This window comes from Lolium perenne, chromosome 7 (genome assembly GCF_019359855.2).
Source record: "Lolium perenne isolate Kyuss_39 chromosome 7, Kyuss_2.0, whole genome shotgun sequence".
Taxonomy (NCBI): domain Eukaryota; kingdom Viridiplantae; phylum Streptophyta; class Magnoliopsida; order Poales; family Poaceae; genus Lolium; species Lolium perenne.
Genome location: NC_067250.2, coordinates 318618040 through 318690128, shown reverse-complemented (window position 1 = coordinate 318690128; position 72089 = coordinate 318618040). Strand labels below are relative to the sequence as shown.

The window sequence follows — 72089 nt, the reverse complement described above, 5'->3', positions numbered from 1 at the left end:
TCGACGTGGCGCGGCTCATGCACCGGAGCTGAACGTCGTGCCACCGCTGGGGAACGTGCACCTGCCTGGTGACAAGGTATCGACTTATCAATGCCTACAGATTATAGACTAGGATTTTCAGGAAAGTAAAGGGCAAGTAGATCTCGACTGCTATGAAAATTAGGGTTTGTGTTGACAATGAAATCGATGCTATCTTTGTCCCTCGACTCCCCCTTATATAGGAGGCGGAGCCGAGGGTTTCGTGATGTTCAATTTACAAAGTCTGGGAGACTCTTTGAGTTCGTCCCGTAATAGTTACAAATCAATATTCCTAATACAACTCTATTTTTCCAAAACTATCTTACGACTGGGCTTTCGGGCTTCATAAACTTTGGGTCATGGGCCTTCAGTAAAACTCCGGGTACCATCTTTGGCAGGTCCATTGGGGATGCCTATGTCAGTAGCCCCCGAGATTTTGCTTGAATCGAAGAATCAGGGAAAATCACCATCTTTACAATTACCATATAACTTCTTCGAGTCAACACATAACTTTAATAAAATAGTCATATATTGTACAGGGATAACGGTAATTGGGGCTGGTTCATATGACGGATCAGGTACCAGTTAACTGCTCTTGTGGTAATCCGCCAAAACCTACTTCAAGATCGCGTCCATGGACATGATCTCGGGATACTGGCGTAATTCGACATGTGCCTCTTAAGGTCTTACCAGATGCCGAATTCCAGTCATGCTTTATCGGGTACCTAACGCGTCCGTTAGGATTTTTCTTCTTATCTGCTGATACGGAAAAAGTAGCAAAGCGCCGTCAGAGGCGGTGCCACGCCGCACAGGACGGATCCCGGGGACTTACCTTCGCAAAGTATTGCGGCATTCAGAGATTAATTCGCGACTGAGGCGCTCTGAGAATATATTGTCGAGTGCTTTTTTCGGCTGCTGGAATAGCACATTTATTCGAGTCAACGGATGACTTGTATATTTTTATCTTATCCTCCCGATGGGAGTATGTGAAGAGTTATTTGTATAACTCGAAATATGCTCAGCATGCCTTCTTTAATTTCATCGGGCACGCAAACAGCGTTCCCGATGGGAGTAGCCCCCGAGGCTACAGCCAAGTGCTTGTACTTGGTTGTAGGCTCACCTTTTTTAGCATCTTTGTCGCTATATTGTCACTTCTTCGGATTCTCCCATCTTTATCGGGTGCGCGACCAGCGCTCCCGATGGGAGTAGCCCCCGAGGCTACAGTCAAGTATTTATACTTGGTTGTAGGCTCAACTTGCTTTACTGATGCTCAACTCTATATTTTATCATCCGCGTTTACCTCTTATCAGAAGTATAAACAATACTTCTGATAAGAGTAGCCCCCGAGCATATGAACAAATGCTTGTATTTGATCATAGGCTCTCGCCTTTTTCTTTATTGCGATGCCCGAAGTTTCCTTATCTACTCTTGATGAAACTGCTCGAAGTTCTCTTTTCATGAGGTTGTTTTTTGATGGCGACTGTAAACTAATGCTTATCCTTCCAAATCAACTCCTTTACCAAACCTCTTTTAAAAAGTAGCCCCCGAACATTTGAACAAAAACTTGTATTTGATCAAAGGCTCCCGAAATTATCATTAATCCTTCTCTGTCGCCAATTGTCATAGCACCGCACTCGAAGTTTTTCTTTAAAAGTGACATCAGTGCTGACGATAGCCACGACCTCTGTATCGGGAAGACACGAATTATGTCATGTCACTGACCTGTGGACCCGAAACTCTGCGATACTTGACACGTTACGCAAGTGGGGGACACACGTCCTCCGCTTTTTCTGGCACGCGCGTTGTAGCGTCTGTTCAGTTCTATCTCAGTAAAAAGACCGTGTTACCCATGGGTACACGTGTAGGGCATCGAATCCATTTGTTCACCATCCAACGGCGCGGCGTTTCGTTAGCTCGCCATAAATAACCATCGTCTTCCTCATAGCATCCCCTTCGCTGCGCCGCGCTCCTATCCTCTCTCTGCCCAAAATCCTCCATTGCAACCGAGCAAGCTCTCGCGCTCATCCTCATCCTCGATCCTTTCAGTACCAACATTGATGACGCCGTGGACGAAGCTCTCAAAGCACACCACCCCCGACGCAGGCATGGCGACACCAGATCTGGAAGTTTCCGAGTGGGAAAGATCCAAGATCACAAACCAAGACACGAACATGCTGAAGAAACTTGGCCTGATGAAGAAGAAGGAGGCGCTGATCTTCCCCAGCGAGGAAAGCTTCCCGACGCCCCCCATCGAATATCGGGTTAGCTTTGTTGACCATCTCATTTGTGGTCTCTCCGCCCCTATCCATGAATTTCTTCGTGGATTACTTTTTGTGTATGGGTTGCAGCTGCACCAGCTGACTCCCAATTCCACCCTTCATATTTCTATCTTTATCACCCTCTGCGAATGCTTTCTCAAGACCCAACCAAATTGGGCCCTGTGGAAACGCATCTTCTGCCTTCGCCGCAACGGCTCCCACAACATCGCCTACAACATAGGTGGTGTTGTTATCTGTGTCCGCCCTGACGTCGAGTATTTTGACGTCAAATTCCCGGACTCCCTCCAAGGGTGGCGCAAAAATGGCTATACGTCCGCGAGGAGTGCTCCGACTCGCTAGAATACAACATCGCCCCTTTGACGGTAGCCCAAAAATCCTTCGCCGCCGATCCTGGGATGCAGAAGTCACCGAAGAAGAGAAAATGGCGACAGAGGCACTGATGAAGCGCATCCATGAGTTGCAGAATACCCGAGGCAAAGAATTGTCGGGTATCCAGATTACCGCCTACTTCCTTAGGATTAGGGTGCAGCCTCTATAGGCTCGCAAAAACCCTATGTGGATGTATGCTGGCGAGAAATACATCGACCGCCTATCCAAAGATCTCTCTGTGAAGGATTTGAAGAAGCTTGTTCGACGTGTTTCGTCGTTAAACAAAAAGTACTCGGTGCCAACTTCCTGCCGCGTGGATCCATACAGTGGTGCCCATGCTCTCCCCAAAGTAAGTAACCTGCCTCTCAAGTTTTTTTATTCTTATCCCGATTAACTTGCTTTTCTCGAATCTGATTCAAATTTCGACTGCTATCTTACTAGTTTGCTGTCAGCTTCCGTCCTTAAGTATACCTTGCTATTGTTTTTCCTCTTGCAGAACCACCAAGTCACCTCTTGTCTGCCCCCCTTACCTGAAGGTGGGGAGGTCGAGGATCGAGCCATCGTAGCCGAAGATGCACAGGGTACTTCTCGCCCTGAGAGTGAAACCGCGACATCTCACAAATCCGTGGCTTCCTCTGAAAGAGAAACTGAATCTGAGGCTTCCGAGTCAGTACACTCTCTTCCTTCCGCTGCTTCCCCCAGGAACAAAAGGAAGAGGGGAAATGTCGAAGACTCCGGCACCTCCAAAGCCGGTGAATTGATACGTCTCAAACGTATCTATAATTTCTTATGTTCCATGCTACTTTTATGATGATACTCACATGTTTTATACACACTTTATGTCATTATTATGCATTTTCCGGCACTAACCTATTGACGAGATGCCGAAGAGCCGATTCTTTGTTTTCTGCTGTTTTTGGTTTCAGAAATCCTACAGAGGAAATATTCTCGGAATTGGACGAAATCAATGCCCAGGGTCTTATTTTTCCACGAAGCTTCCAGAAGACCGAAAGGGTTACGAAGTGGGGCGACGAGGCGCCGCCACCATAGGGCCGCGCGGCCAGAGGGGGGCCCGCGCCGCCCTATGGTGTGGGCCCCTTGCGCCGCCTCCAACCCTACCCTTCCGCCTACTTAAAGCCTTCGTCACGAAACCCCCTGGACCGAGAGCCACGATACAGAAAACCTTCCAGAGACGCAGCCGCCGCCAATCCCATCTCGGGGGATTCAGGAGATCGCCTCCGGCACCCTGCCGGAGAGGGGAATCATCTCCCGGGGGACTCTTCATCACCATGATCGCCTCCGGATTGATGTGTGAGTAGTTCACCCCTGGACTATGGGTCCATAGCAGTAGCTAGATGGTTGTCTTCTCCTCATTGTGCTATCATGTTAGATCTTGTGAGTTGCTGATGACCCACAAGTATAGGGGATCGCAACAGTCTTCGCGGGAAGTAAAACCCAATTTATTGATTCAACACAAGGGGAGACAAAGAATACTTGAAAGCCTTAATAGCGGAGTTGTCAATTCAGCTGCACCTGGAAACAAACTTGCTCGCAAGAGTTTATCAGTAGTAACAGTTTTATAGCAGTAGTAGTAGTGAAATAACAGCAGCAGAGTAATAAAGACAGCAGTAGTGATTATAGTAAACAGCAGGATTAAAATACTGTAGGCACAGGGATGGATGACGGGCGTTGCATGGATGAGAGAAACTCATGTAACAATCAAGATTTGGCATTTGCAGATAATAATAAAGCGGTATCCAAGTACTAATCAATCAATAGGCATGTGTTCCATATATAGTCGTACGTGCTCGCAATGAGAAACTTGCACAACATCTTTTGTCCTACCAGCCGGTGGCAGCCGGGCCTCTAGGGAATCTACTGGAAATTAAGGTACTCCTTTTGATAGAGCACCGGAGCAAAGCATTAACACTCCGTGAACACATGTGATCCTCATATCACCGCCTTCCCCTTCGGTTGTCCCAATTTCTGTCACTTTGGGGCCTCGGGTTCCGGACAACAATACGTGTATACAACTTGCAGGTAAGAACATAAAGCAATGAATATCATCATGAATTGATAACATGTTCAGATCTAAGATCATGGCACTCGGGCCCTAGTGACAAGCATTAAGCATAACAAGTTGCAACAATATCATAAAAATACCAATTACGGATACTAGGCACTATGCCCTAACAATCTTATGCTATTACATGACCAATCTCATCCAATCCCTACCATCCCCTTCAGCCTACAGCGGGGGAATTACTCACACATGGATGGGGGAAACATGGTTGGTCGATGGAGAGGCGTCGGTGGTGATGATGGCGATGATCTCCTCCAATTCCCCGTCCCGGCGAGGTGCCAGAACGGAGTTTCTGGTCCCGAGACGGAGTTTCGCGACGGTGGCGGCGTACTGGATGGTTTCTGGCGACTTCGACTTCTCGTCTCGCGTTTTTAGATCGAAACCCTTAAGTAGTCCAGAGGGGGGCGTCAGAGGCTGGCCGAGGGGGCCACACGCTAGGGCGGCGCGCCCCCCCTCCAGGCCGCGCCGGCCTAGTGTCTGGGGGCCCTGGGCCTCCCCCAGGCCTGCCCTTCTGGCTCCGTGAATCTTCTGGAAAAATAAGCCCTTCGACATAAATTCCGAGGATTTTCCTGAAAGTTGAATTTCTGCACAAAAACGAGACACCAGAGCAATTCTGCTGAAAACAGCGTTAGTCCGTGTTAGTTGTATCCAAAATACACAAATTAGAGGCAAAACAATAGCAAAAGTGTTCGGGAAAGTAGATACGTTTTGGACGTATCAGCTCCCCCCAAGCTTAGCTTATTGCTTGTCCTCAAGCAATTCAGTTAACAACTGAGTGCGATAAAAAGAACTTTCACGAACACATTTGTTCATATGATGTAAATATTCTCATGATATGGCAAATACTTCAGCAATTCATAAGGAGATACATGCAAATAAAATCATCTAATAGATATGTCAATCATGGAAAAGGTACCAACAAATTAACAATAAACATCATGAATAATGTCTATCAGCAGGATTGCAATGTTCATAAAAGGATATGATAAAGTGGTATCTCGCTTGCCCGTATTTGTACAGCAAAACATAAATGCTCGAGCACCTTTGAAGTTTGTGGGAAGACTGTAGGTAGAGACTATCAAAGATAAAAGCATCAAAGTTATACCACAGCTAATCATATTTTGGGACAAGCATATTATACTAAGAATGACAGTTGTGCTCTCAAGAAAATGCTCAAAGAAAGGATGGAGACTCAATGTAAAAGTAAAAGATTGACCCTTCGCAGAGGGAAGCAGGGATTAACATGTGCTAGAGCTTTTCATTTGTAAAACAGGAGTAAAATTATTTTGAGAGGTGTTTGTTGTTGTCAACGAATGGTAATGGGTACTCTAACTACCTCATCAACCAGACTTTCAAGAGTGGCTCCCATGAAGGACGTTATCTCTACCAGCAAGGTAGATCATCCCTCTTCTCTTTTGTTTACACATGTATTTTAGTTTCATTATGGATGACACTCCCCCCAACCTTTGCGTACACAAGCCATGGCTAACCGAATCCTCGGGTGCCTTCCAACATTCTCATACCATGGAGGAGTGTCTATTTGCAAATTAAGTTGCTTACTGATAAATCAGGGCAAAGCATGTGAAGAGAATTATTGATGAAAGTTAATTAATTGGGGCTGGGAACCCCGCTGCCAGCTCTTTTTGCAAAATTATTGGATAAGCGGATGTGCCACTAGTCCATTATGAAAGTCTGTCAGGAGTAAATGACAATATTGAAAGATAAACACCACATACTTCCTCATGAGCTATAAAACATAAACACAAATTGAGAAGCATTTTGAAGGTTTTAAAGGTAGCACATGAGAATTTACTTGGAATGGTTTGAAATGCCATGCATAGGTATTTATGGTGGACACTCTGGAATAACTTGGTTTTCAGGGGTTTGGAAGCACGAGCAGCGTTCCCGCTCAGTACAAGTAAAGGCTAGCAATAGACTGGGAAGCGACAATCAAGAGAGCAGTAACTGTCATAATCATGCTTGCGACAAAATAAATTAACGGAGGCTTAAAAGTGATACAAGAACTCTGAGGTGAAGTAAATCGTCAAGGCTTAATTGACTTTTGTTCAGTCATATGCATGCGTGAGCATGTGCCAAGTTGATTCAAGTGAATTATTCAGAGGAGGATACCACAATGTCATATCTATCTACGAATAAAGCAATGCAAGCAAATATTTATGACATGCTACTCATATTAATAAATTGGAGCTAAACATGAGAGATCATGAACTACTAGACTTTCTTAAATGACATATACCTCACATGAACCAACTAAGCATGCTCACATGGATGAGTATATGTACAAAAATGAAAACAAATAGAGTTCATACCAGCCCCTCACCACAATCGGATTGTTGTAGATCGTCATTATTGCCTTTTCACTTGTGTAGCTTGAATAATATGGAGTGAAAACCAAGCTCCAACCACCGAAGACCATTGAACACCAAAATGAATTTTACAAAACCAAAGAAGAACAGCAAATATTTTTGGTGTTTTCGAATTTGGAAACAAGAACAAAAGGAAACAAGCAAACAAAGCAAAATCTTTTTGGATTTTCTTATAGCAAACCAACGATAGCAAATGAAGCAAAATAAAAGCAAGAAACCAAAATAAGCAAATGGTAAAGAGAAACAACAGAAATATTTTTGGTCTTTTTGTGTTTTAGGAAAGAAACAAAGCAAAAATAAGAAAATGAAAACTAGAAGAGTCACATAAACACAAAGCAGCAGAAATCTGCCAAACTTGACAGCAGTTCAGTAATCGATTTTTAAGAAATTCTTCCGCTGCCCAGATCGAAAAGTGTTCAACTAATTAAAGTTAGATAACAACCTGGGGAACAGGCACAAAAATTGGCAGCTCACAATAACGTTCTGGCTACTCACAGTAATTTTTTTGGTATCAGTCCAGAATCTGTTTTCAAATAGCACTTCCCCAAATATCATCTTCCTCTTATTAGAAAACCACTTCAAGAAGCTAAACAAGTATGTACAAGTATCCAGCAACTATAATATGCAAAGAATGAGTGATGCCGGTATACCTCCCCCCAAGCTTAGGCTTTTGGCCTAAGTGGAGATCAATCCCATGGTGCCCATGCACATTTTTGGGTGTTAAAATTATTATTACAGGGCAGAAAAAGATTTTCAAACCTCTAAACAACTAAAGCATCTTGCAAAATAAGTAGTGCTACAACAAGTAAAGCAAGTGGAGAAGCAAAGAAATGTTGTTTAGCTCTTCTATGCATATAAAATATACTTGTTAACAAGGGTGATCAAGTCTTGCCACCAAATAAATTTTACATAACATAAGAAGAATTAAACCTCAAATTAATCATGTTACCTTGTATTGTATTGATACGGATCCAATCACAAGAGTTTGATATTCTTCTTTAGACTCATATATTGGACAATCAATATCTTCCACTTTGATAGTTCTCACATTAGAAATTGTATTAACTCCACATACTTTATCAATCCTCTTGGGAAAATAAACGGTATGCTCCTTATCATCGACATTGAAAGTGACTTTTCCTTTATTGCAATCAATAACAGCCCCTGCGGTGTTAAGAAAAGGTCTCCCAAGAATAATAGACATATTATCATCTTCAGGCATTTCCAACACAACAAAATCCGTTAATATTAAGCAGTTTTGAGTAACTTGAACAGGAACATCCTCACATATACCAACAGGAATAGCAGTAGATTTATCAGCCATTTGCAAAGATATATCAGTCGGTATCAACTTATCTAAATAAAGTCTCTTATAAAGAGAAAAAGGCATAACACTAACACCCGCTCCCAAATCACATAGAGCAGTTCTAACATAATTATTCTTAATAGAACAAGGAATAGTCAGTATACTCCGGGTCGCCAAGCTTCTTTGGAACCTTGCCATTGAAAGAGTAATTAGCAAGCATAGTGGAAATCTCCTCATTAGGAATTTTCCTTTTGTTAGTGACAATATCTTTCATATACTTTGAATAAGGAGGCAATTTAATAGCATCAGTCAAAGGGATTTGCAGGAATAAAGGTTTCATCCAATCACAAAATTTACTATAGTGTTCTTCTTCCTTTGATTTTAGTTTCTTAGCAGGAAAAGGCATTTGCTTTTGAACCCAAGGTTCCCTTTCATTACCATATTTCTTAGCAATAAAATCTTCTTTGGTATACTTTTTATTTTTAGCATGCTTTTCAGGTTCTTCTTCAACCTCTTCTTTATCAGAAGCATCATTCTTATCGTTATCTTTATCATGTTCATTACCACTTTCAGTTTCAGCATCAGAAATAGAAATACTATTAGGATCATTAACAGGCTCAGAGGATCCTACAACAGTTTTATGTTTCTTTTTCTTTTTCTTAGATGGAGCACTAGTTTCAGTTCGTTGAGAATCTTGTTCAACTCTTTTGGGATGCCCTTCAGGATATAGAGGATCCTGGGTAGAAACACCGCCTCTAGTTGTTACTTCATAAGCATGTTTTTCTTTAGAATTGTTTTTTAACAAGTCATTTTGCACTTTAGTGAGTTGATCAATTTGAGTTTGAACCATATGAAAGTGTTTAACAAGCATCTTAACATCATTGGAGGTTCTCTCCACAATACCATGCAATTCACTAATAGCTCGAGAGTTTTCCATTAAATGATTCTCTACTCTCATATTAAAATTTTCTTGCTTAACAATATAATTATCAAACTCATCTAAGCATTGAGCAGGAGGTTTTGAATACGGAATATCTTCCCTAATAAAGCGTTCAAGAGAGTGTACCTCAATCATGGATGAAGGGGGAGTGATCTTACATAAATCTTCTATGGGAGGTAAATTCTTCACATCTTCGGATTTAATACCCTTCTCTTTAAGAGACTTCTTGGCTTCCCTCATATCTTCATCATTTAATTTAATTAAACCCCTCTTCTTCAATATTGGTGTCGGAGTTGGTTCAGGTGTAGACCAATCATCATGATTCCGGCCTATTCTAGCCAATAATTCTTCAGCGTCGTCTGGAGTTCTTTTCCTGAAAACACAACTGATACGTCTCAAACGTATCTATAATTTCTTATGTTCCATGCTAGTTTTATGACAATACCTACATGTTTTGTTCACACTTTATATCGTTTTGATGCGTTTTCCGGAACTAACCTATTGACGAGATGCCGAAGTGCCAGTTCTTGTTTTCTGCTGTTTTTGGTTTCAGAAATCCTAGTAAGGAAATATTCTCGGAATTGGACGAAATCAACGCCCAGCATCTTAGAATTCCACGAAGCTTCCAGAACACCCGAGAGCTGCCAGAGGGGAGCCCTGGGGGGCCCACACATGTGGCCGGCGCGGCCCAGGCCCTGGCCGCGCCGCCCTATTGTGTGGTGGCTCCGTACCCCTTCCGACTCCGCCTCTTCGCCTATTTAAAGCTCCCTGACCTAAATCTTCGAGACGAAAAAAGCCACGGCACGAGAAACCTTCCAGAGCCGCCGCCATCGCGAAGCCAAGTTCCGGCATGCCGCCGGGACGGGGAAGTGCCCCCGGAAGGCATCTCCATCGACACCACCGCCATGTTCATCACCGCTGTTGTCTCCCATGAGGAGGGAGTAGTTCTCCATCGAGGCTAAGGGCGGTACCGGTAGTTATGTGGTTAATCTCTCTCCTATGTACATCAATACAATGATCTCATGAGCTGCCTTACATGATTGAGATTCATATGAGTTTTGTATCACTATTAGTCTATGTGCTACTCTTGTGATGTTATTAAAGTAGTCTATTCCTCCTTCACGGTGTAATGGTGACAGTGTGTGCATCGTGTAGTTCTTGGCATAGGTTATGATCATAATCTCTTGTAGGTTATGGAGTTAATTATTACTATGATAGTATTGATGTGATTTATTCCCCCTTCATGGTGTAAAGGTGACAGTGTGTATGCTATGTTAGTACTCGGTTTAAATTGCAAAGATCTATTATGCTCTAAAGGTTACTTAAATATGAATGCCGAATGTTGTGGAGCTTGTTAACTCCGGCATTGAGGTGCTCTTGTAGCCCTACACAACGAATGGTGTTCATTATCAAACAAGAGTATATGTAGCACAAAGGAAGAGAACTTATTTAATTATGTGATCAATGTTGAGAGTGTCCACTAGTGAAAGTATGATCCCTAGGCCTTGTTTCCAAATACTGCAATCATCGCATGTTTACTGTTTTACTGCATCTTTACTTCCTGCAATATTACTCCCATCAACTGCACGCCAGCAGCACTTTTCTGGCGCCGTTACTACTGCTCATATTCATCCATACTACTTGTATTTCACTATCTCTTCGCCGAACTAGTGCACCTATACATCTGACAAGTGTATTAGGTGTGTTGGGGACACAAGAGACTTCTTGTATCGTGATTGCAGGGTTGCTTGAGAGGGATATCTTTGACCTCTTCCTCCCTGAGTTCGATAAACCTCGGGTGATCCACTTAAGGGAAACTTGATGCTGTTCTACAAACCTCTACTCTTGGAGGCCCAACACTGTCTACAAGAATAGAAGCACCCGTAGACATCAACAACCAGCACAACTATCCAGGTATGCCCTAGACTCAATGGTTAATCCACTATAAAATATATCAAGTAAATCATGCTTTTCCAAATCATGTTCAGGCCGAGCTCTAATAAGAGAGCAAAATCTCGCCCAAGCCTCAGGCAATTTCTCTCCATCTTCCTGATCAAAATTATAAATTCTCTGTAAAGCAATATGTTGAGCACTAGCAGGAAAGTATTTCCGGAAGAAAACATCAAGCAATTCTTTTAGACTATTAATAGAATCAGGTGGCAAACTATTATACCAAGTTTTATCATCATCCTTTAATGAGAAAGGGAAAATTTTAGCAACGAAATAAGTACGCTTCTTAACATCATCAGAAAACAAGCTACTCAGAGTAGACAACTCAATCATGTGTTCTACAGCACTTTCTTTTTCAGTACCACAAAAAGGTGTTTTCTCAACAATAGATATATGAGATAAATCAAGAGAAAAATCATAATCCTTATCCTTAATGTTTATAGGAGATGTGGCAAATTTAGGATCAGGAGACAATTTATATCTAACAGTATGTTGTGCAAGCAACTTTTTAATTTTTCTTGCATCACTAGTAGCATTGCATTTATCAATAAAATCATCATCAAGTTCCACAGAATCCTCATCAGGATCATCACTAGAGTATTCAATGCACTCGTGTGAATTAACGAGTGTAGCAGCATTTTCATTAGGAGTTTCAGTATTTTCAATTTGTCTAGACCTAGCAATTGTAGCATCTAGAAAAGATCCTAATGAACCATCATTATCAAGCACAGCAGAAGCATCATCAAAATTATAAGAGGAACTTTCAGATCTAGCAGAAGTACCAGCATGTGAAGCTTGTGGTGGTGAAACAAGTTTATCTATCACAGATGGTGAATCAAGAGCAGCAGAGGTACTCAGAGTTGTACCTTTTCTTGTAGTGGATGGTAATATGGCGACTTTAGTATCGCGAGGTTTACCCATGATGGAGAATTTGCAGCGAACAATATCAATCCAAGTGAACTTCCAAATAAAGCTATGCTCCCCGGCAATGGCGCCAGAAATTAGTCTTGATGACCCACAAGTATAGGGGATCGCAACAGTCTTCGCGGGAAGTAAAACCCAATTTATTGATTCAACACAAGGGGAGACAAAGAATACTTGAAAGCCTTAACAGCGGAGTTGTCAATTCAGCTGCACCTGGAAACAGACTTGCTCGCAAGAGTTTATCAAGAGGTAACAGCTTTTATAGCAAAGAGTAGTGAAATAACAGCAGCAGAGTAATAAAGACAGCAGTAGTGATTATAGTAAACAGCAGGATTAAAATACTGTAGGCACAGGGATGGATGACGGGCGTTGCATGGATGAGAGAAACTCATGTAACAATCAAGATTTGGCATTTGCAGATAATAATAAAGCGGTATCCAAGTACTAATCAATCAATAGGCATGTGTTCCATATATAGTCGTACGTGCTCGCAATGAGAAACTTGCACAACATCTTTTGTCCTACCAGCCGGTGGCAGCCGGGCCTTGATACGTCTCCGACGTATCGATAATTTCTTATGTTCCATGCCACATTATTGATGATATCTACATGTTTTATACACATTATATGTCATATTTATGCGTTTTCCGGAACTAACCTATTGACGAGATGCCGAAGTGCCAGTTCCTGTTTTCTGCTGTTTTTGGTTTCAGAAATCCTAGTAAGGAAATATTCTCGGAATCGGACGAAATCAACGCCCAGAGTCTTAGGATTGCATGAAGCTTCCAGAACACCCGAGAGTCGCCAGAGGGGGGCCACAGGCCCACCACACACCAGGCTGGTGCGGCCAGGGTGTGGGCCGCACCGCCCTACTGTGACACCGCCTCGTCGACCCTCCAACTCCGCCTCTTCGCCTATATAAAGGTCCCTGACCTAAAACACGGGACGGAAAAGCCACGGTACGAGAAACCTTCCAGAGCCACCGCCATCGCGAAGCCAAGATCTGGGGGACAGGAGTCTCTGTTCCGGCACGCCGCCGGGACGGGGAAGTGCCCCCGGAAGGCTTCTCCATCGACACCACCGCCATCTTCATCAACGCTGCTGTCTCCCATGAGGAGGGAGTAGTTCTCCATCGAGGCTCGGGGCTGTACCGGTAGCTATGTGGTTAATCTCTCTCCTATGTGCTTCAATACAATAATCTCATGAGCTGCCTTACATGATTGAGATTCATATGATGATGCTTGTAATCTAGATGTCATTATGCTAGTCAAGTGGGTTTTACTTATGTGATCTCCGGAGACTCCTTGTCCCACGTGTGTAAAGGTGACAGTGTGTGCACCGTGTGGGTCTCTTAGGCTATATTTCACAGAATACTTATTCACTGTTATGAATGGCATAGTGAAGTGCTTATTTATATCTCTTTATGATTGCAATGTGTTTTGTATCACAATATATCTGTGTGCTACTCTAGTGATGTTATTAAAGTAGTTTATTCCTCCTGCACGGTGTAATGGTGACAGTGTGTGCATCGTGTAGTACTTGGCGTAGGCTATGATTGTGATCTCTTGTAGATTATGAAGTTAACTATTGCTATGATAGTATTGATGTGATCTATTCCTCCTTTCGTAGTGTGAAGGTGACAGTGTGCATGCTATGTTAGTACTTGGTTTGGTTATGTTGATCTCTCATGCACTCTAAGGTTATTTAAATATGAACATTGAATATTGTGGAGCTTGTTAACTCCGGCATTGAGGGTTCGTGTAATCCTACACAGTTAGTGGTGTTCATCATCCAACAAGAGGGTGTAGAGTCTAGCATCTATCTATTTATTCTGTTATGTGATCAATGTTGAGAGTGTCCACTAGTGAAAGTATGATCCCTAGGCCTTGTTCCTAAATCGCTATCGCTTCTTGTTTCTTGTTTTATCGCATCTTTACTTCCTGCAATATTACTACCATCAATCACGCCAGAAGCACTTTTCTGGCGCCGTTACTACTGCTCATATTCATTCATACCACTTGTATTTCACTATCTCTTCGCCGAACTAGTGCACCTATTAGGTGTGTTGGGGACACAAGAGACTTCTTGCTTTGTGGTTGCAGGGTTGCATGAGAGGGATATCTTTGACCTCTTCCTCCCTGAGTTCGATAAACCTTGGGTGATCCACTTAAGGGAAACTTGCTGCTGTTCTACAAACCTCTGCTCTTGGAGGCCCAACACTGTCTACAAGAATATAAGCACCCGTAGACATCAAGCACTTTTCTGGCGCCGTTGCCGGGGAGGAAAGGTAAACGGCACACACACACCGGATCCCGGCAACGAAGCACTTTTCTGGCGCCGTTGCCGGGGAGGAAAGGTAAAAGGCACTCATACTCCGGTCCCAGGTAAAGTACTTTTCTGGCGCCATTGTGTGTGTGCTCGAAGCTATTTCCTTTAAATCCTACAATTGCATCTTTTTGTTTCTTGTTTACACTAGTTAGGCATAATGGACAACAATGAGCTTCTTATTCTATTTCCTGATTTAAGACATGGATGGTTTGATGCGAAAATTAAAAAACATATGGAACATATTAGTATGAACGCTTTGAACACCATTGTTGTTAATGATATGGAAAATTCTAAGCTTGGGGAAGCTGGCTTTGATGAGCATGATATTTTTAGTCCCCCAAGCATTGAGGAGAAAATTTACTTTGATGATACTTTACCTCCTATTTATGATGATGATAGTAGTCTTTTAGTACCGCCTGTTATGGAGGATAAATTTGATTATGATTACAATATGCCTCCTATATTTTATGATGAGAATAATAATGATAGCTACTTTGTTGAATTTGCTCCCACTATTACCAATAAAATTGATTATGCTTATGTGGAGAGTAATGATACTTTTATGCATGTGAATAAGAATGCTTTATGTGATACTTATATTGTTGAGTTTGTTCATGATGCCTCTGAAAATTATTATGAGAGAGGAAAATATGGTTGTAGAAATTTTCATGTTACTAAAACACCTCTCTATATGCTGAAATTTTTGAAGTTACACTGGTTTTATCTTCCTATGCTTGTTACTTTGCTCTTCATGAACTTGTTTATTTACAAGATTCCTATGCATAGGAAGCATGTTAGACTTAAATGTGTTTTGAATTTGCTTTTTGATGCTCTCTTTTGCTTCAACTCCTATTTCTTGCGAGTGCATCATTGAAATTGCTGAGCCCATCTTAATGGCTATAAAGAAAGAACTTCTTGGGAGATAACCCATGTGTTTATTTTACTACAGAAACTCTTGTTTTATATTTGAGTCTTGGAAGTTGTTACTACTGTAGCAACCTCTCCTTATCTTATTTTATTGCATTGTTGTGCCAAGTAAAGTCTTTGATAGCAAGGTTCATACTAGATTTGGATTACTGCGCAGAAACAGATTTCTGTCGGTCACGAATCTGGGCAGAATTCTCTGTAGGTAACTCAGAAAATTATGCCAATTTACGTGCATGATCCTCAGATATGTACGCAACTTTCATTCAATTTGAGCATTTTCATCTGAGCAAGTCTGGTGCCACTTTAAAATTCGTCTTTACGGACTGTTCTGTTTTGACAGATTCTGCCTTTTATTTCACATTGCTTCTTTCGCTGTGTTGGGTGGATTTCATTGTTCCATTACCTTCCAGTAGCTTTGGGCAATGTCCAGAAGTGTTAAGAATGATTGTGTCACCTCTGAACATGTGAATTTTTGATTATGCACTAACCCTCTAATGAGTTTGTTTCGAGTTTGGTGTGGAGGAAGTTTTGAAGGGTCAAGAGAGGAGGATGATATACTATGATCAAGAAGAGTGAAGAGTCTAAGCTTGGGGATGCCCCGGTGGTTCATCCCTGCATATTTCAAGAAGACTCAAGCATCTAAGCTTGGGGATGCCCAAGGCATCCCCTTCTTCATCGACAACTTATCAGGTTTCTTTTCTTGAAACTATATTTTTATTCAGTCACATCTTATGTACTTTACTTGGAGTGTCTGTGTGCTTTTGTTTGTATTTTTGTTTGAATAAATGCTTGTGTGGGAGAGAGACACGCTACGCTGGTTCGTATGAACACATGTGTTCTTAGCTTTTAATGTTCATGGCGAAGGTTGAAACTACTTCGTTCATTGTTATATGGTTGGAAACGGGAAATGCTACATGTAGTAATTGGTAAAATGTCTTGAATAATTTGATACTTGGCAATTGTTGTGCTCATGTTTAAGCTCTTGCATCATATACTCTGCACCTATCAGTGAAGAAATACATAGAGCTTGTTAAAATTTGGTTTGCACGATTGTTCTCTAGAGTCTAGATATTTTCTGGTTAAGGTGTTTGAACAACAAGGAATACGATGTAAAGTATTATAATGCTTACAATATCTTCATATGTGAGTCTTGCTGCACCGTTTTATACTTGAGTTTGCTTCAAACAACCTTGCTAGCCTAGCCTTGTATTGAGAGGAATTCTTCTCGTGCATCCAAATCCTTGAGCCAAAAACTATGCCATTTGTGTCCACCATACCTACCTACTACATGGTATTTCTCTGCCATTCCAAGCAAATACTTCATGTGCTACCTTTAAACAATTCAAAAGCTATTATCTCTTATTTGTGTCAATGTTTTATAACTCATGAGGAAGTATGTGGTGTTTTATCTTTCGATCTTGTCATTTACTTTTGACAGACTTTCACAATGGACTAGTGGCTTCATCCGCTTATCCAATAATTTTGCAAAAAGAGCTGGCAATGGGGTTCCCAGCCCCAATTAATTAACTTGCATTAATAATTCTCTTCACATGTTTTGCTCTGATTCATCAGTAAGCAACTTAATTTTGCAAATAGACACTCCTCCATGGTATGAGATTGTTGGAAGGCACCCGAGGATTCGGTTAGCCATGGCTTGAGAAAGCAAAGGTTGGGAGGAGTATCATCTAAAAAAATAAAAAAATAAAAACTAAACTAAAATACATGTGTAAACAAAAGAGAAGAGGGATGATCTACCTTGCTGGTAGAGATAACGTCCTTCATGGGAGCCGCTCTTGAAAGTCTGGTTGATGAGGTAGTTAGAGTGCCCACTACCATTCGTTGACAACAACAAACACCTCTCAAAACTTTACTTTTATACTCTCTATATGATTTCAAAACTTAAAAAGCTCTAGCACATGATTTAATCCCTGCTTCCCTCTGCGAAGGGCCATTCTTTTACTTTATGTTGAGTCAGTTTACCCACTTCTTTCTATCTTAGAAGCAAACACTTGTGTCAACTGTGTGCATTGATTCTTACATGTTTACCTATTGCACTTGTTATATTGCTTTATGTTGACAACTATCCATGAGATATACATGTTACAAGTTGAAAGCAATTGCTGAAACTTAATCATCCTTTGTGTTGCTTCAATACCTTTACTTTGATTTATTGCTTTATGAGTTAACTCCTATGCAAGACTTATTGATGCTTGTCTTGAAAGTACTATTCATGAAAAGTCTTTGCTTTATGATTCATTTGTTTACTCATGTCATTACCATTGTTTTGATCGCTGCATTCATTACATATGCTTACAATAGTATGATCAAGGTTATGATGGCATGTCACTCCAGAAATTATCTTTGTTATCGTTTACCTGCTCGGGACGAGCAGGAACTAAGCTTGGGGATGCTGATACGTCTCCGACGTATCGATAATTTCTTATGTTCCATGCCACATTATTGATGATATCTACATGTTTTATACACATTATATGTCATATTTATGCGTTTTCCGGAACTAACCTATTGACGAGATGCCGAAGTGCTAGTTCCTGTTTTCTGCTGTTTTTGGTTTCAGAAATCCTAGTAAGGAAATATTCTCGGAATCGGACGAAATCAACGCCCAGAGTCTTAGGATTGCATGAAGCTTCCAGAACACACGAGAGTCGCTAGAGGGGGGCCACAGGCCCACCACACACCAGGCTCGCGCGGCCAGGGTGTGGGCCGCGCCGTCCTACTGTGACACCGCCTCGTCGACCCTCCAACTCCGCCTCTTCGCCTATATAAAGGTCCCTGGCCTAAAACACGGGACAGAAAAGCCACGGTACGAGAAACCTTCCAGAGCCGCCGCCATCGCGAAGCCAAGATCTGGGGGACATGAGTCTCTGTTCCGGCACGCCGCCGGGACGGGGAAGTGCCCCCGGAAGGCTTCTCCATCGACACCACCGCCATCTTCATCAACGCTGCTGTCTCCCATGAGGAGGGAGTAGTTCTCCATCGAGGCTCGGGGCTGTACCGGTAGCTATGTGGTTAATCTCTCTCCTATGTGCTTCAATACAATAATCTCATGAGCTGCCTTACATGATTGAGATTCATATGATGATGCTTGTAATCTAGATGTCATTATGCTAGTCAAGTGGGTTTTACTTATGTGATCTCCGGAGACTCCTTGTCCCACGTGTGTAAAGGTGACAGTGTGTGCACCGTGTGGGTCTCTTAGGCTATATTTCACAGAATACTTATTCACTGTTATGAATGGCATAGTGAAGTGCTTATTTATATCTCTTTATGATTGCAATGTGTTTTGTATCACAATATATCTGTGTGCTACTCTAGTGATGTTATTAAAGTAGTTTATTCCTCCTGCACGGTGTAATGGTGACAGTGTGTGCATCGTGTAGTACTTGGCGTAGGCTATGATTGTGATCTCTTGTAGATTATGAAGTTAACTATTGCTATGATAGTATTGATGTGATCTATTCCTCCTTTCGTAGTGTGAAGGTGACAGTGTGCATGCTATGTTAGTACTTGGTTTGGTTATGTTGATCTCTCATGCACTCTAAGGTTATTTAAATATGAACATTGAATATTGTGGAGCTTGTTAACTCCGGCATTGAGGGTTCGTGTAATCCTACACAGTTAGTGGTGTTCATCATCCAACAAGAGGGTGTAGAGTCTAGCATCTATCTATTTATTCTGTTATGTGATCAATGTTGAGAGTGTCCACTAGTGAAAGTATGATCCCTAGGCCTTGTTCCTAAATACTGCTATCGCTTCTTGTTTACTGTTTTACTGCATCTTTACTTCCTGCAATATTACTACCATCAACTGCACACCAGCAAGCACTTTTCTGGCGCCGTTACTACTGCTCATATTCATTCATACCACTTGTATTTCACTATCTCTTCGCCGAACTAGTGCACCTATTAGGTGTGTTGGGGACACAAGAGACTTCTTGCTTTGTGGTTGCAGGGTTGCATGAGAGGGATATCTTTGACCTCTTCCTCCCTGAGTTCGATAAACCTTGGGTGATCCACTTAAGGGAAACTTGCTGCTGTTCTACAAACCTCTGCTCTTGGAGGCCCAACACTTTCTACAAGAATAGAAGCACCCGTAGACATCAGGCCTCTAGGGAATCTACTGGAAATTAAGGTACTCCTTTTAATAGAGCACCGGAGCAAAGCATTAACACTCCGTGAACACATGTGATCCTCATATCACCGCCTTCCCCTTCGGTTGTCCCAATTTCTGTCACTTTGGGGCCTCGGGTTCCGGACAACAATACGTGTATACAATTTGCAGGAAAGATCATAAAGCAATGAATATCATCATGAATTGATAACATGTTCAGATCTGAGATCATGGCACTCATAAAAGTACCAATTATGGATACTAGGCACTATGCCCTAACAATCTTATGCTATTACATGACCAATCTCATCCAATCCCTACCATCCCCTTCAGCCTACAGCGGGGGAATTACTCACACATGGATGGGGGAAACATGGTTGGTCGATGGAGAGGCGTCGGTGGTGATGATGGCGATGATCTCCTCCGATTCCCCGTCCCGGCGAGGTGCCAGAACGGAGTTTCTGGTCCCGAGACGGAGTTTCGCGATGGTGGCGGCGTACTGGATGGTTTCTGGCGACTTCGACTTCTCGTCTCGCGTTTTTAGATCGAAACCCTTAAGTAGTCCAGAGGGGGGAGTCAGAGGCTGGCCGAGGGGGCCACACGCTAGGGCGGCGCGCCCCCCCCTCCAGGCCGCGCCGGCCTAGTGTCTGGGGGCCCTGGGCCTCCCCCAGGCCTGCCCTTCTGGCTCCGTGAATCTTCTGGAAAAATAAGCCCTTCGACATAAATTCCGAGGATTTTCCTGAAAGTTGAATTTCTGCACAAAAACGAGACACCAGAGCAATTCTGCTGAAAACAGCGTTAGTCCGTGTTAGTTGTATCCAAAATACACAAATTAGAGGCAAAACAATAGCAAAAGTGTTCGGGAAAGTAGATACGTTTTGGACGTATCAGCTGCCTATCATGATCAAGATCATCTATTTGTAATGCTACATGGTGTGTTTGTTGGGATCCGATGAATATGGAATACTATGTCAAGTTGATTATCAATCTATCATATATGTTGCTTATGTTCTTGCATGCTCTCCGTTGCTAGTAGAGGCTCTGGCCAAGTTGATACTTGTAACTCCAAGAGGGAGTATTTATGCTCGATAGTGGGTTCATGCCTCCATTGAATCTGGGACAGTGACAGAAAGTTCTAAGGTTGTGGATGTGATGTTGCCACTAGGGATAAAACATCAATGCTTTGTCTAAGGATATTTGTGTTGATTACATTACGCACCATACTTAATGCAATTGTCTGTTATTTGCAACTTAATACTGGAAGGGGTGCGGATGCTAACCCGAAGGTGGACTTTTTAGGCATAGATGCATGCTGGATAGCGGTCTATGTACTTTGTCGTAATGCCCTGATTACATCTCATAGTAGTCATCGTGATATGTATGTGCATTCTTATGCCCTCTCTATTTGTCAATTGCCCAACTGTAATTTTTTCACCCAACATGCTATTTATCTTATGGGAGAGACACCACTAGTGAACTGTGGACCCCGGTCCATTCTTTTACATCTGAAATACAATCTACTGCAATACTTGTTCTTTACTGTTCTTCGCAAACAAACATCATTTTCCACACCATACGGTTAATCCTTTGTTTACAGCAAGCCGGTGAGATTGACAACCTCACTGTTTCGTTGGGGCAAAGTACTTTGATTGTGTTGTGCAGGTTCCACGTTGGCGCCGGAATCCCTGGTGTTGCGCCGCACTACACTCCGCCACCAACAACCTTCATGTGTTCCTTGACTCCTACTGGTTCGATAACCTTGGTTTCATACTGAGGGAAAACTTTCTGCTGTACGCATCACACCTTCCTCTTGGGGTTCCCAACGGACGTGTGTCATCTGCACGCATCAAGGATTTTTTCTGGCGCCGTTGTCGGGGAGATCAAGACACGCTGCAAGGGGAGTCTCCCACATTCAATCTCTTTACTTTGTTTTTGTCTTGCTTTACTTTACTTTATTTACTGCTTTGTTTGTTCTCTATATCAAAAATACAAAAAAATTAGTTACTAGTTTTACTTTATTTACTGTCTTGTTTGCGTTCTCTATATTAAAAACACAAAAAAATTAGTTACTTGCATTTACTTTATTTAGTTTGCTTTATTTACTACTGTTAAAATGAATACTCCTGAAAACACTAAGTTGTGTGACTTCACTAGCATAAATAATAATGATTTCCTATGCACACCTATTGCTCCACCTGCTACTACAGCAGAATTTTTTGAAATTAAACCTGCTTTACTAAATCTTGTTATGCGAGAGCAATTTTCTGGTGTTAGTTCTGATGATGCTACTGCCCATCTTAATAATTTTGTTGAACTTTGTGAAATGCAAAAGTATAAGGATGTAGATGGTGACATTATAAAATTGAAATTGTTTCCTTTCTCCTTAAGAGGAAGAGCTAAAGATTGGTTGCTATCTTTGCCTAAGAATAGTATTGATTCATGGACTAAATGTAAAGATGCTTTCATTGGTAGATATTATCCTCCTGCTAAAATTATATCTTTGAGAAGTAGCATAATGAATTTTAAGCAATTGGATAATGAACATGTTGCCCAAGCATGGGAAAGAATAAAATCTTTGGTAAAGAATTGCCCAACCCATGGACTAACTACTTGGATGATCATCCAAACCTTCTATGCAGGATTAAATTTTTCTTCGCGGAACCTATTGGATTCAGCTGCTGGAGGTACCTTTATGTCCATCACTTTGGGGGCGGCAACAAAGCTTCTTGATGATATGATGATCAACTACTCTGAATGGCACACTGAAAGGGCTCCACAAGGTAAGAAGGTAAATTCTGTTGAAGAAACCTCCTCCTTGAGTGATAAAATTGATGCTATTATGTCTATGCTTGTGAATGGTAGATCTAATGTTGATCCTAATAATGTTCCTTTAGCTTCATTGGTTGCTCAAGAAGAGCATGTTGATGTGAACTTCATTAAAAGTAATAATTTCAACAACAATGCATATAGGAATAATTTTGGTAACGACTATAGGCCATATCCTTCTAATAATGGTAATGGTTATGGTAATTCTTATGGTAATTCTTAAAACAATAATAGGAGTGTACCCTCTGGTCTTGAAGCCATGCTTAAAGAATTTATTAGTACACAAACTGCTTTTAACAAATCTGTTGAGGAAAATCTTGGTAAAATTGATATTCTTGCTTCTAAGGTTGATAGTCTTGCTGCTGATGTTGATCTTTTAAAATTGAAAGTTATGCCTAATGAAGATAAATATATTAAGTCATTTGCTACAACAAACGCCATACAAGTTCGAATTAATGAAAATATTAGACTGATGGCTGAATTGCATGCTAGGTGGGAAAGAGAAGAAAACGAAAAACTTGCTAAAGAGAATAATGTAGCTAAAGTTTGGACTATTACCACCACTAGTAATGTTGATGCTTCACATGTTGCTAAACCTCCTACTATCAATGATAAAATAATTGGTGTTTGCAATGTTTCTACTCCTAGTGCAAAGCGTATAAAACTGCTTGAAGCTGCTAAAACTGCTGAAACTGTTTGTGATAAAACTGCTGAAATTTTTCAAAATATTGGGGACAATGATCCCATTGCTGTAGATCATAATGGTTTAGATTTTGATGATTGTCACATCTCTGAAGTTATAAAGTTCTTACAAAAACTTGCTAAAAGTCCTAATGCTAGTGCTATAAATTTGGCTTTCACAAAACATATTACAAATGCTCTCATAAAAGCTAGAGAAGATAAACTAAAACTTGAAACTTCTATTCCTAGGAAGTTAGAAGATGGTTGGGAGCCCATCATTAAGATGAAGGTCAATGATTTTGATTGTAATGCTTTATGTGATCTTGGTGCAAGTATTTCTGTTATGCCTAAGAAAATCTATGATATGCTTGACTTGCCACCATTGAAAAATTGTTACTTGGATGTTAATCTTGCTGATAATGCTATAAAGAAATCTTTGGGGAGGATTGATAATGTTCGCATTATGGTTAACAATAACCTTTTCCCCGTTGATTTTGTTGTCTTGGATATTGAATGCAATGCATCTTGTCCCATTATATTGGGAAGACCTTTTTTTCGAACTGTTGGTGCTACTATTGATATGAAGGAAGGTAATATTAAGTATCAATTTCCTCTCAAGAAAGGTATGGAACACTTCCCTAGAAAGAGAATGAAGTTACCTTATGATTCTATTATTAGAACAAATTATGATGTTGTTGCTTCATCTCTCGATAATACTTGATTCACACTTTCTGCGCCTAGCTGAAAGGCGTTAAAGAAAAGCGCTTATGGGAGACAACCCATTATTTTACTTCTGCACTTTTGTTTTATATTTGAGTCTTGGAAGTTGTTAGTACTGTAGCAACCTCTCCTTATCTTTATTTTATTGCATTGTTGTGCCAAGTAAAGTCTTTGATAGTAATGTTGATACTAGATTTGGATTACTGCGCAGAAACATATTTCTTACTGTCACGAAATTTAGCAGCCATGTCTGTAGGTAACTCATAAAATTCTGCCAATTTACGTGCGTGATCCTCAGATATGTACGCAACTTTCATTCAACTTGAGCTTTTTCATCTGAGCAAGTTAAGTGCCCCAGAAAAATTCGTCTTTACGGACTGTTCAGTTTTGACAGGTTCTGCCTTTTATTTCGCATTGCCTGTTTTGCTATGTTTGATGGATTTCTTTGTTCCATTAACTTTCAGTAGCTTTGTGCAATGTCCAAAAGTGTTAAGAATGATTATTTCACCTCTGAATATATGAATTTTCAATTATGCACTAACCCTCTAATGAGTTTGTTTCGAGTTTGGTGTGGAGGAAGTTTTCAAGGGTCAAGAGAGGAGGATGATACAATATGATCAAGAAGAGTGAAAAGTCTAAGCTTGGGGATGCCCCCGTGGTTCATCCCTGCATATTTCAAGAATACTCAAGCATCTAAGCTTGGGGATGCCCAAGGCATCCCCTTCTTCATTGACAACTTATCAGGTCACCTCTAGTGAAACTATATTTTTATTCAGTCACATCTTATGTACTTTACTTGGAGCGTATGTTTGCTTTTATTTTCGTTTTTTGTTTGAATAAAATCGGATCCTAGTATTTTTTGTATGGGAGAGAGACACGCTCCGCTGTTGCATATGAACACATGTGTTCTTAGTGCTACTTTTAATGTTCATGGCGAATGTTGAAAACTGCTTCGTTCATTATTATATGGTTGGAAACGGAAAATGCTTCATGTGGTAATTGGTATAATGTCTTGAATAATTTGATACTTGGCAATTGTTGTGCTCATATAGATCATGTTTAAGCTCTTGCATCATGTACTTTGCACCTATTAATGAAGAACTACATAGAGCTTGTTAAAATTTGGTTTGCATGATTGGTCTCTCTAAGTCTAGATATTTCCTGGTTAAGGTGTTTGAACAACAAAGAAGACAGTGTAGAGTCTTATAACACTTGCAATATGTTTTTATGTAAGTTTTGCTGTACCGGTTCATAGTTGAGTTTGCTTCAAACAACCTTGCTAGCCTAAGCCTTGTATTGAGAGGGATTACTTCTCGTGCATCCAAATTCTTGAGCCAAAAACTATGCCATTTGTGTCCACCATACCTACCTACTACATGTTATTTCTCTGCCATTCCAAAGTACATTACTTGAGTGCTACCTTTAAAATTCTATTCTTTGTCTTCGCAATATATAGCTCATGGGAAAATAGCCTTAAAAACTATTGTGGTATTGAATATGTTGCTATGTATCTTATTTCTTATAAGTTGCTTGTTGAGCGATAACCATGTTTCTGGGGACACCATCAACTTTTACACCTTTGTTGGATATCATGTGAGTTCCTATGCATGTTCGTCTTGTCTGAAGTAAGGGTGATTTTCATGATCAAATGGTTTGAGTATGCATATTGTTAGAGAAGAACATTGGGCCGCTAACTAAAGCCATGAATCATGGTGGAAGTTTCAGTTTGGACACAAAATCCTCAATCTCTTATGAGAATATTATCTGTTGTTGAATGCTTAAGCATTAAAAGAGGAGTCCATTATCTGTTGTCTATGTTGTCCCGATATGGATGTCTAAGTTGAGAATAATCAAAAGCGAGAAATCCAATGCGAACTTTCTCCTTAGACCTCTGTACAGGCGGCATAGAGGTACCCCTTTGTGACACTTGGTTGAAACATATGTTATGCAATGATAATCCATGTTAATCCAAGCTAATTAGGACAAGGTGCGAGCACTATTGGTAATCTATGCATGAGGCTTGCAACTTATAGGATGTCCTATACATAACACATATGATTTATTACTACCGTTGACAAAATTGTTTCTATGTTTTCAAAACGAAAAGCTCTAGCACAAAAATAGTAATCCATGCTTCCCTCTGCGAAGGGCCATTCTTTTACTTTATGTTGAGTCAGTTTACCTACTTCTTTCTATCTTAGAAGCAAACACTTGTCAACTGTGTGCATTGATTGTTACATGTTTACCTATTGCACTTGTTATATTGCTTTATGTTGACAATTATCCATGAGATATACATGTTGAAGTTGAAAGCAACCGCTGAAACTTATATCTTCCTTTGTGTTGCTTCAAAGCTTTCTACTAAGAATTTATTGCTTTATGAGTTAACTCTTATGCAAGTCTCATTGATGCTTGTCTTGAAAGTACTATTCATGAAAAGTCTTTGCTATATGATTCAGTTGTTTAATCATTATCTTTACCATTGCTTCGAATCGCTGCATTCATCTCATATGTTTTACAATAGTATTGATCAAGATTATGATAGCATGTCACTTCAGAAATTATCCTTGTTATCGTTTACCTACTCGAGGGCGAGTAGGAACTAAGCTTGGGGATGCTTGATACGTCTCAAACGTATCGATAATTTCTTATGTTCCATGCTACTTTTATGATGATACTCACATGTTTTATACACACTTTATGTCATTATTATGCATTTTCCGGCACTAACCTATTGACGAGATGCCGAAGAGTCAGTTGTTGTTTTCTGCTGTTTTTGGTTTCAGAAATCCTACAAAGGAAATATTCTCGGAATTGGACGAAATCAACGCCCAGGGTCTTATTTTTTCACGAAACTTCCAGAAGACCGAAAGGGTTACGAACTGGGGCGACGAGGCGCCGCCACCATAGGGCCGCGCGGCCAGAGGGGGGCCCGCGCCGCCCTATGGTGTGGGCCCCTCGCGCTGCCTCCAACCCTACCCTTCCACCTACTTAAAGCCTTCGTCACGAAACCCCCTGGACCGAGAGCCACGATACGGAAAACCTTCCAGAGACGCAGCCGCCGCCAATCCCATCTCGGGGGATTCAGGAGATCGCCTCCGGCACCCTGCCGGAGAGGGGAATCATCTCCCGGAGGACTCTTCATCACCATGATCGCCTCCGGATTGATGTGTGAGTAGTTCACCCCTGGACTATGGGTCCATAGCAGTAGCTAGATGGTTGTCTTCTCCTCATTGTGCTATCATGTTAGATTTTGTGAGCTGCCTATCATGATCAAGATCATCTATTTGTAATGCTACATGTTGTGTTTGTTGGGATCCGATGAATATGGAATACTATGTCAAGTTGATTATCAATCTATCATATATGTTGTTTATGTTCTTGCATGCTCTCCGTTGCTAGTAGAGGCTCTGGCCAAGTTGATACTTGTAACTCCAAGAGGGAGTATTTATGCTCGATAGTGGGTTCATGCCTCCATTGAATCTGGGACAAAGGATGTAAAGTTCTAAGGTTGTGGATGTGCTGTTGCCACTAGGGATAAAACATCAATGCTTTGTCTAAGGATATTTGTGTTGATTACATTACACACCATACTTAATGCAATTGTCTGTTATTTGCAACTTAATACTGGAAGGGGTGCGGATGCTAACCCGAAGGTGGACTTTTTAGGCATAGATGCATGCTGGATAGCGGTCTATGTACTTTGTCGTAATGCCCTGATGACATCTCATAGTAGTCATCGTGATATGTATGTGCATTCTTATGCCCTCTCTATTTGTCAATTGCGCAACTGTAATTTGTTCACCCAACATGCTATTTATCTTATGGGAGAGACACCACTAGTGAACTGTGGACCCCGGTCCATTCTTTTACATCTGAAATACAATCTACTGCAATACTTGTTCTTTACTGTTCTTCGCAAACAAACATCATTTTCCACACCATACGGTTAATCCTTTGTTTACAGCAAGCCGGTGAGATTGACAACCTCACTGTTTCGTTGGGGCAAAGTACTTTGATTGTGTTGTGCAGGTTCCACGTTGGCGCCGGAATCCCTAGTGTTGCGCCGCACTACACTCCGCCACCAACAACCTTCACGTGTTCCTTGACTCCTACTGGTTCGATAACCTTGGTTTCATACTGAGGGAAAACTTTCTGCTGTACGCATCACACCTTCCTCTTGGGGTTCCCAACGGACGTGTGTCATCTGCACGCATCACGAATCACCTGCCGAAGAAACTTCCCCCGAAGAGGAAGAGGCCTTCAACCCTTACAATGATGCTCTCGTTAGCTCGTAAGTTACTTTGTCGTCTTTTTCATTCGATATATTGTTTTTTTGAGTATTCTCATGCTATTTTTGGTGCACAGCGGCGACGAAGAAGAAGAACCCACTGTTAATGTGACTGCTCCCACGAGCACGTAACAGACTTTAGTTCTCCCCGAGACTCGCCCTGCTACGGAGGAAACCTCGCCTCCTCAGCAGGACATAGGACACCCGACTCCTGTCGGCAGCCCCCGTGCCCCTTCGCCGAAGAGAGCAAGGTTTGAGCTTGGCAAAGAACCAAGCCTCTTGACCGGGAGTTCGGCGACTCCTTCTATGGATGATGTAAGAATCCTTACCACTCTTTTGTCTACTGTCGAACTCTTCGTCTTTTTGACCTTCTCAGCCACTTTCTTTTTTCAGCCTCTGGTGAAAGAATTTATTCGTCTTGGTACTCAATTTATTGGGTACCGTGACTATGCTGATAATTTGAAAGGTATTCCTCTCTCTTGTGTCTTCCCGTCGAGTAAATTTTCCCTTGCTATTTTGTCTTGACATTGTCATCTTTTCTCTTGCTAGAGGCTCTCGCCAAAGCTAATAAGCGTGCCGATGACCTTGCCCTCAAGCTGGAGCAAAGCGAAAAAGCTCGCGAAAAGGCTGAACTAGACGCTGCCTCTGTCGAGAGTCTTCGAAAAAGACTCCATGAAGCTGAAACTGCCTTAAGCGACAACACAGCTCAGCAAATCGCTCGTGAGGGAGATATCATCGCCCGCTTGGAGTCGCAAAATGGGTGTTTTGTCAGTAAGTTCGCCAATAACTGTGATCGAGTTGCCTCCAACATTATCTTTTGCGTATACTTGTTGATAACCCGAAATTTGTTTCAGCAGGGAAGATGAGCCAGGATTTTGAACTTGAAAAACCCGAAGATGACCGTCTTCTCGACGCTCTTTCTCTCCTCGAGATTCATGGGGATGAGGTGCGCCATGATGCGCGTGAAACACACGTCCGTTGGGAACCCCAAGAGGAAGGTGTGATGTGCACAGCAGTAAGTTTTCCCTCAGAAAGAAACCAAGGTTTATCGAACCAGGAGGAGCCAAGAAGCATGTTGAAGGTTGATGGCGGAGGGATGTAGTGCGGCGCAACACCAGTGATTCCGGCGCCAACGTGGAACCTGCACAACACAACCAAAGTACTTTGCCCCAACGTAACAGTGAGGTTGTCAATCTCACCGGCTTGCTGTAACAAAGGATTAACCGTATTGTGTGGAAGATGATTGTTTGCAGAAAATAGTAAAGAACAATTGCAGTAGATTGTATGCGATGTAAAAGAATAGGACCGGGGTCCACAATTCACTAGAGGTGTCTCTCCCATAAGATAAATAGCATGTTGGGTGAACAAATTACAGTCGGGCAATTGACAAATAGAGAGGGCATGACAATGCACATACATGATATGATAAGTATTGTGAGATTTAATTGGGCATTACGACAAAGTACATAGACCGCTATCCAGCATGCATCTATGCCTAAAAAGTCCACCTTCAGGTTATCATCCGAACCCCTTCCGGTATAAAGTTGCAAACAACAGACAATTGCATTAAGTATGGTGCGTAATGTAATCAATAACTACATCCTTGGACATAGCATCAATGTTTTATCCCTAGTGGCAACAGCACATCCACAACCTTAGAACTTTCACATCGTCCTGCATTTAATGGAGGCATGAACCCACTATCGAGCATAAATACTCCCTCTTGGAGTTAAGAGCAAAAACTTGGCCAGAGCCTCTACTAATAACGGAGAGCATGCAAGATCATAAACAACACATAGGTATTAGATTGATAATTAACATAACATAGTATTCTCTATCCATCGGATCCCGACAAACACAACATATAGTATTACAGATAGATGATCTTGATCATGTTAGGCAGCTCACAAGATCCAACAATGAAGCACATGAGGAGAAGACAACCATCTAGCTACTGCTATGGACCCATAGTCCAGGGGTGAACTACTCACTCATCACTCCGGAGGCGATCATGGCGGTGAAGAGTCCTCCGGGAGATGATTCCCCTCTCCGGCAGGGTGCCGGAGGCGATCTCCAGAATCCCCTGTGATGGGATTGGCGGCGGCGGCGTCTCAGTAAGGTTTTCCGTATCGTGGCTCTCGGTACTGGGGGTTTCGCGACGAAGGCTTTAAGTAGGCGGAAGGGTAGGTCAGGAGGCGACGCGAGGGGCCCACACAACAGGGCCGCGCGGCCAGGAGGTGGGCCGCGCCGCCCTGGCGTGTCGCCGCCTCGTCGCCTCACTTCGTTTCCCTTTCGGTCTTCTGGAAGCTTCGTGGAAAAATAGGACCCTGGGCGTTGATTTCGTCCAATTCCGAGAATATTTCCTTTGTAGGATTTCTGAAACCAAAAACAGCAGAAAACAGCAACTGGCTCTTCGGCATCTTATTAATAGGTTAGTGCCGGAAAATGCATAAATACGACATATAATGTGTATAAAACATGTAGATATCATCAATAATGTGGCATGGAACATAAGAAATTATAGATACGTTTGGGACGTATCAAGCATCCCCAAGCTTAGTTCCTGCTCGTCCCGAGCAGGTAAACGATAACAAAGATAATTTCTGGAGTGACATGCCATCATAACCTTGATCATACTATTGTAAGCATATGTAATGAATGCAGCGATCAAAACAATGGTAATGACATGAGTAAACAAATGAATCATAAAGCAAAGACTTATCATGAATAGTACTTCAAGACAAGCATCAATAAGTCTTGCATAAGAGTTAACTCATAAAGCAATAAATCAAAGTAAAGGTATTGAAGCAACACAAAGGAAGATTAAGTTTCAGCGGTTGCTTTCAACTTATAACATGTATATCTCATGGATAGTGTCAATGTAAAGTAATATAACAAGTGCAATATGCCAGTATGTAGGAATCAATGCACAGTTCACATAAGTGTTTGCTTCTTGAGGTGGAAAGAGATAGGTGAACTGACTCAACATAAAAGTAAAAGAAAGGTCCTTCAAAGAGGAAAGCATCGATTGCTATATTTGTGCTAGAGCTTTTATTTTGAAAACATGAAACAATTTTGTCAACGGTAGTAATAAAGCATATGTATCATGTAAATTATATCTTACAAGTTGCAAGCCTCATGCATAGTGTACTAATAGTGCCTGCACCTTGTCCTAATTAGCTTGGACTACCGGGATCATCGCAATACACATGTTTTAACCAAGTGTCACAAAGGGGTACCTCCATGCCGCCTGTACAAAGGTCTAAGGAGAAAGCTCGCATTTTGGATTTCTCGCTTTTGATTATTCTCAACTTAGACATCCATACCGGGACAACATGGACAACAGATAATGGACTCCTCTTTAATGCATAAGCATGTAGCAACAATTAGTGTTCTCATATGAGATTGAGGATATATGTCCAAAACTGAAACTACCACCATGATTCATGGTTTTAGTTAGCGGCCCAATGTTCTTCTCTAACAATATGCATGCTCTAACCATTAAGTGGTAGATCTCCCTTACTTCAGACAAGACGGACATGCATAGCAACTCACATGATATTCAACAAAGAGTAGTTGATGGCGTCCCCAGGAACATGGTTATCGCACAACAAGCAACTTAATAAGAGATAAAGTGCATAAGTACATATTCAATACCACAATAGTTTTTAAGGCTATTTTGTCCCATGAGCTATATATTGCAAGGCGAATGATGGAAATTTAAAGGTAGCACTCAAGCAATTTACTTTGGAATGGCGGAGAAATACCATGTAGTAGGTAGGTATGGTGGACACAAATGGCATAGTGGTTGGCTCAAGGATTTTGGATGCATGAGAAGTATTCCCTCTCGATACAAGGTTTAGGCTAGCAAGGTTTATTTGAAACAAACACAAGGATGAACCGGTGCAGCAAAACTCACATAAAAGACATATTGTAAACATTATAAGACTCTACACCGTCTTCCTTGTTGTTCAAAACTCAATACTAGAAATTATCTAGACTTTAGAGAGACCAAATATGCAAACCAAATTTTAGCAAGCTCTATGTATTTCTTCATTAATGGGTGCAAAGTATATGATGCAAGAGCTTAATCATGAGCACAACAATTGCCAAGTATCAAATTATCCAAGACATTTTAGAATTACTACATGTAGCATTTCCCGATTCCAACCATATAACAATTTAACGAAGAAGATTCAACCTTCGCCATGAATACTATGAGTAAAGCCTAAGGACATATTTGTCCATATGCAACAGCGGAACGTGTCTCTCTCCCACACAATGAATGCTAGGATCCATTTTATTCAAACAAAAACAAAAACGAAAACAAACAGACGCTCCAAGCAAAGTACATAAGATGTGACTGAATAAAAATATAGTTTCAGGGGAGGAACCTGATGATGTTGTCGATGAAGAAGGGGATGCCTTGGGCATCCCCAAGCTTAGACGCTTGAGTCTTCTTAAAATATGCAGGGGTGAACCACCGGGGGATCCCCAAGCTTAGAGCTTTCACTCCTCTTGATCTTAGTATATCATACTCCTCTCTTGACCCTTGAAAACTTCCTTCACACCAAACTTCAAGCAAACTCATTAGAGGGTTAGTGCATAATAAAAAATTCACATGTTCAGAGGTGACACAATCATTATTAATACTTCTGGACATTGCACAAAGCTACTGGACATTAATGGATCAAAGAAATTCATCCAACATAGCAAAAGAGGCAATGCAAAATAAAAGGTAGAATCTGTCAAAAACAGAACAGTCCGTAAAGACGAACCTGAAAGGGGCACTTAACTTGCTCAAACGGAAAAACTCAGAACTAATGAAAGTTGCGTACATATATGAGGATCACACACGTAAATTTGCAGATTTTCTTGATTTTTTTACAGAGACTTCTGCGCGAATTCGTGACAGACAGCAATGCTGTTTCTGCGCAGCAATCCAAATCTAGCATCAACTTTACCATAGAGACTTTACTTGGCACAAAAACATGATAAGGAGAGGTTGCTACAGTAGTAAACAACTTCCAAGACTCAAATATAAAACAAAGTACTGTAGTAAAAACATGGGTTGTCTCCCATAAGCGCTTTTCTTTAACGCCTTTCAGCTAGGCGCAGAAAGTGTGTATCAAGTATTATCAAGAGATGAAGCATCGACATTACCTTGGGTGTTGGGAGTTGCCTCAACAATGCATGTTATCTTATCTATGTAAGTTTCAGAGGCTCCCTTTTCATTACTCTTAGGCTTGCTATTCTCATTAAACAAATTTTCAGGAACAATCCAATCATAATTCTTTTCTAGTGCCTCGAACATTCCTGCGAGCTTGCAAGGTATTGATGTCTTAATATCCCCTACATCATTATTATTATTAGTGTACTTTATTCTATCAATGTCCATCTTTTCAAGGGTACTAGCAAAGTTGGTGCAAGAACCAAGCATCTTATATTTGATGAAGACTTTTCTAGCCTCTCTTGCTACACCACCAAATTCTTTAAGAAGGGTTTCTAAAACAAAATCTTTCTTTTCCCCTTCTTCCATATCACCAAGTGTGAGAAACATGTGTTGGATTATAGGATTAAGATTAACAAATTTAGTTTCCAACATGTGAACTAAAGAAGCAGCAGCAATTTCATAAGTAGGAGCAAGTTCTACCAAGTATCTATCTTCAAAATCTTTAGTAGTACTAACATGAGTGAAAAAATCTTCTATATTATCTCTTCCAATGATAGACCCACGTCCTACTGGTATGTCTTTTAGAGTGTAATTAGGGGGAAACATGATGAAATAAACAAAAGGTAAATAAAGTAAATGCAAGTAACTAATTTTTTTTTGTGTTTTTGATATAGAGAGCAAGACAACAAATAAAGTAAAGCTAACAACTAATTTTTTTGTGTTTTGTTTAAGTGCAGCAAACAAAGTAGTAAATAAAGTAAAGCAAGACAAAAAACAAAGTAAAGAGATTGGATTGTGGAGACTCCCCTTGCAGCGTGTCTTGGTCTCCCCGGCAACGGCGCCAGAAAACAGTCTTGATGCGCGTGAAACACACGTCCGTTGGGAACCCCAAGAGGAAGGTGTGATGTGCACAGCAGTAAGTTTTCCCTCAGAAAGAAACCAAGGTTTATCGAACCAGGAGGAGCCAAGAAGCACGTTGAAGGTTGATGGCGGAGGGATGTAGTGCGGCGCAACACCAGTGATTCCGGCGCCAACGTGGAACCTGCACAACACAACCAAAGTACTTTGCCCCAACGTAATGTGATGAGGTTGTCAATCTCACCGGCTTGCTGTAACAAAGGATTAACCGTATTGTGTGGAAGATGATTGTTTGCAGAAAATAGTAAAGAACAATTGCAGTAGATTGTATGCGATGTAAAAGAATAGGACCGGGGTCCACAGTTCACTAGAGGTGTCTCTCCCATAAGATAAATAGCATGTTGGGTGAACAAATTACAGTCGGGCAATTGACAAATAGAGAGGGCATGACAATGCACATACATGATATGATAAGTATTGTGAGATTTAATTGGGCATTACGACAAAGTACATAGACCGCTATCCAGCATGCATCTATGCCTAAAAAGTCCACCTTCAGGTTATCATCCGAACCCCTTCTGGTATTAAGTTGCAAACAACAGTCAATTGCATTAAGTATGGTGCGTAATGTAATCAATAACTACATCCTTGGACATAGCATCAATGTTTTATCCCTAGTGGCAACAGCACATCCACAACCTTAGAACTTTCTGTCACTGTCCCAGATTTAATGGAGGCATGAACCCACTATCGAGCATAAATACTCCCTCTTGGAGTTAAGAGCAAAAACTTGGCCAGAGCCTCTACTAATAACGGAGAGCATGCAAGATCATAAACAACACATAGGTATTAGATTGATAATTAACATAACATAGTATTCTCTATCCATCGGATCCCGACAAACACAACATATAGCATTACAGATAGATGATCTTGATCATGTTAGGCAGCTCACAAGATCCAACAATGAAGCACATGAGGAGAAGACAACCATCTAGCTACTGCTATGGACCCATAGTCCAGGGGTGAACTACTCACTCATCACTCCGGAGGCGATCATGGCGGTGAAGAGTCCTCCGGGAGATGATTCCCCTCTCCGGCAGGGTGCCGGAGGCGATCTCCAGAATCCCCCGAGATGGGATTGGCGGCGGCGGCGTCTCAGTAAGGTTTTCCGTATCGTGGCTCTCGGTACTGGGGGTTTCGCGATGAAGGCTTTAAGTAGGCGGAAGGGTAGGTCAGGAGGCGACGCGAGGGGCCCACACAACAGGGCCGCGCGGCCAGGAGGTGGGCCGCGCCGCCCTGGCGTGTCGCCGCCTCACTTCGTTTCCCTTTCGGTCTTCTGGAAGCTTCGTGGAAAAATAGGACCCTGGGCGTTGATTTCGTCCAATTCCGAGAATATTTCCTTTGTAGGATTTCTGAAACCAAAAACAGCAGAAAACAACAACTGGCTCATCGGCATCTTGTTAATAGGTTAGTGCCGGAAAATGCATAAATACGACATATAATGTGTATAAAACATGTAGATATCATCAATAATGTGGCATGGAACATAAGAAATTATAGATACGTGTGGGACGTATCACGCCACAGTATCTCTGATACTAAGATGGCATTTTCGCGCCTTTTCCCCTACTTCTTCCCGAAGAAGGAACAACCCGACACCTTCGCTGCTCTTACCAAGCACTTCATTCCCGAAGAAGATCTTGGGCTGACCCTCCGGCAGGAGAACTTGAAGATTGGCGTTGAAGGCACCATAGTTTTGGTTGCCGAAAGCCAGCAAAACGTCGACTAGGCGAAGGTTGGTGAAGTGAAGAAGATGAAGACAGAGAGGTGGCAATTCTTGATTAGGGTTGCCAAACCGCACTCGAAGAAGATCCTCTCCTTCCTCGGATACAAGCCAGCTCCTTCCCCCAGTTCTGCGAAGCCGGAGGTCAAGTAGACCATCTTGTCCCTGTTTTTCTTTTTTCTTCTTCTTTTGTTGCTGTCGCCTTAGTGGTCTTTTGCGATAGCCTGCCATTGGTTCACTAGGAATCACCTCTTGTAATGGTCATGTAAATATCCAAATGAATTAATGGAATGCTATTTTGCCAAATGATTGATGTCGGGACTTTCTTTCCAGCTGGTTTTTGACAACTACACCGCGGCTCCTCGTTCCTCGGATGCCTTGCCCGCTTCCTCCTTCTCGAGGAAAACTTCCGCTGATAATTTCATCGAAGATTTTTCGAACGCTAATCCGGTACAGGATTTGAACGAACTTCGACAGCAACTCCAGTCGATGAAGAAGCAAGCACTTATAATAATGGAACAATCGCGAAAATCATCCGAGAAGGAGAAAGTTGCCCTTCTGTCTATGTGATCCAACTTGCATTGCAAATTACGGTCACAGACACAAAAAAATGTGACTTTGCACTGCATTTATTAGCTCCAGTTGAGATCAATGTCACTTATGGAACAAATGCTATTCTGGCAATACTTTAGGGTAATGTTATATCTATCCAAACATAAGACATATAACCTTGCTTGTAGCTCTTAAGTTCTTCAATATTGTACAAATTGGACCAAAAATTCTTCACACCATTGTTGTCTTCACCGACAATATGAAGCGGTAAACTTTCTGACGCGTAGTATTGGTTATTTTCTTGTGCTTGTGGGAAAGTTAACCAAGCTTAGGAACATAATTGTGATCTGCTGTCTTGTTTTTTCGAACTTCCGTTTGAAGTCATGCAAGAGAAACAATCTTCCACATAGCTCATGCATTCACTATTATTGTAGGCCCCATGAAATCACAAAAATAATACTAGGTCACATCAATTATTTTTTAGTAGTTTTATGGTCAAGGTAATGGTGGATGAATACACCTATAACTCAAATTTACCTTTGGAGTATGTACCTCAGGAAAAACAATCATTACAGTCAAGCATGACTCATCCTGTCCACTTTCATTTTATAAATATAAGGAGGCAGATAACTTTTCTGTTAGTCATCTTCACATATACCAATTTTTTCTCATGATTTTATTTTGAATAAGCCTGACTAACTGGTAGGGTAAAAATAACAGCATGAGAGTCACTACTCAAGATGCTAGAAGTTCCTTTATCTTGAAACTGGCCTAACATAGAAGTTTGTACTACTTGGTAATATATGAACTCTCCCTAAAAGGAAATATATGGAGTCATCAACAGGGAACTACCAATTTAGTACTACCTATATTTCTAGGACTCGTTTTTCTGTTAACTATTAAGAAGGAACATAAAAGGGGCATGAACATAGTTTGCTCATGTTATATGTCAAATTAATTCACTTTGATTCATTTTTTTATTGGAGCTACCGATTAGAGTTGAGGCGAGAAAGGTTAAAATGGCATTTAAACATGTTCTCCTTTGCATGCCTCTGTCAGTCTGTGTGTTCCAACTTGCATTTTTGTTTGGCCAAGTGTTCCAACCTGCATTGCAAAATACATACAATGCTAAATGTGGAAAAGGAAGCCTTTGCAGTCCGCATATTTCAAGTCCAGTTGAGATCAATATCACCAGTGGAATAAATGCTATTCTGCTATTGCTTATCTAGCCCAAGTACCTTGTTACTTTTAGTTCTTGAACTCTTGAATATTGTAATGGTTGGACCACAAATTCTTTTCTGGAGACTGAACTTTTGTCTTTGTTTCTTCAGGTTCGATGGGGATGTGATCAGATCACCGTTCTTAATTCAAAGTGACTGCGATTTCAGTAGAGTGGAGTTCTCGGAGAAGTGATCACCTTGCCTACAGGATGGCACTTGCTTCACCTAGATGCCGTCGTCTCTATTTCGGTTAATTAGGTTAATATCGATGTGGATGTTTCCTGAGTGTGACATTGAAGTTGACAGTGATTCACTTGGCAGTGGTCATGTCTATGTTCTTCCTATCATGCCGATGAACAATGTTGAACTTGATGGTCCCAATTAATCAAGAACGGTTTGTGTCCTTTCTTCTCAATTATTCTCTTGGTTGTTCGACATGCATGCCTACCCATATCAAGTCCAGAATGCAGGCCCGACAAAGTTCGTGGCGCTGGATATCAGGTAGGAGCAAGCGGCAGAGGTGCCGCGGCCAGGACATGCTCACCGTCTTAGCGGAGATCAGGTAGGAGCAAGCCGGCCATTGCGCCGAGGGCATTATGAGCTTGCCGTACTTGATGTTCTTGGGTGGAACATGGCTGCACAGAGGATGTTGTTGCGGCCATCAGAGTTGACATTGCATGGTCGGTGGCGCGTAGCACTGGCTTCCTGCGAACCATCAGTGGTCTGTGTGTGCCTGTGCGCGCTGACGCAGCTGCCCAGTGAACACGGGCAGCGGTGCCTTTGTCTGCTGTGTTCCAACTTGCATTGCAAAAACCTGAATACAATGCTAAAGATGGAACTAGCAAAACTCTTTTGAATAAGCAACTAGAATTGAATAGACTACATGTATTGACCAACTCATAAAACTCGTTATATTCTGAGCCAATTCTGTCCCCCGTGAAGGAAACATGGGTGGCGACTAGGGTGAAAACCCTAAGCAGTCGGCGCCATCTGCCTCATTCTCGCCGTCTAGAACTGGGCATCGGCGGGTTCCCGCCTGCTCTGTTAGCCGCTCCGACGGCGGGAGGGGTGGAGACCTCGGACCTGCGCTCGGCGTTGTGGAAGAGTCCCTAAAGTTAGAGTTTGGTCAACCAACATCGTCGTTATGGTGGCTATGGCCTATGGCGGTGTTGTGCAGGACAAAAATAAGGTATACCCGTCTCCTCGTCCACTTCGTCGGCGGCGATCTTGTCAATGGCATTGATGAGGGTGGAGATTCGTATGGTCGCCGCTTTCCTGTAGTGGTGGATCTCGTCGAGCCATTTGATGGATAATTATGAATCAAATTGGAAATTTTGTAGCTCTGCATTTTGAACACTTTATTCTGGACCCCAAGATGGCCTTTACACGTTCTTACCCATCCAAGGCCCATTTCGGCAGCACGGAGCACTCGAGCCGGCAGCAGCACACTCCACTCCTCCAACTGCGAGCTCTTCCGCCGCCGCCGCCGCCGCCGGGCTTCAAGCTCGCATTCTCGACCGCTCCACGCCAATGGCTACCTCCACCGCGCGTCGCCGAAGCGGTCGCAGGAAAGCGGCGACGACGCTGACGGAGATCCCCGACCACCTCCTGGCGGAGATCTTCCTCCGTCTGCCGGCCGCAGAAGACCTCGCCCGCGCCTCCGCCGCCTGCGTCACCTTCCGCCGGCTCGTCGTCGACACCGACGGATCCTTCCTCCGCCGCTTCCGCCGCGTCCATGACCCGCCCCTCCTCGCCTTTTTCGACCGCGACGGGTTCCACCACGCCCTCCCGCCTCACTCCTCCGCGCCGGCAGCCCGCGCGCTCGCCTCTGCTGCCGACTTCTCCTTCTCCTTCTTCCCCAACCACGGCAGCTGGGCCGTTCAGGACATCCGCGACGGACGCGTCCTCCTCCTCCGCCCCGGCGAGGGCCTGCAGCGCGAGGTCTCCATGGAGCTTGCGGTGTGCGACCCCTTGCACCGGGGGTACGTCCTGCTTCCCCCAGTACCTGACGGCTTAGTCGCTTCGGTGGCGCACACGGCCATGGAACACAAGCCCTGGTGCGAGCCTTTCCTCGTTCCCTTTGAAGAAGAGGCAGATACTGCATTTGGTGTGATATGGATGGTACATTTCAGTACTAGGTTGGCCGCTTTGGTCTTCTCTTCAATCACTGGACAGTGGCAAGCTGGTGCATCCAAGGAATGGAGGGATTTGCTCCTTGGCCAGGGCAAGTCAACCGTGGCGTCACCGATCGACCCTGAGTATCACGAGCGCCATTACGCGTATGGCTGCTTCTACTGGGAGTCAACCATGAGTCAGAAGAAAGAGTTGCTCGTGCTTGACACCCGTACGATGGAGTTCTCCATGTCCGACCTCCCGCCCAGAAAATGGTGTGCGCTAGGTCTAGCCATTGTGGAGGCAGGGGAAGGCAGGCTTGGACTGTTCGGCATCCTTGATGAAACTTTAGCTGGCAAATTTGATCTCTGTTATTACACCAGGGGAAACAAAGCTGAGGGTTCTAGCCAGTGGCAGTTGGAGAAGACAATCTCATTAGGTGCTGGGTGCCAGCATCATATCAAAACTGCAACCGGGAGGTACTTGCTCCTAGGAAAGTTTGGACCCATGCGGTTCGTAGGCTCAACCCCGCATATGGACTTGGATTGTATTTCAGTTGATGTCAAGACGTTGCAGCGTGAGAGTGTTTGTGGTAAATCTTCTGGGTTTGCCATGTCCAAGACGTGGATATATACCAACTTCCCGCCATCTCTGTCTTCACCGACAATATGAAGTGGTAAGTTTTCTATTGCATCCTAGTTTTGTGTCCTTCCTTTCATAGTTTGCACACAGCTTGTCTAATGCTTAATAGTTCATTATTATGATCTTTCATTCTTGTTTGCACGATTTAGCACCGGTTCTTTTCTTGTGGTTGTGGGTAATCAAGCTCAGGAACATAATTATGATTTCTTGTTTTGTTTGCTCCAATCGCCATTTGGAGGGAAGCTGACAATAAAAATGATCTTTCACATCGCTTATGATTCCATTGTTATTTTAGGCCTAATGAAATCACGGAAATGCTATATCACGACAACTATTTTCTATATTTCATATTCAAGGTGTAGAAGGAATACTAGTGTGGATCCAGTTTAAAATTCGTTTCATCCAAGCACGGTTCATCTTGGCTGCTTTTCTTTATTAATATAAGGATACAGAAAAGAAAGTTTAATTTTTGACTTTTAGTCACCTTCTCATCTATAATTTTATTATTGATATGGTTTTGAAATAAACCTGCGTAATTGCTAGTCACAAATAAGAGCCAGATTCAGTGCTCTTTATAGCAAGAACAGCTTGTGCTCGAGCACAAGCTGTTTAATTTGAATGAGCCTCATAAGGTCAGTCATAGGTGGGTCACACAGTTTTTCTTTTTGTTTGTTCTATAAGATAGTTTGAACAGTTCACCTGCCTTTTTCCGAGTCTCCCAATATATGCCAAATATAAGCATTAATCTCTGTAGGATGGTAGTGGGGAACCCCAGATTCGTTTTTCCTTCTGTGATGTAAGTTCTAAGTTTCTTATTCAAACATACCAAACTTAGAAGTTTGTAGACTACTTAGGTTGTATAAAAAGTTCTGCAACAGAAAGGTACCACTTTTGCATGATCCAAGTTTTCCAGGACTCGTTTATTTATGCTTTGCCTCTGTTTGGCTTTGTGTTCGACCATGCATTGCTAGTTACACCGCTATACACATAATAGTGAATATTTGCAGTGACATGTTGAAATTCAGTTGAGATTAATATTACCATTTGGACAGATGCTACTCTACTTCTGTCTGTAATTATGTATACTCTGTAGCCCCAGATAATCTGTTCCATTTTGATTGTAAACTCTTGAATATGTACTATCTTTTGGTTCTTGCTCTTCGTGCTGTTGAGTCGTAGAGGTGGTGGTGCTTTTGCTGGCGCTGGGCTGCAGCGAGTTCAGTTTGCCCTGGTGGGTTGGTTGGTTTAAAACAGTAGGTTTTAAGTTTTTCAGTTTGTGGTAGTTTTTGGGTGAGTTTGTGTTCGGACATTGGTTTCGTTTATTGCAATATAAATGGAACCGGGGAGTATGTCTCCCTGAGAATCTAAAAAAAATATTTACTATCTGAGCTGACAATTGTTACATGAATATGTTCCCCTTCTCTGCCTGAAGTTTTTCTTCTAGACTTTTAGTCATCTTCAGTTCTTCACAGCTATATATTTTTTTATCTTCGTTGTTGCTTCGAAATGAATCTGTAGGTTACAATTCATGCCATTAATCTCTGTAGGATAGTAGAGAGCACACACAGGCAAGCAGAGCCCGTTTACTTTGTGTCCTGGCCATGTCGTGCCTATCCAGGAGCTTCCCTGGGACATCTGTTTGGTTAGTGTCCTGGACGATAGATTTCTAGCTTGGCCTAGACAACCCCAGCAACTTCATTATCTTGGCTCAGGCACTCGAAAATGGAGGCTTGGGCGAGCAGACGCTGTGGCTGAGATGCTATTCCCACTTGATTAGATAGAACTAGAACGGATAACACTTGACGCAACACCGGCAGCAATGCGTGATTTTCTGTGCTGGGACATCACTTGACGCACACCTTACAGCATGAATCGTTTGTCTAAATTTATTGCCTCTAGGTAAAGATGCAGCTCATTGCACTATTTGCAGCACATGTCTAATTTTAACAGAAACAAGTCTGTTTGCCTCTTCTAAATTTATTGCCTCTTGCACTATGTGCAGCTCATTCTAACTTTTGGCACACATTCATAGAGGTCCTCAATTTGCCGTCGATCAACACAAAAACATAATCCTTCATCACCTAGTGGTCCTTACCCTAGCTAGCGGCAAGCATGGGCACAGAGAGGTGACCTACACAAGTCCATTGAACAAATTATAATTTCTGTATCGAAGTAGGGGGAAGTAAAATTTGTTACTGCAAACAGAATAGGGATTGCAAAAGGCAATACCATTCAAGTGAGCAAAACCAACCTATGACATAAGTCGAAACGGAAATAGAAATTTGGAGTGTAATATCTTGCAAAAAAAGTGCACACCACATTTTGAACAGAATTTCACAGACAAATAACCTTCTTGGGACCTGGATCTACCAGTCTGAACCTCCACGAAGCCAACCTATGAACACTTTCCCTAGTGATTATATTCAATTATTCATAGCCCTGTTAAAATTCACATGAAACATGAGCATTAGGATTCACCATGAATACAGAGATAGACCTGGGCTGACAAACAGGTGCCACAAGCCTGCAATTTCCTCTACACGAGCCAACTTTTTTTAAACAGCTACAGGAGCCAGTTTAGTTACCTCATGGTCATCACTATTGCAATCTCTTTTAGCTAAGGAAACTGAAAAGCGGAACACATTTCTTTTGAAGTTATCAATCTCTCTGTAGATAGATGAAACATCACCTTGACATGTTCTGATGACCAACATTCAGTGAGCAGCAGCACAATCAATTTCAACGTCTGTAGGTTGTAGGCAGTGGCGAATCTAGGATGAAATCGGTGGTGGTGCAAGCTTAAAAACTTCCCTGTGAGCCTTTACATTTAGCCACGATTAATACAAATTTTAATAGGTGAAAGAGCATTTGTAGTTTTGGAGGGGGTGCCATGGGCACCCCTGGATACGCTTCTGGTTGTTGTAGGTCTTGCTTAGAACAACAGAACAAGAGCGCGAGGATTGCCCTCGCTTCAGCCTCCTCACTGTCTCTGCAAACTGGGGGCAGGTCAAACATGGTGCAGATACACGAACCCGAGTTATCTCGGACGATACCTCCCATCGTGGCTTGACCTGTTTCCAGGCTGAAGGCGGTGTCGACATTGAGCTTCAGGCTTCCTAGGCTACAAGTTAGTGACTCATTTGTTTATGTTTGCATACTTGTCTCACTATGCATTACAATGCATCACAAATTATACTGCGTAACACATGAGTGTTCGCCGTTACATATTTCAAATTCAGTTCATACTGATATTGTCAATGGGGAAAATTCTATTCTGCTTCTGCCTGTAACACTAGGTACTTAGCCTCCAAATCTGTTCCATTTGCTTGTAAACTGATAATACTGCGTACCATGTAGCCTCCACAATATGTTCCAGTTTTGCTCGTGAACTCTCGAGTCCGTAACGACCTGATGTGAAAATTCTTCTATATCTTCTGAATATTAATTCATCGTCTTGTTTGAACAGATTCGACAGAGCCATGGCCAGATCAGCATTTCCATCTTCAGGGCTCCAAGTTTTTTGTGTTTTCGGCAGCATGGACTTCGCTTGGATGTGAACAGGTCTTGCCTACAAGACGAAATTATGAATCTAGTCACTGTTGGTGCTCATGCCTGATGTCGTGCTCATGACTGGTGTCTGACTTGTTCGTCCTTTTATGCTCTAGTGGTCTAGATTTGGAACTCGTTCAGTGTAGTGTAACCGACATCAGTCACGTGTTTGCTGTTCCAGCGTAATATAGAACATGGCACTGAAGTGTTTAACAGTTCTGAACTTCCCAGCAGCATTTTGGAAGATGTACTGACATGGCTACGGTTTAAGGAGCCTCTTTTCAGTGGATTGTCCCTCCGTTCCAAAGAACTACAAAGAATTGTAACTGTGCAAGGCTAGTATTTGTCTAACCGAATATGGTGCAAGGCACACTTTTAAAAGCACATGTGTCTATAATCATAGAGTTCACATTAAACTAAAAATCATCGTCGACATGATTCTTTATTACACCAATGTCATATAAAATGAAAAGAATTATAAGCACTCAAAATGCAATTTTCATCGAGTATAAATATGGGTTAGAAAGTACTCCCTCCTTGTACTAAATCTCAGTCAATTAAGAGAGATTGGAGGGAGTAACAATTAGGTAATGGTAGAGAGTCAACAAGTCATTTATGTAATATTTCCCATACCTATTGGATGGATAATTATGATATTGAGATGAAGATTTTGTAGGGTTTAGTCCAAAAGTACCTTTTTTTGCGAAAATCCATCGATCTATTAAAATTATAACCGTATTACTTAAAAAAAACTGCAATTGAACTTTTGTGAGATAACTAAAACCCGTTAAGAAATCTTAGTACTTCCTCATGTTGAGTAGTTGCTCAGAAATAGGTATCTCTACTATCTCCGATTCATATAGCCAATAAACATGTCTAGATACATTTCGTATGTAGATGAAGTTAAATCAATTAATTCGAATCAAAAGAAGTTCAGTAGATATTTTAGTGTGTAAAAAATAGATTCATTTTTAATCAATTATTTTGAACCGGATGAGCAATAGAATTCTAGCCTTGCATGTAGAAGGACAGTGTGATGCGATTATGCGAACGATGGCCGTGGCGGATCGAGCATGTGACACGACACGAGCGCACGTGATAGGCGTGCTGCTCTTCTTTTCCTTTTTTTTCTTTTCCAGGTTACTTTTACCCCGGCAAAGATTGAGCCTTGCCATCGCCATCAGAGCACCACCGGCGTCCGACCGTTGCTGACCCGCTACTCCTCCCGCCGCCGCCGTCCCGTCCCCGCCGTTCGTCCGTGCTATAAAACCTCACCTGCGACGAACCTCACCCCCGCACATCGCGGACCAACCCCCACCCCACCAACCCCCGCCACGCCACTACGCCACGCCACCTCGCGCGCAAATGGAAGCCCTCCTCAGCTCGCCAAAGCTCAGGGCCTCTCCCTTGTCCCCGGCCGCCGCCGCCGCCCGCTCCCCTCTGCCGTCGCGGGTCCGCGCCCTCGCTCCCGCCGCAGCCGCCCGGCCCCGCCCTCTCCGCTCCGGCCCCAAGGTGCGGCCCGCTCCCCGCTCCTCCGCTCTGCTCCGCTGTGATCCGTTTGATCCCGGTTTCTTGGGACACGAATTCAGAGTTCGGTTTGAGTTCTCAATTCTATACTAAGAGGATCCCCCTCTGCCGCTCCTTTTCAGAGCACCGTTCGAGCGCTGGCGCGGGACGAGATGCTGAACGCGGCGGCGCTGGAGGACGCCAAGGCGGTCAACGACGCCGCGGCCAGACAGGGGATCCGCATCCGCCGGCACTGCCGTCCCACCGCCTCCATGAAGGAGGTCGAGGAGGAGATGGGGGCGCCGCGGAACATCCTCGAGAAGATCATCTGGGACAAGGAGATCGAAGTTGCACAGGTATACTACAATACTACATGCAACCTGCCTGCTATCGGCTATACGATTTACTGTATATAAGCATTGGCTCAACAAGGTCGACCTTGGGTTCTGATTTTTTTGTTGCTTTGTCTTATATTTGGATCTGGTCTTATTTAACTGAACTAAAATGCTGTCCCCTCGAAACAAAAAACAGAATGATATTCATTTCATAATAACTCGAGAAAAAAGTACAGTTGCAATATTATTCAAACACAACGCGACTCAAAAAATATATATCCACTGTCAGATTCCAAGGACTTGATTATATATATATATATATATATATATGCACCCTTATTTGGTGAAGAACCCATACGCTACTACTACGCCATAACACAGATTTTTATAGTGCCTGGTATTCTAAACCCAGTGATTTACTAATCACAGTCTCCTTTCAAACCTCAATGTTAATCTTAGAAAAAATCACCTTCAATAATCGTAGGATCTTCAGCTGCACCTATGATGAAATAAGAGTTTTTTTTTAATGTGCATTAGTGCTTCTGAAGATCATGGCAGATGCCTTAATGTGGATTGATTCGATTGGCTTCACATTAGTGCTTAGCTAGGAAAAAAATTAACTCGTGTACTGATGCAGAAGCAATTCGTATAAGTATGGATACGTACGTCCACGTGATACATGATGTAATTTGACTAATTAAGTTACATGATGGCAGCAGAATATTCAACATTCTGTGTAATTCGACTGTGAAGCACCAAATGGCGCATGCTTGTGCATGTTTCTTATGATGTTAGGGGGTATGGCGCCATTTATATGATGGGTGCTAAACTGCTAATGTCTTCTGCAGGGGCTTGCCAGGCATCCTCTAAAGGAGGTGATTGAGTCTGCAGGGAAGGCCCCTCCTACAAGAGACTTCTATGGCGCTTTGGCCGCGGCCTACAAGCGTAATGGGGTGCCGGCGTTGATTGCTGAGGTCAAGAAGGCATCACCTAGTAGGGGCGTACTCAGGGAGAACTTCGATCCTGTGAGTTTCTGGGCTCCTTCATAACTGCCATGAGCTCTGGTAATTTCAAAGATTAGTTGAATAATTAGCACGAATAAATGTTGCAGGTTGAAATTGCTCGAGCTTATGAAAAGCATGGAGCTGCGTGCTTGAGCATCTTGACTGATGAGAAGTACTTTCAGGTTTGTCGTTTGAAACTGTATATGTATCTGAGGATAGTATATGTTGTATTTAGTGGGTAAGCTAAACATATTTAATTCTACAGGGAAGTTTTGAAAATCTTCAGAAGGTGCGCAAAGCAGAAGTGAAGGTAATGATGGATATACATGTTCTTTATATGTGAAGAGGATTAGTCCAAGTTGCCATTTTTCTCAGCATACCGTTGTATCTGTTGTAAATGCAGTGCCCCCTTCTGTGCAAAGAGTTTGTCATTGATGAATGGCAGATCTATTATGCCCGCTCGATTGGTGCTGATGCAGTTCTGCTAATTGCTGCTGTGTTAACTGATCATGACTTAAAATACTTCCTCAAGATATGCAATGAGTTGGGACTGACAGCTCTTATTGAGGTTTGACATAGGCTTCATTTTTTGTCTCCTTATTGCGGTACTGCATGAATATGATTTGATCTCTATAGTCTGCACAAAACTAAGTTATTGTTTGATTATAGGTTCATGATGAAAGGGAGATGGAGCGTGTGCTGAAGATAGATGGTGTTCAGCTTATTGGCATCAACAACCGCAGCCTTGGTATGAGATTTTTCTGGCACTCACCTTGTTAAGTATGGCGTTCTTATTTTACAAGTTTTGACTCATCGCATTCGCATTGGTCCAGGCCAACAATTTTTACTTATATGGCGATTGAGTCGTTTTCTTATCATGTCAAAAATTATTTATGATGCAGAAACATTTATAGTGGATACTTCAAACACAAAGACATTGCTGGAGAAGCACGGCGATGCCATCAGGGAGAAGGGAATATTGGTAATCTCCCATGCTAATGTGTGATTTTTTCTAGTCTAGAAAAACATTGGTGTTATTCGTTGGAAGGCATGACAGTAAATAACAAACTTATTAGAAAAACTTTATAAGCCATGAAAGCCCGTAAACACCATACTGAACTCATAAACTGGTAGTCTGATTAGAACTGTCTGAATGTATTCGAAAAGGCATCTTTTACAGTAAGAGTAAACAGGGAGAAATTATGCTTCACAACCGAACTCTACACAGTAACTTTTAGGTGTTATAAACTTTATATTATCTGGAATTCTATCAAGGTTACGATGCTGAATGCTACACGCACCTCAAAGTCGGTCGCTGCTTCCTTTGTTGGACTTGATTGCAAGTTTCATGAATCCGCAAGGACCATTTGATACTATGACCACAGATGCTTGTCATTAAATTTTTGCTGATTTGTTTCCCCAATCTTTATGTATTTTCAGGTTGTTGGTGAATCAGGGCTGTTCAACCCAGATGATGTTGCTTATGTGCAGAATGCTGGCGTCTCCGCTGTAAGTTCATCTGATTGCTCGTGGATTGATAAAATCTTTACCTTGTGATTTAAAAAATGCACTTTCCCCTCTGGATGTACATCAGTTTTGGCCCGGAAAAATATATGCTACTTGCTAGAAGCTATCAAGCAGCCATGACTTTCTTTGCCCGTCTAAATATTTTAATTATTCGACTTCCTGGATGAATAATGTTCTCTTGTTGATGATGTAGGTTTTGGTAGGAGAATCCTTGGTGAAACAAGAAGACCCTGGACGAGCCATTGCTGGGCTCTTTGGGAAAGAACTGTTGCATTGAGACAACTAGATCAGGCTTGTTGGTAGTAGACTAGTAGTAGCTGCCAAGTACAGCGTGAGGAAGTAACTTTCTCTTGGTTTCTCTTGGATGAGCAAAAAAATCTCTTATTTTATTTGGGATGGGTAATAAAATGTATGATCATTTTTTGGCGAGGAATAAACATATGATCTGCTGGTTGTGTATCAAGTACAAAGAAATATCAGGTGGTTGACTGGTTGGGTTTTTACCTTTTGAGCAAACAGCGGATGTGGTTGTGTTGTCGCGCCATGGCACCACCTATCTCGGTGAACGAAAATGTTTTCTCTAGTTTGGTTGGGGCGTGCCAAGCCAGAGCTGTAGTTCACTGGTAAAGGCACGGTTCTTTTGAGAGTTACTTTCTGTCTTTCGGCACAAAGGAGTCCAGTTTTGAACAACCCGTGGGGTCAATCTACAGCGATAGCTTGAGTCCCTTATCTGCAACAAATGCTGCTCTTCTTCCTGTTATTTTTTAACCTTCAGAACTTGATTTCACTCCACTCTCACTTTCATATCAGGAACGAGCGAGGAACATCATGATGAACTTGAACTTAGGATCATGTCATCAGCAAACTCACTCGTTCAAAAAACAGGAAGAGCAGCATGTTGCCTTTCAATTCACCCAGGCTAGCTTGCTACCTTGTTCACCCCACCAGGTGTCACACTAGCGCACTTTTGCTGGTTAAAGATTATTTTTTAACTTATCTTGTAACCATAAGTTGTGCGCTAATGGTAAGCTTGTTATGTTACGGCCTACTACAAACAGGACAAATTCCTATATTTTCTTCTGTCTCTGAAAAGGACCATGACAGTCGACCAACTAGCATACGGAGTACAACAATCCTTCGAACAAATTAGATTAATAGAGTAGTTCCTCCAGGACAAGAGCCAACTAAACCCAGTCAAAGTTGACAGAAACATGGACAAACGGAGTCTTACATAACATATGCCACAAGATGAGCGCTGACAGATTAGACATAAACACAACTGGTAGTTTCGCCACTGCGCAATTACGGGGGAATAGGGCATGATGACCGCTCAAGTTACTTCTCAGGTACGCGGCGGCGGGAGTCAGCATATAACACGAGCTCTAATGCAGCAAAAGTACCAAACCACAACTTCGCACTCCAAGCTATCTCCTGCCAAAGCGTTAGTACCTTGTCCCTGTTCAAACTTCAGAAAAACAAGCAGGCAAAACCGTGTGTGCTTAGTACGTGGACTTAAAAACAGGTAACATAAACTGATCAGAGGAGTGTTTGGGAAAGACAACACACCTTACCTCAGACTTTTCAAAGTTTCATCAATCTCTTTCCCTACCAAGTCTGCCTGACGTCTGATCTCCTCTTCACTAGCTGATTCCAAATAGATTCCTATGCTGTGCTGCCCGCTCTGAAATAGCTAAAGCATAAGAATCTGATATGGCAATGCTAAGTGCAAACTTGCTATTGAAAATAAATGATACATCAAGATCCTAGAAGCATTGGCTTCGTATTACGGGGATAATTACCCCCACTGGTGTTAGAATGATCCATGTAAGTCTACTTCTCCAACCATCATGCCAAAGTCATCATCCCATAGTCGCATGGTATCCAAGTAAGTCACTTGTACTTCCCCATCATATACAATTTCAATAACCTAATTTTCAACATCTAGTCTCAGTAAGCCCAATATGCGATTTATTTAAAAAATCAACCACTCCTTGTATATGCAGGTAAGCCTGCGCATTCAAGCGGGAAGCAACAAAAATCATCCTTCTAAAAGAACAGAGATATAAATGTGCACATGAATGCTATGAATGTACAACAACTGAGTATCATCACTCCGCACTTATGAAAACTAAACACACATACGTTTCTTTCTTCTGCATCTACATAACGTATACTATTTTGTGAATTGCTCTGCAGCATAAAAAAACAGAGCAGAAAGAGGAATAAAGTTATTTTCTACTTCCTTTGGTAAGTTACCATGGCTGAACTTGCAAATCAAGCAAGTCACTAAGGGTTATACTTCAAAGAAGCAAACGGCGATGGTTACGAGAAGCATTGGCCACGAATCACAGCCACAACTCCCACTCGCCCCTGGTGTGAGTAAGAATTCAGTTCTGCTAGGAAGAAACCAAGCAACCTACCATCTCCCACCTACATACTGAAGTCATCACTGTTAGAGATAGAGTTCAGTTATGTTTAAACACGGAACATAGAGTCCGGGTTTCTCTCCCTTACCTCGTTGTAATCTCCCTGTAATCTTCTATATAAGGAAACGAATCATGAGGGCTCGGATCATCCGAGTAGATCCAAATACTACCTGATCATACGTTTTTACATGGTATCAGGCCGGCTCTTCCGCCGACAAAACTGATCGCCGAAACCTCTTTCCCCATCGCCGCCACCTTCCAATCTAGGCCATGGCGTCCTCTTCTGCGGTGCCGATCAACCTTGGCCAGCCTCCGTCCGACAAATTGACGCGGGCAAATTACACAGGGTGGCGTGCCCAGGTTCTCCCTCCGATCCGCGGCGCGCGCTTGTTTGGCCTGCTTGATGGCACCGACGCCGCCCCGCCAGAGAAGATTGAGGTGCAACCTGCTGACAAAGACAAAGATCAAACCCCGACTACTGCGCCGAACCCAGCCTACGACTCGTGGATCTCCCGCGACCAGATCGTTTTGGGCTATCTCCTTCAGTCGATCGGACCCGAGGTCCTTCCTCATGTCCAACGCATCGAGACTGCTGCCGGCGTCTGGCACGCAGTTGAGGAGATGTTCGCCTCGCAATGCCAGACCAAGGTCACGAACCTGCGAATTCAACTGGCAAATACAAAGAAGCTGCAGATGTCTACTTCTGCCTATCTCACAAAGATGCAAAGTATTGTTGATGAACTTGCTGCGGCTGGCGAGATGATTCCGGTGCGGGAGCATGTCTCCTTCATCCTTGCTGGCCTTGGCTCGCCCTACAACGCCCTCGTCGCCGCTCTCGGTGTTGTGCCGACGCCTCCTACCCTGGCTTCTCTCTACGCCCAGCTTCATGCGTACGATCATCGCCAGGAGATTCTGGGAGGCAGCCCTGCGATGGACTTTGAAACATCTGCTAATAGCACCCAGCGCCAAGGCCGTGGACGCCCGTATGACCGTGCACGCGGTGACCGCGGTCACCGCGGTGATCGCGGCGACTATACTGATCGGCGTGACACCCGCCGTGACGATCGACGTGACGACCGCCCGCCTCGCCAAGGACGTGGCGGAGGGCGCGCCTGGCTGGTGGGGGCCGTGGCCGTGGACGTGGCCGGCGTCGCACGACGCCCTGGGTCGACGTAACTGCCGGATCTGCGGCAAGGAGGGCCACCCGGCTCGAGATTGTTGGTGGCGCTTCCGGGAGGATGACGATGACTACGATGACAAGGAGGCCCACGTTGCCTCATATGGTGTTGACACCAATTGGTACCGGGACAGCGGTGCTACGCATCACATCACCGGGGAGCCGAACAACATGATCGTCCGTGACAAGTACCGCGGCAACGACAGTGGTCAACACGAGGAGGTCATGGTATGATTATTTCACATGTTGGTCATTCTCTTGTTCGTACCCCGCACACAATTTTCATCTTAGTGATGTTCTTCATGTTCCACATGCATCTAAAAATCTTCTCTCTGTACACAAATTCACATATGACAATCGTGTTTTCATAGAGTTTCATCCATTCTTCTTTTTGATCAAGGACCAGGTCACGAGGAGAGTACTTCATAGAGGGAGATGCGTTGGGGGCTTTATCCACTCATATCTTCATTGGTATCTTCATCACAAGCCTCCCAAGCATGCATGTGTTGCCGCCAAGCCCTCTCAAGCAAGGTGGCATAGTCGTCTAGGTCATCCGTCTTCGATTATTGTTAGACAAATCATTAGCAAAAATAAACTTCTCTCATTAAGAGATTCTAGCCTAGAGTCGGTGTGTGATTCATGTCAACGAGCCAAAAGTCATCGCCTTCCATACCACTGTATCCACTAGTGTTTCCACCGCCCTCTTCGATTGATTTATTCGATGTATGGGGTCCCTGCTCCTACTTACGTAAGTCGTCATGATTACTATGTAAGCTTTATTGATGACTATAGCAAGTTTACTTGGATCTATTTGCTCAAACGAAAGTCGATGCTTATTCTCGCCTTTATTAATTTCCAAAAACTTGTTGAGCGCAAACTTGATGCTAAGATTCTTCTTGTTCGATCAGATTGGGGAGGTGAGTATGAGAAATTAAACTCACTTTTCCGATCCACGGGGTATATCTCATCATGTGTCCTGTCCCCATGCCCACCAACAAAATGGGGCCGAAGAAAACATCGACACATTGTAGAAGTTGGTCTAGCTCTTCTTGCTCATGCTCACATGCCCTTAAAATTTTGGGATGAGGCCTTCCTAACTGCCACCTACCTCATCAATATGCTTCCTAGCAAAGTTATTAATAATGATACTCCTGTGCATCGTCTCTTAGGAACCAAACCATCATACGATTCTCTTCGTGTGTTTGGTTGTGCATGCCGGCCAAACCTTCGCCCATACAATAAACGCAAACTTGCATTTCGTTCCACTCAATGCGTCTTTCTGGGGTATAGTCCTCGCCACAAAGGGGTTAAATGTCTTGAAGTATCCACTGGCCGTGTCTATATTTCGCGAGATGTTGTCTTTGATGAAGATGTTTTTCCCTTCAAAAATCTGCATCCTAACGCTGGAGCTTTGCTTCGCAAAGAAATTCTATTGCTTGATCCATCTCTTCATACCTTTGTGTCAGGGGACGACCAAGATAGTGATCAACATGCTGATGATATTCCTGCTTCTAACCCCTGCTTGTGAGTACTCCTTTTGTTGTTCGAGGCTCCTCCGGCTCATGAGCAACTCGCCGAACAAAATCGCGCCGAAAATGGTGCTCAAATCAGCCTAAACGGCTCACATGAAATCATGGAGGAAGAAGACAAGAAGATCGGGCACGAGGTGGATTCTCTGCCTATATCCACCTCGGGATCGCTGGGATCCTCCTCGGGATCAGCTCGATCCTCCTCGGATCGCGCGGCCAACCGCGCGCGGTCTACCCGCCCACCTGGCGCGCTGACGCCACCTGCTGCGGCAGCACATGCGCCCGCCCGTCGCTGGCGCGCGACCGGATCGTCTGCGCCCTCTCCCGGCCACACAACGCCATCTGCTGCGACCACACTGCGCCCACGGGATCGTCTACGCCAAGTTCGTCCGGATCTGGCGATGAAGGCTCACGGATCCGCCGTGTCTGGTCACTCTGTGCCCCGGCTTTGTGCCTCCTTCGCCTCTGTTACGCGTGCTTCCCGCGGCATTCGCAAACCAAACGTACACGAGATGGTACCGTCCGATGGGGCCTTTCTGCAAAGATTCGATGAACCGACAAGTCCGCAACTAGCCCCGCAAGATACCAATTGGAAAAGCTGCTATGGATGAGGAGATTGGTGCTCTTGCCAAAAATAAAACACGGCATCTTGTTCCCGCACATAGAGGTAACAATATTGTTGATTGCCGCCGGATATATAAAATCAAGAGAAAAGGCTGATGGTTACTGTTGATCGCTACAAAGCACGTCTTGTAGCTAAAGGGTTCAAACAAGCGCTATGGTATTGATTATGAAGATACATTCGATCCGAGTGGTGAAGATAGCAACTGTTCGTCTTGTTTTGGCTATCTCGGTTTCCGGGGGATGGAGTTTGCGATATTAGATGTCAAGAACGCGTTTCTTCATGGTGTTCGGAAGAGGAAGTCTATATGCGACGACCACTGGCTATGAAGATCCAAGGTACAAAAATTATGTGTGTAAATTGGACAAGGCACTTTATGGGTTGAAACAGGCTCCTCGTGCATGGTACTCTCGCTTGAGCTCTCAGTTGGTCAAATATGGGTTTGTTGCTTCCAAGTCAGACACCTCCTTGTTCATATATCGCCACAACAATGTTACCATGTTCATGCTTATATATGTTGATGATATTATAGTGGCTAGTTCGTCTCGGATCGCCACCGATGCCTTGCTTAAGGTTCTTGGTAAAGCATTTGCTCTCAAAGATCTTGGTGACCTTCATTATTTCTTGGGCCTTGAAGTGCACAAAGTACATGATGGCATTGTTCTTAATCAAGCCAAGTATGCTCAGGATATTCTGGCCCGTGTTGGCATGACTCATTGTTCTGGTTCGCCTACGCCTCTCTCGTCTTCTGAGAAGATCACTGCACGGGAGGGAGACATGTTAGGTCCTGAAGACAGTACTAAATATAGGAGTATGGTCGGTGCATTGCAGTATCTTACTCTCACAAGACCCGACATTTGTTATGCAGTCAACAAAGTGTGTCAGTATTTGCATGCTCCTACTACTGTTCATTGGACGGCTGCAAAACGGATTTTGAGATATGTGAAGCATACTATGAGTTTTGGCTTAACCTTTCTCCGGTCACACTCAACACTACTAAGCGCCTTTTCGATCTTGTTGGGCTGGTTGTGTAGATGATCGTCGGTCAAGCGGGTGGTTTCTTTGTGTTCTTTGGACCAAATCTTATTTCTGGAGTGCCAAGAAACAAGCCACGGTTTCCGTGTCAAGCAAGAAGCGAGTATAAGTCAGTAGCAAATGCTACAACTGAAGTTATTTGGATGCAGTCGTTACTTCGCGAGCTTGGAGTCAAGTTGAAGCAACCACCATGTTTGTGGTGTGATAACTTAGGAGCAACATATTTGTCAGCAAATCTAGTCTTCCATGCCAGGGCCAAACATATTGAGATAGATTTTCATTTCGTCAGAGAACGAGTTTTGAAGAAGCAATTGGAGATTCGTTTCATTCCTTCCAAAGATCAAGTTGCTGATGGTTTTACAAAGCCACTACCTGTAAGGAACTTTGAGGAGTTTAGATTTAATCTCAACTTAAGGAAGTTGTGATTAAGGGAGGGTGTTAGAGATAGAGTTCAGTTATGTTTAAACACGGAACATAGAGTCCGGGTTTCTCTCCCTTACCTCGTTGTAATCTCCCTGTAATCTTCTATATAAGGAAACGAATCATGAGGGCTCGGATCATCCGAGTAGATCCAAATACTACCTGATCATACGTTTTTACAATCACTCCGTAGTAGCAAAAAATAGAAGTGACTGTTTGTTCCATCAAATACAATTTCATTATCTAAAACCAAAATATATAGCCCCCTAAAGCCCAATATGTGATTTCATAATCTACCAATTCAGTTGACAATATATGCTTTGTTAACTATCCAGGGTACGTATATAAACAAGATGTGTTAGTGTATTCATGTTTCAGTTTCACTAACAATGGTATGAGCAATTGGGCCATTCTCCCAGTAAATGCAGATAAGTCTGGGTATTCAACACAGGCCGGGCAAAAACAATTGAAGTCATACGTTCATTCTAGAGGGTGTGAGGTCATCATAGGAGGAAACCTAGTATTAGCGAACTAACCAGATGTGCAAGTGCATACGAATGCCATATGTGTACACCAAAGATCATCACTTTGCCCTTAAGAAAACTAAACACACTGGGCTCCCCGTCTGATGGGTCTACATGACTTTTAGGATCACTTCATAAGCTTCTCTTCCCTCACCGCCGACACCTCACCGCCGACGATCTGCAGCAGGATCACTTCATAAGTATTGATTCTCACATGGAAATCATCAAGATTTTGAGGATTGAGTAGAAGAACAGAGAGTGGGGTGAAAGGGGAATTTTCTGGATCTTGCCCGATCCATCTCTCATCTCTTCCATATATAATTTGTACATTTTACATTAAAAACCTTTAACAACTATTTTATTCCAACCCACACCAACACTCCCCCTCAAGATGGGGCGAACACATCAAATAGACCCATCTTGTTACAGAAGATAGAGAACAATTTATCCGGCAGACCTTTTGTTAGAACATCTGCTATCTGATTTGCTGAAGTCACATATGGCATACAAACTACCCCTCTATCCAATTTTTCCTTGATAAAATGGCGATCAACTTCAACATGTTTAGTACGATCGTGTTGTACTGGATTATTTGCAATATCAATTGCTGCTTTGTTATCGCAGTAAAGCATCAAAGGCTTACTCTGACACAACCTCAATTCCGATAGCAGAATATGCAACCATAATAGCTCGCATAGACCATGTGCCATGGATCTGAACTCAGCCTCGGCAGTTGATCTAGCTACCACATTTTGTTTTTTACTTCGCCAAGAGACTAAGTTTCCCCCAACAAATACACAATAGCCAGAAGTGGATCGCCGATCATCTAGAGAACCAGCCCAATCCGCATCTGTATAGCATTCAATTTGTAAATTACCTTGCTTCATATAGAGAAGACCTTTTCCCGGGCACCCTTTAAGGTACCGTAGGATTCTATTAACAGCATCCATATGAGCCGTTCTCGGATTATGCATGAATTGACTCACAACGCTCACAACAAATGCAATATCAGGACGAGTGTGGGAAAGATAAATTAACTTTCCCACAAGTCTTTGGTAGCGTTCTCTATTAACCGGATTCCCCACATCACTACTTAATCTGTGATTTTGTTCAATGGGAGTAGCTGCTGGTTTTGTACCATAGCTGCCACTTTCGTTGTGCAAGTATAAGATATTCTTTCTTTGTGTTAAAAATATACCTTTTGGACCACGCAAGACTTCTATGCCAAGGAAGTACCTCAAGTGTCCCAGATCCTTCACTTCAAACTCTTGCGCGAGATGATGCTTCAATCCAGAAATTTCTTTGTTATCATTGCCTGTAATCACAATATCATCAACGTAGACTATCAAAATTGCAACCTTTTTATTAGCATGTTTATAGAATAATGTATGGTCCGCGTTGCTCTGTCGATAGCCTCTTTTACGCATAGCTTATGCGAAACGATCAAACCACGCCCTCGGTGATTGTTTCAACCCATACAAGGAACGATGTAGGCGTAGTACTTTTCTGTATTATGGTGGACTCAAAGCCGGAGTGGGATTTGCATATAGACCTCTTCGTGAAGGTCACCATGAAGAAATGCATTTTTTACGTCCATCCGGTAGATGCTCCAATCAAAATTAATCGCACAAGATATGAGAGTCCTCACGAGTTCATCTTTGCCACAGTGCAAAGGTTTCCTCATAGTCTATACCATACGTACGTGTGTACCCTTTGGCTACAAGGCGTGCTTTGTATCTGTCTACCGTACCCTCGGTGTATGTTTAATAGTAAACACCCATTTGCATCCTACCTACGCTTACCTGGCGGTAGATCCACAAGCTCCCAAGTTTTATTTTTCTCCAATGCTCTCACCTCATCCAACATTGCTTCCTTCCATTTTGGGTCTTCTAAGGCTACTTTCCAGTCATTTGGTATGTAAATAGGATCTAGAGAAGCAATAAAAGTTTGGAGAGATGGACTACAATATTCATAGGAGATATAATTGGCTATATCATATTTGTAGTCTTTAAGATATCCTGGTGTGTTTCGAGTTCTAGATGATTTTCGCAAGGCAATAGGTAAACTATCTACAGAGGTAGAAAGTTGATTATCACTGGGCCCAGAAGTGCTAGTAGGAGCTACAGAGTTAGAAGGGATAGTATCTTGGTACACAGGTCCTCATGCATTTCGGATTCCTCACCATGAGATGGAAGCGATAAGTGTCCTGTAGCATCACCCTCATCTCCACAACAAGAGTTATCATCTCTAACACCATCATTTTCCTCCCCCTGATTTTGAGAGTTATTAGTAGACGGGGAATTAGCTGAAGTGGGAGCAAGAACAAGGACAGGACCTTCACTCCCCCTTTCTTGCTGCTCATCAAGTGGAGACAAGGAAATACCAGACCCAACATTTGACCCATAATACGGTTCATTTTCACGGAAAGTTACATCCATGCTCACAAAAAAACGATGCTCCGAAGGGCACCAACACCTATAGCCCTTTTTTGAGGGAGAATAACCCATAAACACGCATTTAAGAGCACGCGGATCTAATTTTCCAACCGAATTTCTATAATCATGCACAAAACAAACACTCCCAAAGATCTTCGGAGGAACCACAAATTCATTAGAATTCAAAAGACACTCGGCAGGAGTTTTGTAGTCCAGAACACGAAGAGGCATGCGATTTATCAAGTAAGTGGCGATCTTAATCGCCTCACCCCAAAGGAATTTGGGAACATTCATTGTAAACATCAATGAACGTGCAACTTCAAGCAAATGTCTGTTTTTACGTTCAGCAACACCATTTTGCTCTGGTGTATTAACACATGACGTTTGATGTTCAATACCATTCGAAACAAGAAATGATTCAAACTCGTGATTAACATATTCAGTACCGTTGTCTGTTCGTAAAATTTTAACAGTAGCTGCATGCTGATTTTTAATAAGGGCACACAAGTCTTTGAAAACAGACAACACATCGCTCTTATGCTTCAAAAGATAAAGCCAAGTGTATCGACTAAAGCAATCAATAAAGGTCACAAACCAGCGATGTCCAGAAACTGAGTGAACCTCACAAGGTCCCCAAACATCAGAGTGAATTCTTTCAAATGGTTTTTTACTTCTAAGGCCAATACTAGGATAGGACCCCCTAGTATGTTTAGCTAGTTCACAAGCATCACATACCAAATCCTCTTTAGGACATAACTTAAATAAAGCGGGATAAACACGGGATAAAATAGCAAAAGAAGGATGTCCAAGCCTGCGGTGTTGCAGCAATAACTCTTGACAGGAAGGCAAACATGATGCAAGAGCCACTTCATCACTTCCATCATCAAGATGATAAAGTCCTTCATGCTCGGTCCCAGTCCCCAAGATTTTCCCAGTCCCTAGCTCCTGAAAAGCACAAGAAGTAGGATCAAACCAACTTCTACAGTTGCGAGATTTATTAAGAGAACTAACGGATAACAGGTTAACCGGTAACTTGGGTACATGTAGAACATGAGATAAAGACAATGACTTGGTGCACTGGATGGATCCACACCCCGCAATAGGTACCATGGATCCATCTGCTACACGGACTTTGTCTTTACCTGAACAAGGTGTATAAGAGATAAACAGGTCTGAAGCCCCTGTCATATGGTTTGTGGCTCCGGTATCAATAATCCAAGGTTTTGATTTGGTGGTGGTGTTGGCTTGATAAAGTTTCATACCTTGATGAGAAGTCGAAATGAGACCGGAATCAACCTTAGAGTTGCCCTGTGAGGAAGCTGAGCTTTCTGAGAGTTTAAGCTTGGAGTTGAACTCCTCAAGAGCTCGTACATCTACCACTGGTGGCTCCCGCAGATGCGATGTGGTTAGCTTGCCTTCTATTCACACTTTGAACTCCCCCTGGCGAGTTTTTCCTTTTTCCCACCAAGAGGGGTATCCATGCGGCTCAAAACATACATCCTTTGTGTGTCCATTTCTTTTACGGTGATCACAAAAGAACTTGCTTTTTTCTATCTTGCCAAAGGGCACAGAGTACGGCGGTATTGCATAGATAAAGCCGCACGATCATCTCCACATTTCGAGATCATCCTCCTTAGGTTGACCCAACCGAAGTTTCTTCCTCAAGTATACTAGAAATGATATTATCGAGACTAGGCCATTCCGGTTCGAAAATATGAGTTGTCGCCGAAGGTTAAGCTCCTGGTTTAGTCCATCTAGAAATAGCTTGCCCACTATTGTCTCAAACCATTTTTGATGAATGGCTAAGTCCTTCTTGTCAACTGGTTGTAAAGGCAGATAGTAGTGCAGGTCCCTGTATAGCCGTTTCAATTCACCGACATATTCTGTTACAGACTTTGTACCTTGATTTAGATGAGTTAACTCCTCCATGATGCGGGTTGCCTGCATTTTGTTTGACTTCCCAGCGAATTGCTTCTCCAAGGCGGTCCACACCTCAGATACTCTTGACATTATTTCGACTTGCTGTCGCACTATTGGTTCCATGCTTCCCAATAGCCAAACTAGAACTCTATCATTGATCATTTTTGGGTGAGTATCACCGCTTTTCTGCTCCTCTTCATCATCAAGTAGGTTCTCATAACCATGGGAACTCAGTATCAGTCGAGCATGGCGTGCCCAACTGACATAATTACTTGGACCTGACAACTTCACTGGATTTGGTTCCAGAGCATACCTGACTGTCTCTGGTACTGCTTTAAGCTGTTGTTGTTCAAGCAATTTACTGAAAATTTCATACATCTTATCTATGCTTGAATCCCCTGACTTGTCCTTAGATTGTTCTGCCATTTTTCAATGCAAAGAACACACGCCAAGAAAGTTGGGCAAGTGCTGGATTACTGCAGCACACTACTCTAAATCAACTTGGATTCTTCTTTGTTTGTAGTGGATACCTCACAGCATGAGAATGGCAGCCAAAAACAGAACTTGAAAATAAGCTAGCTGTTTGCGTGTGAAGTACCAGGGAGATGGACGGTGGACTTGGGAAGAAATTGATCTCGTTGCCACCACTTGATCTTGCTCCGGCGGACTGCAGCAGGGATCAAGAGAGGGACTAGGAGATACTGCACCACCACGCACGACCTCAAACTCCAGACTCCAGACTCCAGCGACACAGCACCTTGTCGGCGGCCAATCTTTGCTCAAGATTGCGGGGAGAACACTCAGGAACTGTCCCGCTCTGATACCATATTGATTCTCACATGGAAATCATCAAGATTTTGAGGATTGAGTAGAAGAACAGAGAGTGGGGTGAAAGGGGAATTTTCTGGATCTTGCCCGATCCATCTCTCATCTCTTCCATATATAATTTGTACATTTTACATTAAAAACCTTTAACAACTATTTTATTCCAACCCACACCAACAATAAGCTTCTCTTCCCTATCCAAGGAGCAGATCGTCGGCTTCTCCTCACCGTCGGTGATCTGCATCAGCAGCACCTCACCGGCTTCTCCTTGTCGGCATCCTAGTAGCAGGACACCTCGTTGGCTCTACTAGAGAACCTCGACGGCTACTGGTAGCAAGGCACCGCCGATTCCAGCAGCAGACCTAGCCGACGATGTGCGGCTAACCTCGCCGGTTCCCAGCAACATGGCACTTGGATGGCTCCCAGCACTTGGATGGCTCCCAGCACAATACCTTGCCGGCATGGTACTCATGAACCTGAACTTTACTCCACCCGAAAAAGAACAAGAAGAAATAATTATTCCTGAAGTTGATCAAAATAAAGGTATAATCATAGTACATCTTTCTTGATGTCATACAGATAATTAAATACTTCAGACTAGTTTAGTTTTAGCTTTCTTAAATGGCTTATATTTTGGAACAGCCGGACCAGCCAGCCCACGCTGTGACAAAAAAAAAATTAGGTGGAGCCTTTGCGTGGAAATGATCGTTCCGCGCAGTCGAACTTTTAGGAGGAAACTGACTACATATAAGATGATAATTTGCAATATCCACTCTAATATTTTTCTTGCTATAATATTCGTGCTCTACTTGGAAGATTTAGCTCCATAGTTACATACTACCTCCGTCCCAAAATAGAAGGTTTATAATTTTTTTTAAAATTAAACTAAGTAAAGTGTGATAATTTTTTTTAGAAAAATATATCGACAAATATGATATTTTGTAGGTATCATATGTAAATATATTTCATTATCTATCTAATAATATTAAATTTATATTTTAAATGTTAATGATTTTTGGTAAAAAAAAATAGTCAAACTTAACATAGTTTGACTTTCTGAAATTTATATAAGGCTTAAGCTTTGGGATGGAGGTGATACTTTAATGAAAATTTTTTGCTACATGATAGTGTTATTTTATGTGTTTGCCAAATCACATAGTCTGATTGTGTCTTTGCTAGATACCATTACAAATATGTGACACATTGCTAGAACATACCACCTAGGTAAAAATAGAACCATTTTTAGCTAGGTGGCGTGTTCTGTCAAATGCGCTACAGAATTATAATAATACCTAGCAAAGATATAATCAAACAGTGTGTTTCAGCAAATACTAATAAATAACGATGGTATGTAGCAAATTTTCCCTACTTTAAAAGACTTCATGCAACATACTTCCTCGATGAGACGGCTAGAAATAGTTGCTCCCAAACTACTACGTGAATGCGTGATGAGCAATAAATATGTGACCTTTCTTATGCAGGAAACAAAACACATGACGATGAGATTTCTTGGCGAGACTAAACACAAGATTGATGTTATGCACATCTGGCCATCAACTGATTTTTTCCATTAGTTTTGGTTGGGGTGCGCCCACCGTTGCTGCAGTGCAAACGCAACGGCGACGCTCAGGACCTCCAGCAGCAAGCTACTGTGTTGCGGGCCCTCCCCAAAATAAATCATTTAATACCATGTTGGCCCAAGAGCCAACATATATACCAGATATTAAATTTTAAACCAGATATGCTACACTTGCCGCCAGGGAGACCCCTGACGGAAGTGTAGGATCCGGTTGGTATGATTTCTACGGTGCCCGTGCGACCCAATTTATTCGTCCGTGAACCGCCTCCGTTACATATCGCGAGCGATGTGGGACTATTTGTGCGACATGTCCTAGCCAGGACCAGCGATGTAGGCAAGGTAGAAAACCTGGCCCTCGGGCCTCATACAAGCCCATCCAACAAGGTAGCGGCCCACGGGCGTGGATGGCCGGCTTTGTTCAAAGGGAAAGAGGACTAATGTGCACCAATTCCGGCCGTATGTCCGAAAGGATCTCAGAGTAACCTCTGCTCACAAACTTAAAACTGAGATTCAAATGGTGGAATCTGTTTCCAGGAATCTGTGTGAGATTAGCAGCTTCACGTGCCAACGACTCCTTACTGTAAACAAGCAGCTACCTGTTTGCCTCGGTTTTGTTTACACCAAAAAAAAAGTGCACCTGCACAAGGCACCGAAATTTAGGGCCCCTCATCTCTATGCTTTGTTACACTGTGCTAAGATACGATTAGTAGGTTCCCCTCGAGAAATATTTTTTTTTGCCAACCTTTATGTATTATAATCTCAACTACCGGCACGCAAAATGATTACCGAGACTGGTTCAATACAATTTCACTTAAGTATCTCATAATTGTTATTTCTTGTAAACTCTACTCGTATATTAATACAAACATAATGGTCAAAATTGTATGTTGGAAAATGTGTCCATATCTAAAGTACGTATCACTTTGATTGATTATTGCATTCACACAACTAAGACTTTCGAGGTTGCCAAGATTGAGATAATATTACGCAATCATGCCGCAAATATTTAACATGTTAGAATAGCACAATAAAATGATGTTTGGAAAACCCAAATGCTAGAAAGTACTCGGATGCTGTTTGTCTGTTCTAGCACTCGTTTCCTGACCATCCGATGGAGTCGCTCCGCGCGCGTCGCGTTCACCTTTCCCAATTCATTTCTCAAATCGTGTTAGGGTTTCACGGAGAAATCGAAATCGGTGAGGCGAGCGATGCGTCGAGCTCGTCGCCGGATAGTGAGATGCGCGCGGGAGTGCGCCGTGCTCGACGCCGGAGTGAGCCGCTCGCGAGGGCGGGAGCACGACGACGGAGGGGCGCCCGGCTCGCGAGGGTGGGTTCTCGGCGGCGGGGAGCAACCCGAGGTCCGTCGCCGCCTGCGACCTGCCCCCGCATCCTCGACCTCCTTGAACACCGTGTCCACGTCGATCCATGGAGCACCGGGTGTTGGCACTCGCAACAACAGCGGCGAGGAGCCCGACCACCTCCACTTGCACAGGTCGCTCCAGCCGTCCTCCACCCTCTCCGGATCTCCTCACGCCGCTGCTCTGCTGGCGCTGCAGCAGATTTTGGCGTCCCTCGCCAGTCTGTGCTATAGACACCGCCGTCACACCGGAGGGTCGCGCCCCTCGCAAGCACCTGTCCGCCGCCGGAATCAGGTGCGCGTGCCTTCTCCTAACTACTAATTAGCTCGTGAGTCTGAGCTTTCTTGGCTGGTTTAAGGTCCCAAACAGCCAAACCAGACGCAGTTCAGCTAGGAACAGAGATTTTCGTGTCCTCCATCAGTGTTTTATGCAATCCAGTGTCGGAGGTTGTATAGCTGACATCTACTACGGAGTAGCTCCCGCGGGTGATAACCTGGACATCTGGTTTGCTACCAAACATTTTGGATTCTTGGGTTCCTCCAATAGCTAGGAAACTAGCTAGGTGTACCTGTATAGCCTGCACAATCTCATATGTCCTCATAACCTCAAAGATACCGTCGTTTTCTGGTTGCTACCTATCTGGTTGCCACACTAATTAACCACATTTCAATCAGGGTTATCGTGAGTTACTGTGATGTTTTATGCTGTGTAACTGGCACATAGCAAAAATATCCTGATGTGTAAATCTGTCGCGTAGCAAAAGAATCATTAGAACTGGAGCAGGAGGTGTCTTAGTGTTCGCGTACAACAGCCTAATGCAGACATGTGGTGGCCACTAAGCTTGCAAAAAACCAACAGATAAGTTCGGCTGCCGCAAAGTCCTGTAATTTTTTTATGTGGTGTAAGTGGATATTGCCGCACTTCCAGCAAGCTGTCCATTTACATCGACTTGTTCTGATTTTCAGCATCCCTGGAATCAATTAAGTTGTTTTTTTGACAATATGTTTAAATTACTTTTATTGTCTGACTAAGTTGATTTTATCATCCGATTAAGTTGATTTTATCATCTAAACTAAGTTGATTACAAGAGATGGTCCTAGTTGCATATTAAGTTGCTTTTTTGCGAGCATGCTTAAGGTTATCTAATGATTTAACTGGTTTCTTTTTGTCATCTAGATAAGTTTCTTTCCGTCACGTAACCTAATTTTGACTTACAACCAAATGCCCTTCAGTTGTATACCATTTCCTAGTTAAGTTGATTTAATCACCATGCTTAAGTTGTTTCCATCACTTAACCTAAGTTTTACTGTACAAGCAATGTTATTTACTTGTATTCTGATTTAATTAAGTTGCCCTTGTCATGTGACAAAGTTGGTCTCCATCATCTAACCTGATTTTTGACTTACAACCATATGCCATGTATGTTATTCTAATTAAGTTGCTTTAATTAGTATGCTTAAGTTGTTTCGAAAATGAGGTAAGTTGTTTTTTGCACACGATAAGTTGTTCTCTCACACATTTGCTAAGTAATGTTTGTACACGGTAAATTATTGCTTCACACATGTGCTAAGTTGCATACCCATTGCTAAATATATGTACCATCTAATGCTAAGTTGTATATCCCATTTGCGAGCTGGGCGACGTCGATCTCAAAGCGACATCCACTACGATTTCTTGCATGTCCTGTATTTGTTTCTCCACACATGTGCTAAGTTGCATTTTTGTCGATGGTATTTGGTTCACAAATGAGCAAAGTTGTATTTTACACACAATAATTTATTCTTCCACACATTTGCTAAGTTGTGTTTGTAGATAGTAAATTGTTACTTCACATATATACTAAGTTACATACCCATTATCTCTAAGTTGTATACCCCTTGTGCTAAGTTATATACCGGTCACACATGTAGTAAGGTGCATACTTTTTTTTCAAACGGAGGCAAAATCTTTGACTCTTCTATTAAGTTATTATTACTAAGTTCAAAATCACTAGTGCTAAGTTGCATACCATTGTTGTTAAGTTATATACACCATTGGTTCTAAGTTGTGTACCTCATATGTGAAGTTGTCTACCTCTACACGAGAGTGGGAACAACTTAATTCAAGGAGTGGTCGTACCTATAAGTACATGTATTCCCTTCTAAGTTTTTCTACCGTTAGTGATAAGTTGCATATCACAACCTGCCTTCATCTCGCTCGGTTCACTCTTGTCGCTGACATATGTCGAACTAACAAGTCTGCCACATCTCGTCCTCTCCATCGCCCTAGAGCTCCCACGTAAGCACCATCGGTATCAAGGCGATACCCCATTCGGCTTCTTGCAGTTGGCATAGCATCATGTATTTGGGATCTGCCACATTCGTGTTGATCAAGATGGAGTCGTGAACCTCGAAACAACAACTATCAAGAAGACAACAAATTTGTTTCTTTACACATTTGATAGGTTGTATTTTTGTTAGCTGTACTGCGAGTTTCACATATGAGCTAAGTTTTATTTTTTCACACAATAAATTGTTCACTTACACATTTTCTAATTCGTGTTTGTAGGCAGTAAATTGTTACTCCACGAGGCATGTGCTAAGTTGCATACCCACTATTTCTAAGTTGTGTATCCACTACTATTAAGTTGCATAACAATTGTTGTTAAGTTGCATTCGCACTCTTGTTAAGTTGTATACCAACTATGATTAAGTTGCATACATTGTTCAATATAGTTTCACCACGTCTAAGTTGTCTACCACCGCCCCTAAGTTGTGTACTATTTGGTTATGAAGTTGTATTTTCGCTGCTAATAAGTTGTTTGGTTACCATCAATACTAGAAACTATGGTGGGAAATTAGTAGTGCAATGTTGCAAGTCTTTACTATGAAGTTGTTGGCCATTATTGCTAAGTAAGTATCTTAGAAACTAAGTTAGGTATAAAATGTATTAAAAATATAGTGAAAGCAATTATTTGTACGAAGTTGCTTTACTACAACACTAAAGTTTTTTTTTTCCATAGCAAGAGAGTTGCTTTTTAGAAAAAAAAATTATCGGAATATATACATATGGGATCTAGTTTCGAAGATCTCGTCGCGAGAGGCCCAATGGTGAAAGCGGATAACAATTTCAACATACGGTTCAACAGTTATGACTTTTTGAAAGAAATTCACGTAAGAAAATACACGTGTGGTGTGGTGCTTTTGAGTGATTACGGTCTATCCAGAAATTTCCTTTTCTGGACGTGGGTAAATAGCTGCTACAACTTTCCTTTTATGGAGCGAGTGCTAACATATACAAACAGGCATCCGGATGCCTCTAGCCAGATCCTTGGAACTTGTATCAAGGAATTTCACAAGGATGGCTTGTTCCATCTAAAGTCTAGTTGGTAAAGATTTAACATATTTGAATATTTGCCAATTACGAATAAATGGTACAAATTAAGAGCTTGCTTTCACAACATATTTTTGTAGGCATGGCGACTAGTTTCAGTTTTATCCTCGGGCCTCTAATTTTAATTCCACGAAGGTACAATAGTATGATCATCATCCAAAAGCTCACCGCTAGTTAATAAATTATATCCGGTCATAAAATAACTTACATGTGGCACACACGTAATAGTTGAATAACTGCAGATAACTAAATATATAGAGGAAAATGTTTTTAATTCTTTATTCTAGTTTTTCCTCTTGTGGATCATCTCATCCGTTCCGGATTTCGTGCTTCATTCTTTGGGTTGTCACCGACATTGTGCTTGAGTGTGATATTATTCGGGACGGTTTACTCGGGCTTGTAGATGTCATCCGCAAATCCAACCCATAGGCTTAGCAAACTCCCCCCCCCCCCCCCCCCCACCTGGGAGAGGATGACCGTAATGTTAAATTATACTAGTAAATTAGTATACTCTACGCCAAAAGTATTGTTGAATGAAGCCTTAACTGAATGTGAAATTTCATGCCATGCAACAATAGCATATATCAGAAAGAAACAAACCAATCTGATCGTCAACCATGCTTTTATTTAGGATGGTAGTCTCTCTCCGATGGATGTCCTTGAAGCTGTATTACAATACATTTATGTTAACTCGATTACCATGTTTGATTTTATGCTCAAATTTTATTTGACAAGATGACAACAATGCATATGTACACCAGATGAAACCAAGATTCAAGGCGAGCATACAAAATAACAAAACCACGTGTATGTAAAAGTGGAATGTTCCATAATTTTATAAGTACTAACGATGGTAAAGCGATGCTATCACAATACCAAGTGCAGAAGAATTCACCTTTTGTCAATTTATTTTCTTAATCCAACTTGAAGGACATATTCACCCGCGTCTAAATTTAAACTCTAGAAGCTTTCATAATTAAACTTACATGATAATACACTAGAACCACTACTAAGATATCCGCAGAGGCGGATGCTTTAGAGATCTCTATCATGACATTTTTTTTGGATATTAGAACATATACACAAGCGCACATGCATACAAACAAATACATAAGTATACACGACACAACGACATATAAGTTATGCAACTATGAAAATAGTAATTTAAAGAGAACTTTTACTACAACGCATACACTTAAGATTTCTTTTAGGAGATATACATTCTAGCCACATGAAAATAACACTATACGTTCCCAAACATTGGTATCTTGTTAACTATGACACTAAGCATAAAAATTGTACTCATTAGGTCTGATAAAATAAGTTAAAAAGTATAACTGTTTAGTATATAAATGGATTGAGTTCTAGCTGGGGTCAAATAATCATATATAGAACCACCAACCTATGACTAAATATTAACATCATACCTATAGTCTTATAGTGGCAGCTTGTGTGGCGTCACTGGGGAGGTAGACGGGGGTCCCCTGAGAGGTGAGGGGATTGTGGACGGACATGGGAAGGCGTCGCCTGGAGGCGGAGTAGAGTCCCTGGGCATAGAGGGTAGGGCTCTACCACTGGTTGTGTAGGCCCGATCAATGTGCTTGGCCATTGACAAGATTAGTACATGGGTTGAAGTGAAGGGACTCACATTGCCGGTCATTTTCTAAGATAGATTTTTAGTTCTCTATGAACAATTATGTCCTAGAATCAATTATAAATGTTATTGTTTAATTCCAAGTTTACGATGAACTTCAATGTACCTAGATTCGGCTCCACACTGAGTGGACGTAAATATCTACTCATGCTTATTTGCTAGATTGATTGTAAGTCAATTACAAGGGTTTTTCCTCTAGTTCTAGGGTTAGCTCCAAGCAGACTTGACTTGTTCTGCCCTTTAGGCCGAGGGATCAATCAATGTCGCATTTATGCACAATATGCTTGGTGTTTACAAACCTATCCCGAGGACGTTTGGGGTCTGTGTCCCTAGGGGAGCCATCATATATCTACTTGTCAAAATAGGCTACTCAATGAGAACATGAACTTTCGAGTTAACTACACAAAACATAATGTTGGTTAGCACGTTAACTTAATATTCCTACTAAACTTAACTCATATAAGCCTAAAATTTAACCATACTTACAATATGATTTAGGGTCGTGGTCATGAATTTAATTTAACTATAACAAATATTTGACCACGTTGTGTGCATCAATCTGATGCAGAGGCCGGGGTGATTCCCCCTTTTCAGAAAACAAGTATTTGACCATAACCTTATACCATGTTACTTGGGTGTTTTGATCATAGATAGTGGCATCATAATATTGTACTAAAATTTAGCATGTTAACTGTATTAAAAGTAGCTGCTAGTTAAATATACTAAACCAGTGGCACGTTTCCTATATTAAAAATTAGAGGCATGTTAATTATACTAAACAAGTGGAATGAAAACTACACTAAAAGCATGTGTCATGTTAAATATATTGAAATTGGTGGCCAATCAACTACACTAAATCAGTGGCATGCTAACTATAATAAACAAGTGGCATGGCAACTATATAAAAACCAATGGTAAGGAAATCGGTAATCGTTAACTGCTCGGTCGGTTTGGGAGTACCAATTAATCGGAATTTGGACGATTAACTGATTTAATCGGTCGGCTATTAATCGGTGTAACCTACACAAATTAGCACGTAAAAAACAGTTTATATAAGAAAAATCATAGTATATGAGCCTCTATACGTTTGGCCCTACTTCTCTAGAGCCTAAATCCCAAAAAACATGTATGTTTCTCCTCCGTGACCTAATCTTCAAGGTCACGAGCGAATCAGGATCCACTTGTCGAAGCCGCGTTTCTTCCTTCTACTTCTTATCCTCTCACCTCTGAAGTTTATCTTCTCCCACCACCTACCTACACTAAAAGCATGTGTCATGTTAAATATATTGAAATTGGTGGCCAATCAACTACACTAAATCAGTGGCATGCTAACTATAATAAACAAGTGGCATGGCAACTATATAAAAACCAATGGTAAGGAAATCGGTAATCGTTAACTGCTCGGTCGGTTTGGGAGTACCAATTAATCGGAATTCGGACGATTAACTGATTTAATCGGTCGGCTATTAATCGGTGTAACCTACACAAATTAGCACGTAAAAACAGTTTATATAAGAAAAATCATAGTATATGAGCCTCTATACGTTTGGCCCTACTTCTCTAGAGCCTAAATCCCAAAAAACATGTATGTTTCTCCTCCGTGACCTAATCTTCAAGGTCACGAGCGAATCAGGATCCACTTGTCGAAGCCGCGTTTCTTCCTTCTACTTCTTATCCTCTCACCACTGAAGTTTATCTTCTCCCACCACCTACCTAGCTAGGGTATGACCCCTCTTACACCTCAACCACCTAACCTATCAAAGGCCCTCTTGAGCTCCTTCACGAGCTACTCAAGGTGGTCAAGCTCCTGTATCTAGGAAACTGGGAGTAACTGGTCTGGGAGGGCAAGGAACTAGTTGGCGATAGCGGAATTTGAGATGTTGGAGGCTGCAATCAAGCAGGAGCTTTGCAAAACCTACTTTATTGGGGAGGGGTAGCGCATGTACTAGCTATATGCATTGAAAAGTTTATAACTTTCTTGACCAAGTGCAATGGTTAATTGGAAACATACCTAGTAATCGGACTTTCGGTAGGATTAATCAGGCTAAAGGATTAACACATGAGATTAATAGTAATCGACACGGTCATGCCCCTAGTAGCGATTAATCGGCCTAGTAATTGCTGAATCGGCCTACCAGGTGGGATGGTAACTATATTAAAAACAATGCAACTTAACTGCACAAAAAATTCATCATTACCATCGGCACAACGCCCGGCACCACAAGCCTTCGTAGTACCTTCAAGAGGTTGTTTGGTAGGTCTCCATTATCACAGTGAACCTGAATCCAGAAGACCCGCGCCGCCCACGGATCCAAGTGCATGGGACAAATCCCAAAGAAATATACCGCACACAAATCCAGATATCTTGAAGCTTCGGAGGAGTTGGCCTGCTCTGGTTGGGAAGATGGGGGAGCAAGTGAGGACGACCGCTCCGCTGTAGAAGAGGTGGAGGAGACGAGGTCGTCCACGCCGCTCGTAAAGATGAAGATAAGGCAATCGAGGTCAGCCACCACACCATGTCCAGATCAAGCAAGATTGAGGCTATAGTTTGTTTGAGGGTTATGCAAGGAAATATATACCACCCCGGTTACACGTAAAGTTTCTAAACTCCTTTTCCTTTGATATTGGGAACAGACATCTCAAATTATCCATTTATATTGTACATACTGCCACTGATAAATGGGACCTATGAAGGCTAAGGCCCACAACACATTCGAAGTATGCTTAACTTCTTCCCGCTATAGTGATGAAAAAACATAGCAAGATTTTAGTTCATTACTAATGATAAT

General features: G+C 42.4%; 2 protein-coding genes and 1 non-coding gene across 3 annotated transcripts; 2 read left to right on the top strand and 1 right to left on the bottom strand.

The window, feature by feature from the left end:
* Positions 1 to 39155: 39155 nt before the first annotated feature.
* Positions 39156 to 44336, top strand: LOC127323613 (uncharacterized). Its single transcript, XM_051351729.2, has 2 exons — positions 39156 to 40537; positions 43970 to 44336. The coding sequence occupies exon 1, from the start codon at positions 39280 to 39282 to the stop codon at positions 40531 to 40533; it is 1254 nt and encodes a 417-aa protein (XP_051207689.1). The 5' UTR covers positions 39156 to 39279; the 3' UTR covers positions 40534 to 40537; positions 43970 to 44336.
* Positions 44337 to 45214: 878 nt separating this feature from the next.
* LOC127323614 (indole-3-glycerol phosphate synthase, chloroplastic) lies at positions 45215 to 48927 on the top strand. The gene is made up of 10 exons (XM_051351731.2): positions 45215 to 45564; positions 45702 to 45914; positions 46742 to 46918; positions 47005 to 47079; positions 47163 to 47207; positions 47301 to 47465; positions 47567 to 47645; positions 47800 to 47879; positions 48338 to 48406; positions 48618 to 48927. The coding sequence occupies exons 1-10, from the start codon at positions 45418 to 45420 to the stop codon at positions 48699 to 48701; spliced, it is 1134 nt and encodes a 377-aa protein (XP_051207691.1). The 5' UTR covers positions 45215 to 45417; the 3' UTR covers positions 48702 to 48927.
* Positions 48928 to 62917: 13990 nt separating this feature from the next.
* Positions 62918 to 63118, bottom strand: LOC127323617 (U2 spliceosomal RNA). The gene has a single exon (XR_007865829.1). It is a non-coding gene; the product is annotated as a U2 spliceosomal RNA (small nuclear RNA).
* Between the last annotated feature and the right edge of the window lie 8971 nt (positions 63119 to 72089).

What these genes read in the sequence shown, in the direction of transcription:
- LOC127323613 (XM_051351729.2), top strand. Translation starts at nt 39,280, where the DNA reads ATGGCTACCTCCACCGCGCGTCGCCGAAGCGGTCGCAGGAAAGCGGCG.
- LOC127323614 (XM_051351731.2), top strand. Translation starts at nt 45,418, where the DNA reads ATGGAAGCCCTCCTCAGCTCGCCAAAGCTCAGGGCCTCTCCCTTGTCC. An exon ending in AGGAGATCGAAGTTGCACAG is followed by an intron (nt 45,915 to 46,741) that starts GTATACTACAAT and finishes TGTCTTCTGCAG; the next exon opens with GGGCTTGCCAGGCATCCTCT. An exon ending in AGAATGCTGGCGTCTCCGCT is followed by an intron (nt 48,407 to 48,617) that starts GTAAGTTCATCT and finishes TTGATGATGTAG; the next exon opens with GTTTTGGTAGGAGAATCCTT.